Here is a 72,089-nt window from a genome sequence, read left to right as displayed (position 1 = left end):
TCAATACCATCATCATCATTAGCAGCAGTACCAACATCAGCAGCAGTACCAGCATCAGCGGCATGTCACTGCATTTCAGTACTAGTATAACCACGATTGCATCATACCCCTGTGATAAATATCATACTATTGTGTGATTTAAAAAGGGACGTGTTCGCAGATGTTCACATTATTGAAAGTGTGTCATTCAAAGCCTTATATTGTTAGATTTGAACATCGGTACTATAGAGCTCCGGTATAAAAACAAGGACACAATTTATAAACGAAATTAAAAGAAAAAATATGTGTTCACACTGGAGCTTAAACCAGTGTGCTCGGGAAAAAAGGTTATCGCCTTAACCCTTACAGTGCGGGAACCGAGTTGTGAAGGCCTTTGCAAACAGTTTGGATCCAGATGAGACGCCACAAAACGTGGCGTCTCATCTGGATCCAAACTGTTTGCTATTCTGATAGTATTCTTTGAAAAAAATTCGAAGAAAATGCTAATTTAAGAAATTCAGCAGACGACATTCTAGCAGACGACAAATTTCCCAGCATGCAAAGGGTTAACTCGGCAATATAGACTGATATTTTATAGTATGCATCTTCAACTTTATTAATTCAATCGACCTGTTGTTGAAAAATTTAACGGAAAAAGAAAATTGATTATACTGTATGCACGTCGAAGATCCGTTATTAAGCTTTTTTTAAACATGATTTTATCGGGACGATAAGAAGAACGAAGAACGTTGCCAGTTTCATGTCCGCTCTATTTCGTATGGGTCTCGGCTATGGTAGTGTGAAACCGCACTACAGTGAGACGCTGCTTGAATAATAACTATTTTCTGAGAACGTAATTTACGGATCGTTTATTTATATATTGTAGACAACGATAATGTATAATTCGATATCAACAACAAACGTGTCGTTTATACATGCTTACTCAAATTATGAGACTATATAAATTGCGGTAGGCCCCTAGTTATTTAAGGAAAGTTGTGGAGTAGCCTTGAATTCTGAAATAACGTCACGGTCGCGATCTGTTTGAGAATAATAATTGTACTTGGGTAATGTTAAACAAATAGCATCAACATGTTAAATTAAACGCCCATTTTCTTTTTTTCTTAAAATACTTCTTGTTTTAGTTTTTATTCAATGTTCGCATCTTTTTCATTTTCAATCACCACACACCAGTGTTACGATAGTTTTCATCTGTATGAGAAACATAAATGGACTACAACATAATTTAATGTAATGATTGACTTAAAGATGATGGTCATCTTGAATAATTATTTCCGGATATGCTCGTCCCACCGATTGTTTATGTTTTTGTGAGCACTGGAACTCTTGATAAAAACTATTGAAGTTCATAAGTAACTATGTAAACGTTTTTTATATTGTAATGTCAGGTTAAATAACTGTGTATGTGTAGTCAGAATTGTCGAGAGCGCAAGTAAACAAGTTCACTAAGTATCCCATTAACATTACCACGCTTTTTTTTATTATTCCCGAAGCGTAAAAACGCTTCATTTGTTATAACATGAACAAAGATTTTGAGATGGCAACAGTAATAAAATAAAATTGTTTTTTTAACAAGCTTCATTTATTATTACATGAACAAAGATTTCGAGAGAGTGAAAGTAATAAAATAAAATTGTTTTTTAACAAGCTTCATATATTATCACATTAAGATAAACCCGCTTCATTTACTATTCTTTAATCAAACGCACGTTTCATGTATTATGCCATTAGCAAACAGAATAACGCTGTATTTTAAATTACACTCTTTTAAGAATGTTTACGCGTTTCCAAAACAAAAAACCCTGTAGGGGAAACTTAAATGTTCGGGCCAGTGATTTTATAATAAATAATGCATATATTTTAGTTATGTGACTTGTTAAAACGTGAGTCACTCTATTTATATGTAAGTCAATACGTGCATTCAAAAGTTATCCTTCCCCTAACAAACGGCGTCGTATAACATGAGCCCTATACCATAGGGCAGTCACGCAAGGTTTCCTGGTCTCATTGGCGTACAGTGTAGCTCCTGGCAAGACTAAACGAATGCGCTAATCGGTTTGGAGAAACTTAGTCGAATAAGACCCATTTTCGCATGACATGGGTCAAATTATACTCACTACGTGTGTGTACTCGAATATAGCGAATGCCATAGTTAATTATAGCACTGCATCTTGTTGTTATTCCAACTTCGAGAGTCAACTATTATAAATAAAAATAAGTTGCATTTATACATAATCAGGATAGTTCTCCTTTTCCTTTTCCTAATTATCATCAGTATCAGCAATGCCATGATCATCAATAGCATCATCATCAGCAGCAGTACCAGCATCAGATGCATGTCAATGCATTTCAGTATTATGATAACCACAATTGCATCATACCCCATTGATCAATATCATATAACATGTTTTGTGTAATTTAAAAGGGGAATTTGTTCGCAAATGTTCACATTATTAGAAGTGTGTCATTAAAAGCCTTAAATTGCTAGATTTGAACATCGGTGCTATAGAGCTTCGGTATAAAAACAAAGAAACAAGTAATAAACGAAATTCAAAGAAAAGTATCTGCTTAACGAAAACCCAGTGTATGATGAAATTTCGTCCATGATTAGCCTTTGCGGACATGCCATAAGCCTGGTTTTCTCAAAACGCTGCTCATGTGTTTGTGAGTCATGTTTAACAAGTCACCACAGGTATTTACTTGAGTCCCGCGAGTATGATAAAACCTAACAGGTACTGGTTTCACTCCGCGTAAACGATATCACAAAGGCGCCATAACGATTTCAGCGGTCGTGTTAATGGAATTATAAAAGAAACTCGGTGGAAAGCAACAGTTGCAATCGTTTAAGAAATAATATTTTTCTATCATGGTTTGTTGTCGAATAACCCACAGTAAGGAGTATAGATGCGTAGGAATTAAATCACGAGTGCGAAGCACGAGTGATTTGACAACACGCATCTATACAACTTACTGTGGGTTATTCGACAAAAAACCATCATAGAAAAATATTATTTCAATTCTAACAAGATTCTGATTGATTTGGTTCAAGCTTTAGGACGTGAACTATATTTTTTAATACTCCGCCCTTCTTAGTACAAAGTTCACTATTTAGTGACGTCATTGAATTGTACAAACAATCATTCGGTACCCCTCGCAGATTATCATAATCGGACTCGGGAGAAATACGGGTTGAAAGTAGTCCGCCCACGTGATACCATTCTAAGAATGTTACAACAACAAAAACAATAACAACGACGGCGTCCATAATTCCTGTAGAGTTTGTACTTGCTCTGGCTTCAGAGCATAGAAAATCCCCATTTTCATCTTTGCAAAATGTAAACAACTCGCAAAACCGGCCATGTTTGTTTTTACTATATAATTTTGATTCGCGTAGGCCCGCGTAGGTAGACCGCAATACCGCTTCCAAAATGTGTATTCATACTATCTCCTTCGAGGTACTTATCCGATGTTTGACGGAAAGGGCCGAGAATGTGCGATTGTACAAACAATATGCCGTCGTTTTCATTCATAAATATTTTGCAAATGACGTCACTTTCATTGAAAACAACAATCGTAGAAACTAGATGACGTCACGTTTATTGATGCTTCTGAAAAGCTGACATGCTATTACTGTTTTCTGAATAACGTTTCCTAACAAACAGCATTATTTGTAGGCGTGGTTATGCCACTTATCACCATATATACAATTTGTTGTTTCATTACATTTATATACATGCTACATGTATTATATTTCTTTTAGAACGGGTTTTAGCACGTGCATTTTACTACAGTATTTTCTCTATTTATTCGGAACTATTTTCGAAACATTAAGCTCCGCCCATAAGTTATTGCAGAATAACCCACACTTGATTTCCTTCTTTGTCTATAGAAAACAAATCGCGTGCCGTGTTAGAATTAAACATAACATCCTTTTCACAGATTTTATCAAACTCAGACAATACAATGTTTCAGTGATGTATTACATTATAACATAGCATACAATAATTCGATGATTCAATAACAATATTATACTGATTAAATTGTCAAATAAAAGAATACTTAAATTTAAAAGACCTCAACGGGAAAGATACTCACATTAAAACATTGTGTATGCAGCCAGCAGACGAATTTCATATTCCCAATTTCAGATATTATCACGACGAAATAATTCATCGATTAATCCAAACCGCGGCGCGCGATATACACTATACATACAATACGTACAATATATACAAAACAATATATATATATATATATATATATTTATTTATATATTTATTTATTTATTTATTTATTTATTTATTTATTTATTTATTTATTTATTCATTTATTTATTTATTTATTTATTTATTTATTTATTTATTTATTTATTTATTTATTTATTTATTCATTTATTTATTTAGTTAGTTACTGAATTTCTTAGTTACCAGTAGTTAGTTTTTGTTTTTTTTAGTGAGTGAGTGAGTGAGTGAGTGAGTGAGTGAGTGAGTGAGTGAGTGAGTGAGTGAGTGAGTGAGTGAGTGAGTGAGTGAGTGAGTGAGTGAGTGAGTGAGTGAGTGAGTGAGTGAGTGAGTGAGTGAGTGAGTAAGTTAGTTAGTAAGTTAGTAAGTTAGTTAGTTAGTCAGTCAGTCAGTCAGTCAGTCAGTCAGTCAGTCAGTCAGTCAGTCAGTCAGTCAGTCAGTCAGTCAGACAGTCAGTCAGTTAGTTAGTTAGTTATTTTTATTTATTTATATATTTATTTTTACTTTATTTCTTTATTTTTTTATTAATATAAAGCGGCCATAATAAAACTTGGTATCCAGAGAATACATTTTGGTCATCATCTTTTGTTGTGGATATAATTTGGTTAGTGATTGTATAAAAAAAATACAAGTCCGAATAGGTGCACTTTTATATTAAATTCCGAATAAATTTTTCCAAGGACTTTGACATCGCTCGTCTTTATCGCAAAATTAAAAGAACTGCCAAATGATTGACATATCGATCGCTTAATAACGGATAAGACAATTTCGACCAAATCACAGATGTGTGGAAACAGAAAACGATGAATAAACAGACGATGATTTAGATTTACATCGGTCATAATTGCACGCCGGGTATGCGAATACTTCGTTTACGGATGGCACTTCACTTACAGAGAACAACAAACGCCACGCGCGAGAGGTGAGTTCTTCAGCTTTTTTGCATTTATGTTCTGTTTATTTGGTTTTTAGACACAGAACATTGTTTGGGTGATTAATGGTATAGCACTTCGTATTGCGAAGAAAGAAATTCGCGGAAAAACGGTGAATTATTTTTAAAAAAAAACGATAAAATTTCATCGATAATCAGCATGAATTGAATGATCAGAACATATTTAAACAAAATAAACATACTTGGAAATAAATCAAGAACGTGCTTACTATTCGAAATAAAAGATCAATATATCCAGTAATGTTACAACATGTTACATTTTAGTTTACTAATGTATTTGAGAAAATTCAAATGTTTTAAGAGTCGCATGCACATTTTTCATCTGCACTTCGTTTATCGATCATCTAAAAAACAATGGCACTTCGTTTCCTGACATCTAGACACTTTTTTCCAGATATAACACACTCGTATTTTTTGAATCAAAAATGCAGAATTCGCTGTGGAATACTGTTAAAGTAAGCAGGCAATAAATAAAAATGTATGTACTTAGTACGCAAAATAAAAAATGAATTACCGAAGCATGTTCTTATCCCTTTGAAATATGATTATGATTTGGTATAAATGTGAAAGATAAATGTTAAACAAATTGGATATGTCTAATGAGTAAAATCTATATGACCATAATATTTTAAATTACGTTCTATGCGGTTGATCTAAAGCATTTATCTTTATGTCCAAATGAAGGTACTAAGGCTATTTTCTTTTATATTAGATAGCATGTCATGAATAATCACTCTGCTTAAACTGCCTCTCAGAGATTAATATCAGCAGCGATGCAGGTTCGAAATTCTATTGGAACTTTTTGGCTCAATGCCAATAAACGAAAATAGCAATAAAAGAACGGGCGGGGTTGATTTAATCACACGATAGTGGTGTAAAAATTATGCATATCCGTCTTTTTTTTAATATAAACACAACACATGCTGCATATGAAGTTCTATCCAATATAGCACCCTAAACTTCGTTTGTGTGGGTATACTAAGTACTGACTCCATAATATGACATTTAAACATTTTATGTACGCATTCCTTTTTTTCCAGAATCAGTTGATTTTACGATTTAATTTTAACCGTGATTCTTAAAACTCAACCAATACAGTGATTTAGGGTCAGGTGAATCGCACTTCGAGCAAACGTTAGCGTTGCGTAAAGGGAAGTGCTTCCTATAAGCAGGGCTCAAAATACAGGGAGTTTTACCATTCTCTTTTTAATTTTGTTGCTACATATAAGTATCGTCTTGATGATGCGATTCAAATAAGCACAACCGACATAGGATTTTATGAAGAACAAATGTGTATTTGCGTCATAAAGACCCCTTCACTACCGTTATCTAGAGCCCTGCTATAAGTAAAATTAAACACGATTGTGTTGATTCGCATTATCCGTACACATTTATTTAATAATAAATATTATCTTATTTGAAAATTGCAATTATAATAAACATAGTATAAATTAATAGTCATGTGATTTTTGAAAAATATATTTAAAAAATGTTTCGTATGAATAGCCATAATATAAATAAATGCATTTGAGGTAGAAGATAAAACTCAGTTATTAGAGTGCCCGCTTTGTTGAAAGTCTCCGTAATCTGAAGTGCCCTTTATCGGTAAACAAAGTGGCTGCAACTTTATGTATGCCACCTATTACAAAATGTACTATCTTTGTTTATATTTCATTGAATGCTATCAAAATTTCAGTATTTGAAGCACAGTGATGACTCTACATGCTGGAATAGCAAAAAATTTCTTGCAATAATTCTAAGTAGTTTTATTTTATTAAAATGTTTACTGTTCATCCAGTTTATGCTGTTTTCCGATCAAATTTTCTATTTTTGGGCAAAACTGTTACATTCTTCCGTGAAATTGTGTATTCCCAATACAAAAGGATACACCATTTATCAACTCGACCATGTGTCTTGTCTTAAAAACTAATCTTTAGGATATAACTTTAAATAAAACAGAGGAACTTACCTCTAGCGCGTGGCGTTTGTTGTTCTCTGTTAGTGAAGTGCCATCCGTAAACGAAGTATTCGCATACCCGGCGTGAAGATACAAGCCCGTTTTATTTATAAAAAAATAAAGTATTTATGAATAATAAAATGTAAATAAAAAATATTTAACGTATTTAGCGGGCATCGGTTAATTATAAATACGTCATTCCGTATGATGATGTAATGTTATGGCAATGCACGAAATACATCATAAAAACAAGAAATTACGTTTGACATCAATGGGGGTAAATAATAATGAAACAATGTGTATATATTATATTATATATGTATATATATTATGTTGTGTGTGTGTGAGTTTGTGCGTGTGTGTTTGTGCGTGTGTGTTAAATGTTAGATAGTTGTCACTCATACTCGATCACTAGTAACGAGTTTACAAAATACATGAATACACAGTTCAATTTGCATCATGTGAGGTTGTGTTTTTCAGTTAAATGTTAATATTTCTCAAGCCATTCTCTGAACAACACCCATCCAAATTAAAATTACAAGTAAATACCGTCATGAACTTCGCGTTTAATAGGGCTTTTTAGTACGTTTATTTTCAATGAAACACTGACACATTCTAGCTATCACTATTTTTTTATTATTCTAGTTTACGCATGCAATTGATAATTATAATTTTATAATTAGATGTATCATTATTTTTATTGAAGCTTTTCTGCAAATAATTATACGGCTAATGCATAGAGCTCTTTGTTGCGTCGAATTGTCTGTCTCTGTTACTAATGAGTCTCATGATTATAAACTGAATTATAGTATGATAGCGAACTGTCTGACATACGAACAAAATGTATGCGTCTCGGAATTTAGTGGGGAGATTTTTAGTAAACAACTATTATATAGAAGTAAGAACATGAAACATATTTTTTGTATTGTGCTGGTAACAAATAGTCAACGTACAACAATATTTTCACTTCAGATATTTCTGTGTTCATTTACGACAATGGAATAAAACACTTTTTTCAACATGTATACATATATATAGACACAGTATTATTATATCCCTCTACAAACAAACAATGATTACAGTAGTGGTTGACCCTACCCTATAATGAGTATTATGTGCGCTGGCTATATATATATATATATAGATATATATATATATATATATATATATATATATATATATATATATATATATATATATATATATATATATATATATATATATATATATAGCAAAATATACTTACTTAAAATGAACCTAAGAGGAACGTTGCGATTTTGAAGATATTGACAAATGCACATTTGTATGAAGAACGAGATAAACATGCAATTTGTGAAACGATATTGCAGACAACTGTACTGTTTGAATATAAACGGGCGTGTTTACAGATTTTGATTTTTTTTTACATTCGACGTGAATTGCTTTAAAAGCTTCACAATGATAAACAAGAGGGCCATGATGGGCCTGAAAAAAGGTTAAAAAAATATTCTCGGCATGTGCAAATACTTGAATATAGGCCCTATTTAAGCACATGTACACTTTTGTGACCCCCTGGGCTAGGTCAAATTTAACCCCAGGGGCATAATTTGAGCAAAATTTGTAGAGAACTACTATACCTCACTACATACAACATGTGGTAGCCCTAGGTCCAATAATGTTCAATTTTGTGACCCGCGGGTCAGGGTCAAATTTGACCCAAAGTGAAAAATTAGAACAAACTTGGTAGAGGACTATAAGATGTTACTGCATACCAAATTTGGAAGCCATAGTCGGAATGGTTTTTCGACAATAAGATTTTTAAAGATTTCACAAAATAGGCAGTTTATAAGCGTTTATTTAATTTGTGACTCCCCGGGGCAGGGTCAAAGTTGACCCCAGAGGCATTATTTGAACAAATTTGATTGAGGTTTATTAGATGTCACTACATACCAAATTTTGGTAGCCCTAGGCCCAATGGTTATGGACAAGAAGTTTTTAAAGTTTTCACAAAATAGGCCTTATATAAGCAAATTTTCAATTTGGTGACCCGGGCAGGGTCAAATTTGACCCAAGGGGCATAATGTGAATAAACTTGGTAGAAAACTATTAGATGTCACTACATACCAAACTTGGTAGCCCTATGCCTTATGATTAATGACAAAAGTTTTAGAAGTTTCACAAAATAGGCATATAATCGATTTTGTGGCCCCCAGGGCAGGGTCAAATTTAACCCCTGGGGTATATTTGAACAAACAAAGTAGAGGACTATACAATGCCACTACATACCAAATTGTGTAGTCCTAGGCCTAATGGTTATGGACAAGAATTTTTTTTTAAGTTTTCACAAAATAGGCATTATATAAGCATATGTTCATTTTGTGACCCCCGGGGCAGGGTCAAATTTGACCGCATCGGATAAAATTTGAACAAATTTGATACAGGACTATTAGATGTCACTACATACCAAATTTTATAGCCCCTAGGCGGGATGGTTATGGACAAGAAGTTCTGAAGTTTTCACAAAATAGGCCTTATATAAGCATATGTTCAATTTTGTGACCCCCCCCCCCCCCGGGGCAGGGTCAAATTTGACCCCAGGGATAAAATTTGAACAAATTTGGTAGAGGACTATTAGATGTCACTACATACCTTACTTGATAGCCCTAGGCCCAATGAATATGGACATTTTTTTTTTTTTAATTTTCACAAAATAGGCTCCATATAAGCGTGTGTTCAATTTGGTGACCCCCAGGGCAGTGTCATATTTGACTCCAGGGGCATAATTTGAACAAACTTGGTAGAGGACTATAAGATGTCACTACATACCAAATTTGGTAGCCCTTGGCCCAATGATTATGGACAAGAATTGTAAAGTTTTCACAAAATAAGCCCTAAATATAAGCATAAATTTAATTTTGTGACAACCGGGGCAGTTTCAAATTTTACCCCAGGGGAATTATTTGAACAAACTAAGAAGAGAACTATTACATGTCACTACATACCAAATTTGGTAGCCCTATGCCATACGGTTATGAACAAGAAGATTTTTGAAGTTTTCATAAAATAGGCCTTATATAAGCATATGTTCAATTTTGTGACCCTCGGGGCAGGATCAAACTTGACCCCAGGGGCATAATTTGAACAAACTTGGTAGAGGACTATATTATGTCACTACATACCAAATTTGATAGCCCTAGGCCCAATGGTTATGAACGCTAAGATTTGAAAAGTTTTCACAACATAGACCCTATATAAGCATATGTTTAATTGTGTGACCCCCGGGGCAGGGTCAAATTTGACCCCATGGGCATAATTTGAACAAATTTGGTAGAGGACTATTAGATGTCTCTACATACCATATTTGAGAGCCCTAGGCCCAATGGTTATGGACGAAAGATTTGAAAGTTTTCACAAAATAGGCCTTATAAAAGCAAATTTTCAATTTTTTTACCCCCGGGGCAGGGTAAAATTTGACCTCAGGGGCATTATTTGAACAAATTTTATAAAGGTTCATTCCAGGAACATTCCTGAGAAATTTCATCAGAATTGGACCAGTAGTTTAGGAGAATATGTTTAAAGGAAAAGTTAACGCACGGACGCACGCATGACGGACACACGACCATGACATAAGTATCTCTGGGCATTCGCCAGTGGAGCTAAAAAACAACAAATTTAAATTTAACAAAAACACAGACACAATCGTTATCCCTACCTGGGCTTGAGCCCCTTACCTTTGGATTAAAACAGACTGTCACTGTAAGAGCTTGTTCATCCGAATTTTTACAAAAAATAAAACATTGTATTCATAACATAAACAAACAGAAGCCTTTCAAAATTTCCAAATACTTTGCCGTGTTACTCTTTCTTGTTTTATCAATTTATTATTATTTCTCATACACGCATATGTTTGTTCATTATGATCATGTGTCTATTGTGTTATTGCGCTATCTGATTTACAGTGTTCTTTTAAATATGTTTCAACCTATACCACACAGTTGTAAAAGTCCCTTTAAATACAAAATCGCTATACATGAAGTTCAATGAGCCTATATTCAACATTATTAAGCCCATTATTTCACCCGGAAGTGATCATATGGTCGTATACAAACTGCCAAAGTCAATACAGATGTTGTGTTGTAAGAAGTCAGTTCGACATATTATGCTTATCTTTCTGCAACTGATGTCAATGTTTTGCTATCTTAAGTTATATCTGACGGCTCTACGAGAGATAAGAAGATTGTGCATGTGTGTTTTGTCAATGAAAAATACAAATTGGTGCAGTCTTAAACATGGGCCATGTTCATTTTAAGTGTCTTATTAAAATGTATTAAAATTACAATATACTTAGTTTGTGTGCTTACACTTGAAAATAAATAAGGAAGTTTGCATTGATTTTATGTATTTGTGGGTATGTTTCGGGTCATATACAAATAGCATAAAACCGTGTTAGAAAATGTATAATACAGCCTAAACAGACCTATTTGTTGAACAATAATAATCCTTGTAATTAGATTTTTTTAAAGATATTCGTAAGTTGTGGTAGTTCTTTATTTTCAACGTTGTTAACTTATTTGGTTTTACCTGTATAGCAAGTGTACTATAGACAGTATAAAAACAAATATTAATAGAATTCTATGAGTATAGTTTTAAGTACGTTCCTACTGATTTAACATATTCGTTTAATAACCATTATTAAGCGAGTTATTTCACCAATAGTACAATAAAAAGCATAAATTAAGCAGCATTAAGGTATTTATATACTGAAAGCTTACATCTTGGCATGACAGTGTTTTCCCATACATTCCTCATTTGTTTACTGTTATATTTTACATGCAGTTACATTAATAAACTTAAAAACAATGGAAATCCCACATGATTGATATAGTCATTTCCGAGATCGTGCTTTAGTTTAAATTATGTTAATGGTTTATGGTATGGGTTGGTATTGCCCAGTGTTGTATAGGCAATTAGTCGCTTGTCTTAGGTAAGGGATAAGCAGGTGTAAGTACTGTTTTTTTTCGGATACCGCCTCCGGAGTTTCATTATTCCTATGAAGATTTTATATTTTGTATTGTTGTCAATGATAGATATGGTAAATTATGCATGAGATAAAAGTGTGCTGGAGGACTAACAGACGGAATGACAGTCAAAATAAAACAAAATGAGCTGCCATGGTTCAAAAGAGGAAAGTTATATATAAGTGACAAGACAATCATTCGGGATTTAATTGGCATAACATGTCGCTTATTGAGAGTTCAACATCAAACTTATATTGGGAAATACATGTCATCAACATAAACATATTGAATTATTTACATACAACTTGTATATAAAGAAATGTTTGACAAAAACAACATAATCAGTATAAAGATGCTTATCTTAAAAAACACAATTAAAGTACGCAAGATTATAAACAATATAAAACTCAGTGAGCCACAACATATAAACATGTTAAAATAAATGGAACAGATGTACGGTTACAGTTAAGATACTATTTTAACTTTTAATATTGAAATCCTATTAACAGATATCTCACGATTTTGAAGCTATTTACACAATTCAGACAGGGATAAACAATCATGAAATAATTTAGAAAGACCCTGATCAATTTGAGGCACACAAGCGATTGAATGGGGCCTACGGATACTTTCCATAGAGATATTATATTTGCTTATTCAAAATGCTTATTTGGAGAAGATGAACATATAAAGACATGATTTTAAAATTGCATTTCATACTGTATTTCGAATAAAGCCTAATAGTTATATTGTTACCAAATACTTATATTTGTGTTTGTTAATTTACACATACAAGTTAACTAAGATTGTTTTTTTTCTATGTATCTATTTGATACACATTTGTCACACAATTTACAAACGTCAAGCTATGTTTAGCTATTCAACAACAAAACACACATGTTTCATGCATTCAATAAAAGTAAAATAATAACAACCCCAAGTTTAAGGAAATCTGGTCTTAAAACATTTGCTGAACTTAAACAGTGGGATATTTACAAACAAGAGATGTGTTCGTCAGAAACACATTATGCCCCCTATTGTGCCACTTTGAAAAAATAAATTCCTTTTTTGACCTTTGACATTGAAGGATGACCTTGACCTTGAACTTCCACCACTCAAAATGTGCAGCTTCATGGGAACGCCGCTTTGAATTAATTATTTTTTTGACCTTTGACCTTGAAGGATGACCTTGACCTTGAAGAATGACCTTGACCTTGAACTTCCACCACTCACAATTTGCAGCTTCATGAGAATGCCACTTTGAATATTTTGTTTACCTATTACCTTGAAGGATGACCTTGACCGATGACTTTGATCTTCCACCACTTACAATGTGCAGCTTTATGGGAACGCCGCTTTGATTTTTTTTTGACCTTTGACATTTAAGGATGACCTTGACCTTCACTTTTTACCACTCAAAATGTTCAGCTCCATGAGATACACATGGATGCCAAATAACAAGTTGCTATCTTCAATATTAAAAAAGTAATGGCCAATGATAAAGTTTTCGGACGGATGGACAGACGCCATATATTTGACATTTGACCTTACATGATGACCTTGACCTTCACCTTTCACCACTCAAAAAGTGCAGGTATATGAGATGCACATGCATGCAAAATATCAAGTTGCTATCTTCAATATTGAAAAAGTTATGGCCAATGTTTAAGTTTTTTTTCTGGACAAATGGACAGACTGACATACTGACAGACAGTTCAACTGCTATATGCCATCCTACCGGGGGCATAAAAATGACCCTAATGAAGGCACTGCGATGACAGCAAGTGTGGGTTGGTCAACGTGAAAGGTCAAACGCACTGTTACAAAACTAATTGAAATGTAAAATTTTATTATCAGCATATATACGCACATATATTTATTTAAGTGTTTATTCCAAAAAAAATCCTTTTAGACTTTAATGTATTTACGTGTTATGCTGAGATGTAAACACAATTATAAATTTACAAAGCAGACATCTTTGTTTTTATTTTTTAAGCAAATAAATTATTACAAATAGAGACAATTGCAATTTTTTACAATTGTTACAGGTAGCATATGACAACACTTTCCCTTACTGTGTAATTGACTATTTTTTCTGGTACTGTGTATTATTTTAACAGTTTAATATATATATATATATATATATGAGCATTCACACAGGAAATGTTTTTTTACAAAGGTTTTTACAAACTAAGGTAAACAGTTAGTTTATCTTATACAAATGGCAACAATACAAGAATAATTTACATTTAAAATACAATTGTTCTACAGTTGCTTTATGTATAAATGGCAAAATATACCTACACAATATATACAGTGATCAATAAATCTTGATTAAGTTACTCACTTATTAAAGAGGTTACACTCTGGTCGTCTTCATGCGCATAAACAAACATAAAGCATAATAAATTATTGTGTCCAAAAACAAAGTTTAACAATTGTGAGCATACACGTCTATGATCTAACAACACAAATTAACAATAATAAGTTTTGCCAATTTTCATAAAACTATTATTTGTTTTTTGTTTTTTAAATTCTCAGTTTCATTAAAAGCTTTCCCAAACACGCAATAGTCATACTATATTAATTTTACAAACAATATCCATTGAAATCAACAAATTGGTATTTACAGAATTGATAATTTTAGGTAGATTGAATAATTTTTCCCAGAATGTATTATTATTCCAATGAAATAGTATGCTACTAAACAAGATTCATGATCGAATACCGACCCAAATGAGCAAATTGACCAGTATTGTTTTCGGAAGGATTAATAGACAGAAAAAGCTGAAGCGTTAAAGTTATAAACCTTTGTGAACAATTCATTAAATTAGCTTATCTATATTACGGGTAAAAACAGAAAACTCAAACATGTCTTATAACATGAAAATACTCCTTTTTTCAATTTTGTCAAAGGTACCAGCATCATTTAAACAGACTTGACAATCTTAGAATATCTTTGATAAAATTGTTTTTCCCATACATATACCATTATAAGGATAAAAATATGTAGTGAAAAATTCATTATACAGACAAAGACATTGGATATAAATGCAATTATGTGTGCTTTAAAAAAAACTTACCATGCTATATTTAACCAAAACTTACAACATAAAGAGACTGACAGCATCATAATTCACATGAAGCATTGGTCACATAAAAAATAAAACGTAAACTATTGTTTTTCTTTGAAAATAACTTGGCTGTTACACATACAAAATGTGGCTGTTGACATGACTTTCTGGCTTTCCACTTGAATTGTTGTGATGTGTCATTTTGCCATTTCGAACTGAACAAGGTCATTCATTTTCACCCGTCATACAATTCAAAGAGTCAGAGTAACAGAGCTGAACAAACCAGGAGGTACGTAGAGACTAGCACATCTAAAAAAGTATTTATCTATGGACTTCTTAGGTTTGACAGGGGTCAATGGTAACAACTGCTGCAACAGGCTGTGTTTCTGATTGGATGGTTGATTTCGTCAAATGGCATCTGAAAACAAGAAATACTTGTTACTGTAAATGTCAGTATTTATTTTATTTTTGATACCGATGAAAACAAACAAGAACAAGCACATGACTTGGTATTTCAAGGTTTTACAACTAATCTGATTTGAATCCATAGAGGAAATCATGGTCCTGAGACTATTTATAAAATAATAATTGATAATACATATTTATATTGAAGTATGACCATTTTATTACCAAACAATTTGGATTAGGATTTGATGAAGATACATTCTGCCATTGTGCTCAAATATCTTTTGAGAAGTAGTAAAAAGGGTTTGCCACCATGCACACACATTTTACTTTTGTCTCAAAATTCCACTTATGTAAAAGAAAAAGAACCAAAATACAAAAGTAGGCAAGTTTAAAGTTTGGCAAATATCTTTGTTTTAATCACACTAGAAGCAATACTTTTCCAGTTTAGACTTGACATACAAATTCAACAACTGGATGCACGTATGGACGGACACAGGTAAATCTACATGCACCTGCACATCTGTGAACTTGGGTGCATGCTAAAAACATGCACACGACTTGAACACTCACCTGAGGTTCGCACTGCAGGATCTTTACAGACCCAGGGTCCTGCACCATGGATATACCAGAATCTTGAGATGATGAGTGCCACTGGTTCATGTGCTGTTATGATGTTCATAGACGGAGGGTACCACACCATAGAGATGCCAGTAACTCGAGATGATGACTGTTGCTGGTGCAAATGCTTCAAGAACAAGCTCAACGCTTTGATATCTGGGATTCTGCAATTAAGTATGTCATGTGTCAATTAAGGCAACTATTTTTAAGAATTAACTAGCATTTCATAAAAATTATCAAGTATCAAAATGCGGGTTCAACCCTGGCAACACAATACTCTCTCAAGAAGATATTAACTTTAAAAAAACTTGAGCTTTGACACAGACGTGACGAACTCCCCCACCTGAAGAGCGGATGAAAAGAACTTGAAATAGGGAACACCATGCTGAATGTGTAAAACGCACCCATGACCCCGTGACCTAGTTTTTCGCACGGCATGGCCCATGTTCGAACATGACCTACAGATCATCTAAATAAAACTTCTGCCCAAGTTTTTTGAAGAGGGGATGATAAGTGCTTGAAATGGAGAGCAGAGACCAAACTGAAAGTGTAAAACGCATTAAGTGACCCCATGACCTAGTTTTTGGACCAGCATGGTCCATGTTCGATCATGGCCTAGAGATTATCTATATAAAAAGCCTGACCAAGTGTGGTGAAAAGCGGATGATAAGTAATCGAAATAGAGAGCGGACACCAAACTGAATGTGTAAAACGCACTAAGTGACCCCGTGACCTTGTTTTTTGCCCTCATGGCCCATGTTCAAACTTGGCCTAGAGATCATCTAGATACAACTTTTGACCAAGTTTGGTGAAGATTGGATGACAACAACTTGTATTAGAGAGCGGACACTTAATACGGACAGACCGACAAACAGACCGACAAGTACACTCCTGTATACCCCCCTAAACTAAAAGGTACAAACAGCACTGATCCCTCTTTGTAATTCAATGTTAGTTTAAGAACCATATTTACAGTTCATATGGAACATGATTTTGTAAAGAGTGAAAGAGTCAGATATGTTGGTACCTGCTGAGAAATTGTTTGCTGTTGTTGTTGTTGTGGTTTTGAGTTTAATATAACTCTAGATGTTAAATTTTAAATGCAAATTTGAGGGTTTAGCTTTGAACTTGTGCACTGTCTTTACATTTCTTTATAAGATAAAGTAGTTTGTGGCTGAACCCTTAAACTTAGATTAGATAAACTGGTCAATTAATTGAAGAGCAGAAACCCCAGTTTGTATGGGTTTTACCTATTGGGTATTTGTGAAAGCAAAAGGTTTAGGCTATTACAACTGGGTCTCCTGAATGCTTTGCACAGTGGCCCCTTTTGCAATGGCAAGGTGACTTACCTGTTGATATGCAGAGTTTGATAATGTGTACATCGCTCACTGGGCTTGAACTTGTGAGTATAAAGCCTTTGTGAACAGATAGAGAAACCTTAGGGCATCCAAGGAATGTGTCCCTGTAAACAAAATAATTTAATTGCATTCTGAAATGGCATCAGTTATATAAGAAGTAAATCAATGTCGTTTGAGTGATAACAATATTTAAGAAATAAAGTATGTTTGAAGGATCTTGAAACAAATGGGCTTTAAACTAAACACTTGATACAAACATAGCCTTCTATATATTGTACACTTGATACAAACATTTTGTGTCCCTCTGGAACTAATATTTATTATTATAATAAGTTATGTGCAACACTAGAAAGGTGGGACGGACATAAGGATGAAAGTAAGGACGAGTAGAATTGCAGACAAGTACACATGTGTACGCCTCCCCCCCACTGAGCCCTTTCAAGGCAATACAAATGGCGGCTATTATAAATATTTAACACTTACATAAATGATTTGTTTAAGTTAGCAGCCAGGATAGAGTTTTATCAATATTTAACACAAACTGTTTGAATTAAAATTTGGAGTGAAACACTGCATGTTATAAATAGTTAATTACATGTACATTACCAACCTACATGTACCTTATTGACAAGGTAAACTTGGCCCCTGGCCAAGAAAGTATGGAGCCCCAGGTTCAGAGTGGCTCCACCCTGCGGGTAGGTATAGTTGAGCATTTGCCCCAAGGTCCTGGGCCAGGAAGTGTCACTGGGCGTCTGGGACCAGCTGACCATACAGCCTGTTGTTCAGCTAGGTACCGATCTATGATTGCATAGGTTCCTGTAGGAACAGGCTCTTAAAACAAAATCCAAGAATTTAAATAAACGTTGAAAATAAATGACGAAAAGACTTTTAAAATGAGCTGAAGGCTTTTACATAATTATTTTACTAAAATTAAATATAATTTAACAATTCTATTAAAGCAGATTTTTATGCAAGGATAAACTTTTGGTTCAGGGGCTTAATTTTGGTCGAAATTATACAAAACTTAATGCCCTTACCTTCTATGATTAAAATTGATATCAGATCAAGTGCTATTTGCATTTTATTTACTAAGTGTGATCAATGTAAAAGCACATAATTCCCATTTTATGCTAGGAACTTTTCAGGCACATAAAATACTGATGTAAAGTGAAGTATACGAGTCTCATTCTGGGAAAATAGGGCTTAATGTATGTGCAGTCTGCACAGGCTAATCTGAGATGACACTTTAATAAGACTTTATGTATGTGCAGTCTGCACAGGCTAATCTGGGATGACACTTTAAGCACATACATGAAGCCCCATATCCCAGAACACCCCTAAGATACTACTTATTGTTCTTGTTGCTGCTACTGCTGCGACTGGGCCATAGACAGAGATGGAGCGAGTCCTGACGCCGAAGTCGCCACCCCAAACCCGAGAATTGCCAACAACAACTGTTGTTGAATGGCGTCAATCGCAAACTGCTCTCCAGGCCTAAGGTTCACATTATTCGAGAACAACGTAATGAGGTCAGTCACATTAACGGACGTGTCACGCAATGCCTGCTCTACCTGTTGGATCAGATCGTTTCAGTTTGAGCGACTTGTCCGGCCTAATTTGTCGACGCCCATCATCCAATTGTTGCTAAGCGACATCGATGCTGAGACGGAAGTCGAACTCACCAAGGCTCTGTTGGAAGTGTTGATGAAGCCAACATGGGAGGAGATATTGATAGGAGGCTTGGTAGTCTGACGCAAGATGTCTTCGTGCTGAATTTCTTAATAACGTAGAATCAATTTTTACGCGCACCAACTTGAAATTGGAATTTTTGGTTTTGTAGCAAGGTGTTATACATGTGTTGTGTATTTATTTTTTGTAAATCAAAAACAGGCATAACTTGAGCAATTTAGAATGTGAGATAGTACACCTTTAATTGTGTGACTATAGAACTTTAAATTTGAGACTACATAATTTTAAATGTGATACTCAGCAATTTAAAATGTGAGACAACACAACTTTAAATGTTACAATCTATGTACTAGTATTTAAGTGTGAGTCTGCACACCTTTAAATGTGACAGTTTATGACTTATACCTGAGACTTAACAACTTTAAATGTGTGACGATCCAACTGTATGGCATTTAATAAGAAACAATAGATGTGAGTTCAAAATAGTAATTAAACTTAGTGAAATAAGCAAACTAGAGCTTTGTCACAGATGTGACGAATACCCCCACAAGCCCCATTGATACATAATATTTTGCATGTCGTCTTCACAAAAACAGCGGGCACCATGCTCAATTTTTAAAATGCACCAAGTGACCCCTTGACCTAGTTTTTCACCCAGAAAGGCCCATATTCTACCTTGGCCTTAAGATCATCTCCATAAAACTTCAGACCAAGTTTGGTGAAGATCGGATGTAAACTACTTGAATTAGAGAGCGGACAACATGCTGAATGTTAAAAATGCACAAAGTGACCCGGTGACCTAGTTTTTAAGGCCCGGAATGGCCCATGTTCAAACTTGTCCTAGAGATCATTTAGAAAAAACTTGTGACCAAGTTTGGTGAGGATTGGATGAAAACTACTTGAATTAGAGAGCGGACAACATGCAGAATGTTAAAAACGCACCAAGTGACCCCGTGCCCTAGTTTTTAACCCGACAAGGCCCATGTTCGAACTTGGCCTAGACATCATGTAGATACAACTTCTGACCAAGTTTGGTGAAGATCGGATGAAAACTATTTGAATTAGAGAGCGGACACTTAATACAGACCGACAGACAGGCCGAAAGACCGACAGACAAGTTCACTCCTATATTCCCCCCTAAACTTCGCCTGTTATTCTGATAAAAAACTTTTATATGTGCTATAACTAGGGACTAGCTTTGTGCAGAGTTTGTTTTAACCATTTTTGGATTGGGACAATTCGTAAAAAATCATAGTGTTTTGAATTTAATTGGGAAAATGGTTGTAGATTTTGCTAAACATATAATTTAAAAAAATAGAATAAGTGCTATCAAGATAATTGCACAAAGGTTCAACTTATAGAGCTGCATAAGGAAACAAACTCAATTTGTAACCTATTAAAACATTGTTTGGGGTCAAATCTTGAATTGAGAACTTTAGCCAGTAATTATGGAAAAAATAAACTGTTTAAGATTAGGAATGGGACTCAATTTTGGCCCCAATTTCGACAAAATGAATAACACTGTATGATCTTACCTGAAGCTCAAGAAGCTGAGCTGATATGCTGGCCTCGGGATATTGCCAAAGGCTGAATTTGAGTTCTGATTAATTCAATGTTGCAACCTATCAAAACATTCTTTTTCTTCCAGGAAACCATGAATTGAGAACTTAAGCCAGTAATCATGGATATAGACTTTTTGAGATGAGAATTGGGCTGAATTTCGGCCCCTATTTCAACAAAATAATTAACACGTAAGGTCTCACCTGAAGCTCAAGAAGCTGATATGGCATGCTGGCCTTGCTGATATTGATAAGAGCCGAGTTTGAGTTCTGCTTTCTTCAGGTTGAGAGTCGAAGGGCGTACTGGACCACACAACAAAACTGCTGTTATTTTTCAAAGCATTCTCTTGCATCAATTCAATGCGAGGCCTTTTAGGCTTGGAGTGCTAAGTCCTCATACCAAAACCAGACATGTTCACTTTAAGCACCTTGTTCACAATAGTGGGCGTAATTCGGGCTGTGGCACACCCCATGGATGTATGGATCTCTTAGTGTTTACAACAAGGTCTTTACTGCCTTTCTGTGTCATCATGGATGTATTGTGCTCTGGGTGTTTACAACCAAATCTTTACTGTCTTTCTGTGTCAGCATGGATTTATCGTGCTCTGGGTGTTCACAGCATAGTCATGACTGCCTTTCTGTTTCCGCATGGATGTATTGTGCTCTGTGTTCACAGCCAAGTAATTACTGCCTTTCTGTGTAAGCATGGGTGTATCGTGTTCTGTGTTCACAACCAAGTCATTACTGCCTTTCTGAGTCAACATTGATGTATTGTGCTCTGGGTGTTTACAACCAAGTCATTACTGCCTTTCTGTGTCAGCATGGATGTATTGTGCTCTGGGTGTTCACAGCGTAGTCATTACTGCCTTTCTGTGTCAGCATGGATTTATCTTGCTCTGGGAGTTCACAGCATAATCATTACTGCCTTTCTGTGTCAGCATGGATATATCTTGCTCTGGGTGTTCACAGCATAGTCATTACTTCCTTTCTGTGTCAGCATGGATGTAGCGTGCTCTGGGTGTTCACAGCATAGTCATTACTGCCTTTCTGTGTCAGCATGGATGTATTGTGCTCTGGGTGTTTACATCATAGTCATTACTTCCTTTCTGTGTCAGCATGGATGTAGCTTGCTCTGGGTGTTCACAGCATAGTCATTACTGCCTTTTTGTGTCAGCATGGATATATCTTGCTCTGGGTGTTCACAGCATAGTCATTACTTCCTTTCTGTGTCAGCATTGATATATCTTGCTCTGGGTGTTCACAGCATAGTCATTACTGCCTTTCTGTGTCAGCATGGATATATCTTGCTCTGGGTGTTCACAGCATACTCATTACTTCCTTTCTGTGTCAGCATGGATATATCTTGCTCTGGGTGTTCACAGCATAGTCATTACTGCCTTTCTGTGTCAGCATGGATGTAGCATGCTCTGGGTATTCACAACCAAGTCATTACTGCATTTCTTGGTCAGCAAGGATGTAGCGTGCTCTGGGTTTTCACCACCAAGTCATAACTGCCTTTTTGTGTCAGCATGGATGTATCGTGCTCTGGGTGTTCACAACCAAGTCATTACTGCCTTTCTTTGTCGGTAACATTGTCAAAAGTCCGTTCTATTATGATATTTTGGCCGCTGAGAGGACAATCTGGGGCAGTCCGTAACCCTATTGTCGTCCAAACTATCAACAGCAGAAGCATCCCACAAGGAAAGCTTACGCTTTTATTGTTCCTTGATTTTCTCCCGTCCAATTTCTGTTTGTCCCATAAAGATTGGAACAAGTTATTGAACTTTTTATTCTTCAGGATATTTGTTGTGATGTCCAACAGCAACAACTGACTGTTAGCGTTACCATAACTACAGCTATAACTTTTCGTGTTTGTAAAACTCGTCCCTCTCAGGCCCACGCGGAACTCTAGCTTAACAGAACTACCCAGGCTTATGTGTGGACAACTTGACGTGGGCATTGTGTTTGTTCAGACCAGAATCATGCTCAGAATGTTCTGCAGAACGGAGTTGTTCAACGATGCTGACTTTTTGAGTCAGGAGGTCAAGGGGGAGGAGTTAGAAGTCAGGGGAGGGGAAGGGTCGTTCTGGACTGGGGCTCCTGCAGGCGGGACTCGTGCGGTTGCTGGGCCAACTCGATATCAATGCTGGTGCTCTGCTGAAAACAACAACAACACAGTGGGTGATAGGAACTTGTAACAAATTATATTATTATCTATATCTATAACAAACTATGCCTCTTGACAGGTTGTGAAGGTTTTCAACAACATGAATTTCTAATCTGGCATTTTATTGGTTCCTTGTTTTTAATAGCATGAAAATAAATACAATTAAGTCATTTTGTACTAAAACAAGAAAAGTGTTGGCTAATGCTATACTTATCTGTACATTTATATCTATTATCTTTACTCCATTTTCAGAGATGTATTTTCATAAGCCAATATGCGGATCACTAATGTCAGAAAGTGTCGTCCCAGATTAGCATGTGAAATTAACATAAGCTAATAAGGGAGGGTACTTTCTGACTAGACTGGATTTTCATAAAGAGGATTATTTGTTCAATGAAAAATACCTTTAAGAGGAAAGTGTTGTCCATGATTAGCCTGTGTGGACTGCACAGGCTAATCTGTGACAACAATTTAAGCACATGCATTAGGCCCCATTTTTCCACATCACAGCTTATTTATCTATTAGCCAATTTTTTTGCTGCATAACAAAAAGAAGGAAAACCATCTGGTTTAAAATTATATATTTTTTAATTGTACTTATTCTATTTATCACATTACTTTTAAAATGCCATTAGATATGTTTTATTGTTAATATATATTTCAATAAATGAGAGGCAACAATATTAATATTTGGTTTAAACCTATTTATTTTAGCTCGATTGCATCGAAAGCCTAAGGCTTATATAAACGCTCTCGAGTCCGTTTCCTGGGCCTAGAACCAGTACTTGGTGTCTTTGGGGAAGATCTAAAGAACGCTCCCACGGTGGGGATCGAACCCGTGACCTCCCGGTCGCTAGGCGGACACCATATCCATTACACCACAGCGACCTATATTAATATTTAAAAATAATATTAATGTCTCACCAACGTTGCAAAAAACACACACACACATTTTATTTTACCATGCCTTTACAGATCTTTGATGGTTAAAATATGTTTAAATTCACACTAGAAAACAGTTTTAAAGTCAATCAACATGTAAGTTGTAAGACATAAAATAATAAATATAACATTAAACAACTGAAGGGCAACAACTCACTGCTGGTGCAGATCTACAGTTCTCTCCCTTGTTAGTTTCAGCTAAAATGTCCTTCATGTTGCAATACAAGGACATGGAAAGGCTGTGTCACCCTCACATCGCTGGACTTTGATTTGGCTGAGCCTTTCACTACTCTGTTGTCTTCTGTGCTTAGCAGTTGCTGTAACATTGAGAAAACCAATATGAAGTCTTTTGAAATAGTAAATTATTAATACACCAGCAATTTTTTGGCCAAATTGAAAAAAGTATCTGTACCACACCAATGAGGAAAATTAGCGTAATAATATCAAACATTGGGAAAATTCTATCTTTTAATTTGGGAATTATAGGTCTTTTTAAATGCATGGAACTTAATAGCAAAAATCCAATCAAAATATATTCTTTGACATACGTTTTTGTTGAAATGTTCAGTTTCAGTGCTCATTTTATTAGTCCACTTGCATATAAGGAAGTGCCTATTATGTGTACTTTATAAAGATGGAAAGAAAAGGCTTTTTTTCACATACACCTTGAAGTAAAAATTATGTTACAGGCCATTTGCCCTTAATAACTATCATATTACAATACTAGTTTGCCTGTACTTTGTTGACGACTATAAATCTATATTTTCAAAGTTACCAATAACAAAACAATATTTTGTCCAAGTTATTTTAAACATTAACTGTGTTTGATATGATATTTTATGAACAAAATACAGCTCAAAATTTTCAATTTTGTGAAAAAATGAGTACCGGTAGCCAACTCTAAAAATGGCAAACTACGTTAAATTGGGAAATTGTGAGCTACTATTAGAATTGCTCAATATGTATGTTAAATTTGCATTTATATGTACACCGATGTCTCAATTACCAGTTTTTAATCATAGTGGTTTTATACCATATTTGTTCTAATCAGAATTTACAAATACCAACAGACTGGAAGCAGACTGAACTTGAGCCATATTCCGGACAACTGGGCTTAATGAATATGTATAGGACCACATTTGCCTGTGCAGTCCACACAGGCTAACTTGAGACTACACTTTCCATCAAGACATGATTTTTGTTTAGAATAATTTCTTTAAAGCGAAAATTTCCTCAAAAATGGAAAGCATTATCCCTGATAATTCTGAGTGCGCACTGCACAGGCTAATCTGTGGATGGTACATAACATGCATTAAGCACCCTTTTCCCATAACAAGGCTCACCTGGTATCATCTTGTACAACTCTGTAACAGACAGTAGGCGGATTTACTTTGAGCCTCATTCCGAGAAAACAGGGCTTTATAAATTGTGCACTCAGTGTCTGCCCAGATAAGCCTATACAGCCACACAGGCTTATCAGGGACAGCACTTTCTGCTAGACAAATTTCTTTTACTTTACCTTCAATTGGGAATTTTAGAAAGTTGTTTGGGAAAAATACATAGTTCCAGCATTTGATATGGGGCTTATTTTGGCCCCTATAATTGACAAAAAAAAACGATAACACAGTATACACATAAAGAATGTAACAGCTCCTTGCAAACAGGCTCTATAGAACCAAGGCATTCAAAGCTTAACTAAATATCTCACAACTTCATACAAACTCAACACTGTAAACATGATACATAAAAGAAAAGACACAATTTTAACTTCTATGAAATCATATCATATTCTTGTCCACTTCATATTTAGCATTTTTAATACAGAGGTAACACTGTAAAACCATTATAATGCGTTTGGGGCTATTTTTTGTTGATTTTAAGGTTTTACCGATCCACAAATTTATCACAAACACACGGGAAATGAACTGACACAAATTTCTCATTTATTTTTCCAAACTGAGTAATCCACATATTAACTAATAATATGTCCATGAAATACTTTTGTAATCACCAAAATTTGATGAGGGGGAATATCAATGATTTAAGAAATAATCCACGGGTAACCGTTAGTTATTGCAGTAATAATGAACGGTATGGAGTTCCGATGCGTAGGAATTAATCCACGAGGGCGTAGCCCGAGTGGTTTGATAACATGCATCGGAACGACATTACCCGTGGATTATTTCGTTTCTAACACGTTTTCATTAATAAGTTATCCGCGATTTAAAGGTTATAGATGAGAATTATATTAACCGAACGTCCTCCACTTTTCCGCGAAACATGACGTCACCACAACAATTACAATCAAATGACGTCGTCTTCATTCATAAAATGTGCGCTGACAATCAAAGTGACGTCACTTTAAACAACCGTTGGTATATCAGGGTAATAACCAACAGTAGTTTTTCTTCTTTGTATATAGAAAACAAGTCACGTGACGTGGGAGAATTTGCAATATACAAACAATTTAAGAGGGTATTTTACCAAATGTAATATACAAACAATTTAAGAGGATATTTTACCATATGTACAATATACAAACAATTTAAGAGGCTAATTAACCTTATGTAAAGTCATTATGTTCTTTACCACCTCATCTTTTTGCATCCTTAATAAACAGGAAATACACAAGACGGCGCATTCCTGGTGTATTTATGGATCTGTAAAACGGACCCATACCCGAAGCATTTTATTTGTTTTTAAATAAGTGCCTTACCAGGCTTTTTCCGCCCTATGCCACGGGTCCGAAATTCGGCCCCATTCCCAATGCAAATCTGGTCGTTTTTTTCCCAATTGATTTTTTTTTCCCCAATTCCAAAAAAAAAAAAAAAAGAAAATTTTTATTTTTTATTTTTTTACCTTAAAATATATAAGTTTACCTGATCCGGTGTAGAAAATAGTAAGTGTTGCATAATTAAATTATCTGTTTCATTGAATTTATTTTAAAAACTGTTAAATATGTTAATGATTACCGGTATTTAAGACTTTCCTAATTTTCCTCAAAATCCGGCGCTTCGCACGATTTTTTTCACCTCAAAAAAGGCAAGGCCTCTTCCCCAAATTCAGATTAAAAAACCTGCACTTTTCTCACATTTTCATAATACTTTGTAAAATTTTAATAATAAGTTATCAAAATAGTCGTTATTTACCAGTTAACAGTTCTTTGAAATATAAGAAACACTATTTACATGCGATAATTTTTCCCAATTGAGCCAATTTTGCAAATATTTTTTTCCCAAAATGGGGGTTTTCACGACGCCAAATTCCCAAAATTCCAGTGTGGCGTATTCCCAAAATGGAGCGGAAAAAGCCTGCTTACATGTATTAAAATTACAGTGCTTTCAACAAGAATTTATTCAGGCCCCCCCCGGGCCATGGGGGGGGGGGGGAGGGCTGCACCCTACATATGTGGATTTTTTTTTTACAGAGTGAAATGACGTTATGACAGTGCGTTATGACTCTTCAAGAAACAAGGGCTGTTTGTAAAACATGCATGCCCCCCATATGGGCTGTCCGTTGTAGTGGCAGCCATTGTGTGAATACGTTTTTTGTCACTGTGACCTTGACCTTTTACCTAGTGACCTCAAAATCAAAAGGGGTAATCTGGGAGTCATGATCAATCTACCCATGAAGTTTCATGATCCTAGGCATATGAGTTCTTGAGTTATCATCCAAAAACCATTCTACTTTTTCGGGTCACCGTGACCTTGACCTCGTGACCTCAAAATCAATAGGTATCATCTGCAAGTCATGATCTATCTAATGATGAAGTTTCATGATCCTAGGCGTATGCGTTCTTGAGTTATCATCGGGAAACCATTTTACTATACTGGTTACTGTGACCTTTGACCTAGTGACCTCAAAATCAATAGGGGTCATCTGCAAGTCATGATCAATCTACCTATGAAGTTTCATGATCCTTGGCGTATGCGTTCTTGAGTTATCATCCGGAAACCATTTTACTATTTAGGGTAACCATGACCTTGATCTTTGACCTCAAAATCAATAGGGGTCATTTGCGAGTCATGATCAATGTACCTTTGAAGTTTCATGATCCTAGGCCCAAGCGTTCTTGAGTTATCATCCGGAAATCACCTGGTAGATGGACCGACCGACAGACAGACCGACCGACCTGAGCAAAGCAATATACCCCCTCTTCTTCGAAGGGGGGCATAAAAACAGAAATATAGTCATTAACAACGAGATTTAACAAAAATTGTTTTAACCCTTTTCTGCATAGATACGCATAATCCCGTCTCGATTGATTCCTTAATACATCCATATGAAACCATACTTTTCATCTATTACTGCCAACTTACTACTTTTATCGTTGCTACTCATTGCCCGAAACTCTCGTATATTCCATTATTAAAAGGACATTCTGATAAATATTTACGATAAAAGTGCTCAAAATTTCCAATAAACACAAACATTCACCATTTGTTGTCAAATTTTGGCATATATGTAACTGTGTAAAGATGTGATAAAAAACGTCCAATCGGGGCGTTTTTTTCCACTAAACACGCGTAAATTGTCTGACGTAATGTTCCTGTTTTTATGCATTATAATTATTATATCTCAATCAAATTTCACTTAGATTTATAAAAGTATATAACTATCGTAAAATGATTTTATTCGTATAATTTGATATATTAAAAAGAATGATATTAAATTAGTTTTTTCCCAAATCAATTGACTTTTCACAGGAAAATATTCCAAAACCACAATGGCATTTTTCCCCAAAATGACAAAGAAAAGGTCTGACAACGGTTCTATGTTACCTTCTGCGTAGTCATGTCATCCTTGTCCACCACATCCTCAGCATCCTTGTTCTGACTCAGCAGCGACTGGAGCAGCAAAATAGCTTGATGTATTTCTTGTATGTATATTTAGGAATCAAACAAATTTATAAAAAATGTAATTAACACACACACGTTTATATAAATGTAATGAAAATCAATAACAAATTTTCAACAGCATAAAACATGGCAAATTAATAAATCTCACATCAAGTGTTACATTTCTGTAAACATTGCGTACAATATCAATATATACTCCTCCAAAGATTACTTAAACAATTTCATATTTTATAAAAAAAGTATTCATCCATATACATTTCTTACATGGCATGGTGTTTATAGAAATGAAAGTCTAAAAATAGCCTCTGTTGCTATGTACATGTGCATCTATGTACAAATATTACATGTTCAGTTGTAATGCTTTGTTTTTTCATGCACAGTTTACAAGAACTAAATTTAAGGACCATAATGACACAAACGTTATGACAACATAACATAATATGCATTAGATCTAATGTTCTAACAAAAACCCTCACATTGTGTAATCAGATAACAATATGTGCAAATAATTTATTTGTATCTTTAACTACACACACAATGTTGTATTGTAGCATCACACACTACTATGTCCGTATGCTAAACAACACATTGTCATTGAAATATTAATCACTAATTATAAAAACTAATACATACATGTACACACTATTCCACTTTGAACACCAGGATGTTGTCCCTCGCCTGTCCCACAATGATGGATGATGTTGTGCTGCTGTAGCAGACTGACTCTGGCCACCTCACTCCATGCCTCCCCTTAGTAGCCAGCGTAGCCAGCTTACTCTGCCCCTCCCAGCCCACCTGTAGTACAGTGTGGGACATGTCTCCACAGACCAGCACCTGGCCTGCAGGGGTCACATGTACACCAGTTGGGAGCACTAGTGCTGGGTCTGTGTATGTAGCCAGGAGTGTGCCATCCCTGGCCAGGGTGAGAAGCTTGTTGTGCCACCTGCTGGTGATGTACAGCCTGCCTCCTGTGGGACTCACAGCACACTTGTTTACTGCAAAACAGAGTAACATCAAGATATTGAATTACTGTCAATGTTAAATAATCTTATTAAACAGACTGCAGTGATATTGTATTACATATGTGTTGGTTGTTATAAATAGACAATAAACATATGTTAACATATGCATACATTTGAATTATTTAATAGTTATGTGTGGCAATAAATGTCAGTGTTATTGTGTAAAAGTGATATGTTGAAATGCGACTGGTGAGGTATAAATGAAGTGTTATATACACTTACACAGATGAAATCATTACAAAGATGAAAATAATTACACAGTTCAATCAACATGTGTATATGATTGTTACTTTTTGCTGCAAACATATATTTCCTACACATGTACGAATATGATAACAATGTACTGACATATAAGTAAAATTGACACATTATTATTGTGCAGTAGTACGACTGTAATTGTGTCTGAAAAGTGCTTATAACTAGAAAAATAATTTGGCAAACAACCAATACTGACACTTTTCTATCTAGTAGTGTTGCTTAACAATATAAAAAAAGACAGTTTCTAAAAATTGTTAATTACATTTACATTCATTTTTTGTAACACTTCTAAAGATCCAAATTCAAAAATTTAAAGAGCATCTTTTTTATACCATGTTATGAGATTTGTTCATGTATTAAAGACATTGTACATGTAAAGTATTTGTACAACATAATGAAGACCAGGTCAGAAAGTGTCTCTTTCCCAGGAACTCAGTTTCTATTTATAGACATGCCATGTAGTGACAATTAAAATGCTTCATAACTCATGTTTATAAATCAATAATACTGAAAATCTGTCTGGCTATAGCAACAATCAATAAACATATACATTATACACATTTACACCTTCTCAGTTATACATATGATATCAGGATGAGTCCTCCATGATTCTTACCTGTATCAGGACCTGACACATCCTCATACAGTATGCAGACCAGATTCCCACTCAGTGAGTACTTGTACAGTGCTTTACGTGAAGTAATGAACAGGTCCCTTTGGTGTCGGGCAATACCTCTACAATCATGTTGTAACTGAACCTTCCTGGCTGGCACCAGCTGGGTTTTGTTTACTGTGATAAACTGGATCCCATGACCCACAGACACTGCAACCTCACTGGGTGTGATAACACACATGTCCCATGGCCCAGCAGTCACACCACAGTGACTCACCACCTGAAACTGCTGGTTCAGAAGCTTGACTTTCTGATTACCGCTGTCTGCAACCAGGACCTGTCCATCTGGGAGGACACAGATGGCTTGGATTCTGCATGTTTCTGAATCACTCGGTATGAACACATTGTGCTCAGACTTTCCTTTGACAGTGAACACCTTGGCAGGATTCCCCTGCACTGATATCGTTGACGGTGATTTTAACCACTCAGGGATGGGTCTGAAAGGATAAAATGAACATACAAGTCACACAAGTTAAAACATTTGAAAATTGAATATGAAGTTTTGATCATTGTTATTAATAGAGAAACAGAATAGTGTTTTAGGAATAAACTGCTTAACATATCTGTTAGTGTTTTAACAAATAATTGTACTCAATTTACCTTAATATACATAGCATTGTAAAAATTAAACACAAAATGTTATGTAGTGTTATACTTTAAATACTAAACCATTTATACTCAATGAAACAGTGTTATACAGCTTATATTTCACAAACCAGGTCATCAGGTACAAACAAAAAGGGTCAATACCTTTGCTACAATGATGTAACAAGCGACTCTTAACATAGAACATGTTTGTGTAGACATTATATGAAGTAAGCAGATGTCTACACAGTTACAAACCTTACTTTTCCATACTCTACCCTGTAAATATATTCTTTATCAGAACAACAAATATTCGGTCCTTCCATCACCATCATCGTTATATAAAATATGGTTTCAGGGACATTTTTTTTTAGTTATTTAAATTATATAAGTACAGCAGTTTTTTCCCCATTGGCATGATTTAATAAAAAAACAAACTTTGCTGTAACAAACCAAAAATTGAAATTTTGGGCCTTTTTGTTTCAGCAAAAAAGAAATTATTTTGAGAACAAGGGCTGTTTGTAAAACATGCATGCCCCCCATATGGGCTGTCAGTTGTAGTGGCAGCCATTGTGTGAATACGTTTTTTGTTACTGTGACCTTGATCTTTGACCTAGTAACCTGAAAATCAATAAGGTCATCTGCCAGTCATGATCAATGTACCTATGAAGTTTCATGATCCTAGGCCTAATTATTCTTAGTTTTCATCAGGGAACCATTTTACTGTTTCGAGTCACTGTGACCTTGACCTTTGACCTAGTGACCTGAAAATCTAAAGGGGTCATCTGCCAGTCATGATCAATGTATCTATGAAGTTTCATGATCCTAGGCCTAAGCATTCTTGAGTTATCATCCGGAAACCATTTTACTATTTAAGAGTCACCGTGACCTTGACCTTTGACCTAGTGACCTGAAAATCAATAGGGGTCATCTGCCAGTCATGATCAATGTACCTATGAAGTTCCATGATCGTTTTAAGTTTTAAGATCGTTTCATGATCGCCTAAGCGTTCTTGAGTTATCATCCGGAAACCATCTGGTGGACGGACCGATGGACGGACGGACAGACCGACATGTGCAAAACAATATACCCCCTCTTCTTCGAAGGGGGGGGGGGGGGGGGGGCATAAAAAGTGCAACTATCAGGCATTACATTCTGCAGCTGCATAATCATGTCAATAAATTTAAGTTTAACCTCATATGCCTTACAGTTTAATGACATACATCTTCAATTCTCGTTGTAATATTGTTTTATATACTAATGGAGTTTTCCTTCATTATGCAAATATGATCGAGTGTGATATAAAATAATACTGGCAGCCATTGTGTGAATATGAATTTTGTCACTGTGACCTTGACCTTTGACCTAGTGACCTGAAAATCAATAGGGGTCATCTGCAAGTCACGATCAATGTACCTATGAAGTGTCATGATCCTAGGCAAAAGCGTTCTTGAGTTATCATCCGAAAATCATTTTACTATTTCGGGTCACCTTGACCTTGACCTTTGACCTTGTGACCTCAAAATCAATAAGGGTCATCTGCGAGTCATAATCAATCTACCTATGAAGTTTCATGATCCTAGGCATATGCGTTCTTGAGTTATCATCCGAAAATCATTTTACTATTTCGGGTCACCGTGACCTTGACCTTTGACCTAGTGACCTAAAAATCAATAGGGGTCATCTGCGAGTCATGATCAATCTACCTATAAAGTTTCATGATCCTAGGCATATGCGTTCTTGAATTATCATCCGAAAATCATTTTACTATTTCGGGTCACTGTGACCTTGACCTTTGACCTAGTGACCTCAAAATCAATAGGGGTCATCTGCGAGTCATGATCAATCTACCCATGAAGTATCATGATCCTAGGCGTATGCGTTCTTGAGTTATCATCCGGAAACCATTTTACTATTTCGGTTCACCGTGACCTTGACCTTTGACCTAGTGACCTCAAAATCAATAGGGGTCATCTGCGAGTCATGATCAATCTACCTATGAAATTTCATGATCCTAGGTGTATGCGTTCTTGAGTTATCATCCGGAAACCATTTTACTATTTCGGGTCACCGTGACCTTGACCTTTGACCTAAAGACCTCAAAATCAATAGGGGTCATCTGCGAGTCATGATCAATCTACCCATGAAGTTTCATGATCCTAGGCCTATGCGTTCTTGAGTTATCATCCGGAAACCATTTTACTATTTCAGGTCACCATGACCTTGACCTTTGACCTAGTGACCTCAAAATCAATAGGGGTCATCTGCAAGTCATGATCAATGTACCTATGAAGTTTCATGATCCTAGGCCCAAGCGTTCTTGAGTTATCGTCTGACAACCACCTGGTGGACGGACCGACCTACCGACCGACCGACATGAGCAAAGCAATATACCCCCACTTCTTCGAAGAGGGGTTTAATAAAGCCTAGGCATGTATAACCATTGTGACCAGAGGAACAGGAATTTAACAAAAATTGTAAAAGCCTATATTTATACAATACATTTATGTTACTCATCTGGTCTTTATGCCTTCACACATGATTTTTAAAAGTTATTTGTTGTACAAGTACTTATAAAGCAAGTGACATACCTTGCCCCAATGCTGGACGGAGTATATGGTTTCAGGCTATTGTCTGATGTAGGTCTGGATGAATGCGGGTCATCTGCTGGTTTTAAGCTTGCCCCAATGCTGGATGGAGTATATGGTTTCAGGCTATTGTCTGATGTAGAACTGGTGAAGCCATGATATACATCTCTGGTATTGTTATCCTGTATATTACATTAAACAAGAATTATGAAAATGCCACCTTGTGGGATTTATCTGTGATTCCATCATTTTGTTCTTTGTTCAATAATAAGAGTTCAACTGACAGTATGTTCTGTATTATAATTATATCTATATATCATTTAGCAATTAAGGTCTACCATGAACATGTCTAGGTAAAGGAGGCACTTGTTTAACATCTATCATCATGGTTACCGGGAAACTTTCGTTCCAGTAAAAGCCAAAGGGACTTAACTTGTCATGTGTGTAATTTTGGATAGACGAATAGCGTGCGCCATGATCAGTGGCAGATGAAGTACCATGGAGACCCAAAGGCAATTAAAATTTTTGGGCCGCATCCAAGGCCCCTTCTCAAACTAGTGCCTACTAGAATTCCCATGCCACTTGTCAGCCTGGTGCCTACTAGAATGTACATGCCCCTTGACAGCCTGGTGCCTACTAGAATGACAGGCCCCTTGACGGCCTGGTGCCTATTAGAATGACAGGCCCCTTGACAGCCTAGTGCCTACTAGAATGCCCAGGCCCCTTGACAGCCTGGTGCCTACTAGAATGCCCGTGCCCCTTGACAACCTGGTGCCTATTAGAATGACAGGCCCCTTGACAGCCTGGTGCCTATTAGAATGCCCGTGCCCCTTGACAACCTGGTGCCTACTAGAATGTACATGCCCCTTGACAGCCTGGTGCCTACTAAAATGCCCATGCCCCTTGTCAACCTGGTGCCTACTAGAATGCCCGTGCCCCTTGACAACCTCGTGCCTACTAGAATGTACATGCCCCTTGACAGCCTGGTGCCTACTAAAATGACAATGCCCCTTGTCAGCCTGGTGCCTACTAGAATGCCCGTGCCCCTTGACAGCCTGGTGCCTACTAGAATGACAGGCCCCTTGACAGCCTGGTGCCTATTAGAATGACAGGCCCCTTGACAGCCTGGTGCCTACTAGAATGCCCGTGCCCCGTGACAACCTGGTGCCTATTAGAATGACAGGCCCCTTGACAGCCTGGTGCCTATTAGAATGCCCGTGCCCCTTGACAACCTGGTGCCTACTAGAATGTACATGCCCCTTGACAGCCTGGTGCCTACTAGAATGTACATGCCACTTGACAGCCTGGTGCCTACTAAAATGCCCATGCCCCTTGACAGCCTGGTGCCTACTAGAATGCCCGTGCCCCTTGACAGCCTGGTGCCTACTAGAATGACAGGCCCCTTGACAGCCTGGTGCCTATTAGAATGACAGGCCCAGGGTCTTCCCCAGGCCATTTAAGCGCCCCTTGCCGAATTTCGAAATCAGAGTTCCCGGGGCGCTTGAAATTTTCCGATCAGTGTATTCTTCAGTAAAAGGAAGTGGAGATTGTCCAAAAAAATCAAGGTTTCCCTATCAGTTGTATCAATATTCCCTGTTTTAAAAGAGCACTCGGTACCTACTTTCACATGTAATCGCAATAAACACCACATGGGGTAATGGATAATTCACTGATAAAAGAATAACATGACGCGCGTATCGATTATTCTAGCCATATTACACGGTCATTTAAATGCTGACAATGATGTATCTGGTAACTTTCCAGTCGTCAAACTGTGAAGTTCATCGTCCAATCGGTTACGCGAATGCTTATGAGGGCAGGGTTAACTATCGACCATTATTTTTGATTGACGTCGGGCATGAAGTAAGAGTTTATCGCAGCTTGATTAGCAAGAAGTTGTACCACTTGAGTAATATAAAATCGGTAATTAGTACAGTACAGAACATTAAAGACGGTTTCAGGCATCATCATCACACCTTTTTACTGTAAACAAGTGTTACCTATGACTCATAATTAATACGAGAAATTAATTGCAAGTGGTAAACAATTAATTATTATAGCGAGTAAGTTGTGCAAATGACTCCCGGTTACAATTATGTGATAACAATTTTTTAAATTCCAGTACATGTATATTTCAACATGTCCATTTATAGAACTGATTCACCTCGTTTTTCTGACATTTATTCGACACGTAATGCGCTTTAACAAATTTTCGTTGAATTAATTACGCACACTTGTCAATATTTCGTCCGATAATCGATAGTTAGAAGACTGATGATGGCAACCGGCCGTGATCCTCGTGGACAACGTGAATTTCATGCATAATTCCGTCAAAACATTTATTTGACTCGTAAAGTGTTTAAACAAATTATCGTTGAATTTATAACGCAACGGTTAATATTTGTTGAAATCTTAAATGGGAATAATTACATTTGTAATCCGAAACCCATTCCCGTAAGTCGATGTTAACGCGTTTTTAATCCGAAACACACTTCCGAATGTAAATGTTACCGCAACGTTAAATATTTTTGCTTCAAATTAGCAGTGCAAATTTATTTTGTGTCGAATCTTTTTCTCAATTAAAAAGAGCGCGAAAATTATGCAGCATGTACAAGTCAACGTCGCGTCTATTGCATACAAATATCGTGCATTGAGCGTTTTAACAAGCACACAACAGGTCAGGGGATTGACGCATATTCAGAGGCAATATTTCATCAAATCTATAAATAGTCACTTAAAAAATGGCAAGGTTTGTGTTAAAGAAATAACTGAAAGCTTTTATCGTAAATATTTACCAGAAAGAGATTGATAAAAACGGAATAAACGGGATTATCGGGTAATAAATAGAAACTTGAAAAATAGTAAGTATACAGTAATAGAGTCGGGTTGAAACGGATGTATTGGGGAATTGTTCGAGTTGGGATTTTACTATCTGTGCGGAAAAGTTTTAAAACAATTAAACAATAAAAAAAATTATTTTTTTTAAATGACTGGGGGATTTTTTTGAAGAGTCATAGCGCACCAAATGACGTCTTTTGACGCTGTTTTTCTTTGAGTTATAACGCACCACAGAACGTGAATTGACACGTTTAATTTAAAAAAAATCAACGTCGGCAGGGGACACCCCTCCCCAACATACCCCCGATCGGCCCAGGGGCGCCTGAACAAATTCCTGGGGAAGGCACTGCAGGCCCCTTGACAGCCTATTGCCTACTAGAATGCCCAGGCCCCTTGACAGCCTGGTGCCTACTAGAATGCCCATGCCCCTTGACAACCTGGTGCCTATTAGAATGATAGGCCCCTTGACAGCCTGGTGCCTATTAGAATGCCCGTGCCCCTTGACAACCTGGTGCCTTCTAGAATGTACATGCCCCTTGACAGCCTGGTGCCTATTAGAATGCCCATGCCCCTTGTCAGCCTGTTGCCTACTAGAAAGCCCGTGCCCCTTGACAGCCTGGTGCCTACTAGAATGCACGTGCACCTTGTCAGCCTGTTGCCTATTAGAATGACAGGCCCCTTGACAGCCTATTGCCTATTAGAATGCCCAGGCCCCATGACAGCCTGCAGTGCCTTCCCCAGGAATTTGTTCAGGCGCCCCAGGGCCGATCGGGGTTGGGTTGGGGAGGGGTGTCCCCTCCCGACGTGGATTTTTTTTTAATTTAACGTGTCAATTCACGTTCTGTGGTGCATTATAACTCAAAGAAAAACAGCGTCAAAAGACGTCATTTGGTGCGCTATGACTCTTCAAAACAAGGGCTGTTTGTAAAACATGCATGCCCCCCATATGGGCTGTCCGTTGTAGTGGCAGCCATTGTGTGAAAACGATTTTTGTCACTGTGACCTTGACCTTTGACCTAGTGACCTGAAAATCAATAGGGGTCATCTGCGGGTCACGATCAATGTACCTATGAAGTGTCATGATCCTAGGCAAAAGCGTTCTTGAGTTATCATCCAAAAATCATTTTACTATTTCAGGTCACCGTGACCTTGACCTTTGACCTTGTGACCTCAAAATCAATAGGGGTAATCTGCAAGTCAAAATCAATCTACCTATGAAGTTTCATGATCCTAGGCGTATGCGTTCTTGAGTTATCATCCGAAAACCATTTTACTATTTCGGGTCACTGTGACCTTGACCTTTGACCTAGTGACCTCAAAATCAATAGGGGTCATCTGCGAGTCATGATCAATCTACCCATGAAGTTTCATGATCCTAGGCGTATGCGTTCTTGAGTTATCATCCGGAAACCATTTTACTATTTCGGGTCACCGTGACCTTGACCTTTGACCTAGTGACCTCAAAATCAATAGGGGTCATCTGCAAGTCATGATCAATCTACCCATGAAGTTTCATGATCCTAGGCGTATGCGTTCTTGAGTTATCATTCAAAAACCATTTTACTATTTCTGGTCACCGTGACCTTGACCTTTGACCTAGTGACCTCAAAATCAAAAGGGGTCATCTGCGAGTCATGATCAATGTAACTATGAAGTTTCATGATCCTAGGCCCAAGCGTTCTTGAGTTATCGTCTGACAACCACCTGGTGGACGGACAGACCGACCGACAGACCGACATGAGCAAAGCAATATACCCCCTCTTCTTTGAAGGGGGGCATAAAAATCCCCCAGTCATTTAAAAATATATATTTTTTTATATTGTTTAATTGTTTAAAAACTTTTCCGCACAGATAGTTAAGTCCCGACTCGAACGATTCCCCAATACATCCGTTTCAACCCGACTCTATTACTGTATACTTACTATTTTTCAAGTTTCTATTTATTACCCGATAATCGCGTTTATTCCGTTTTTATCAATCTCTTTCTGGTAAATATTTACGATAAAAGCTTTCAGTTATTTATTTAACACAAACCTTGCCATTTTTTAAGTGACTATTTATAGATTTGATGAAATATTGCCTCTGAATATGCGTCAATCCCCTGACCTGTTGTGTGCTTGTTAAAACGCTCAATACACGCCATTTGTATGCAATAAACGCGACGTTATACATGCTGCATACTTTTCGCGCTCTTTTTAATTGAGAAAAAGATTCGACACAAAATAAATTTGCACTGCTAATTTGAAGCAAAAATATTAAACGTTGCGGTAACATTTACATTCGGAAGTGTGTTTTGGATTAAAAACGCGTTAACATCGACTTACGGGAATGGGTTTCGGATTACAAATTTAATTATTCCCATTTGAGATTTCAACAAATATTAACCGTTGCGTTATAAATTCAACGATAATTTGTTTAAACACTTTACGAGTCGAATAAATGTTTTGACGGAATTATGCATGAAATTCACGTTGTCCACGAGGATCACGGCCGGTTGCCATCATCAGTGTTCTTACTATTGATTATCGGACGAAACATTTACAAGTGTGCGTAATTAATTCAACGAAAATTTGTTAAAGCGCATAACGTGTCGAATAAATGTCAGAAAAATGAGGTGAATCAGTTCTATAAATGGACATGTTGAAATATACATGTACTGGAATTAAATAAATTGTTATCACATAATTGTAACCGGGAGTCATTTGTACAACTTACTCGCTATATTAATTAATTGTTTACCACTTGCAATTAATTTCTCGTATTAATTATGAGTCATAGGTAACACTTGTTTACAGTAAAAAGGTGTGATGATGATGCCCGAAACCGTCTTTAATGTTCTGTACTGTACTAATTACCGATTTTATATTACTCAAATGGTACAACTTCTTGCTAATCTAGCTGCGATAAACTCTTACTTCATGCCCGATGTCAATCAAGAATAATGGTCGATAGTTAACCCCGCCCTCATAAGCATTCGCATAACCGATTGGACGATGAACTTCACAGTTTGATGACTGGAAAGTTACCAGATACATCCTTGTCAGCATTTAAAATTACCGTGTAATATGGCTAGAATAATCGATACGCGCGTCATGCTATTCTCTTATCAGTGGATTATCCATTACCCCATGTGGTGTTTATGGCGATGACATGTGAAAGTAGGTACCGAGTGCTCTTTTAAAACAGGGAATATTGATACAACTGATAGGGAAACCTTGATTTTTTGGACAATCTCCACTTTCTTTTACTGAAGAATACACTGATCAGAAAATTTCTAAAATGGCCTGGGGAAGACCCTGAGCCTGGTGCCTATTAGAATGCCCGTGCCCCTTGACAACCTGGTGCCTACTAGAATGTCTATGCCCCTTGTCAGCCTGGTGCCTTCTAGAATGTCCATGGCACTTGACAGCCTGTTGCCTACTAGAACGCATATGCCACTAGACAGCCTGGTGCCCACTAGAACGCCAGTGCCCAGTCAATATTTTCGCAAATGGCTCAAATGGCGAACGACAGCGCAAGCCCTGTTGCACCCCTTTGATGTAATAGTGTAGTTCAAAATGGCTGCTGCGAAGCGAATACCAAAGATTTAGTTGACAATTTGCACAGGAAAAATTTTGTTCTGCTCTAAACTCGTATATTAAAGGCACCCCCTACTTAAAGAAAACATCGGCAGATAAAAAAGTGTGTATAATATTCGTAAATTTATGGTACACTCTTTTAATTAAGCCGACCAGTGGCAAGGCTTGCAAGAAATAAAGAAAGAAATGTCCTTTAATAGGTATAAAATATCATTATAATACTGTAATACAACATAATAATTATCATGCTAGAAATTTACGGAGACAATCAATGGAGAATGTATATTCACGATGTCATGCAGGGGCCAAATTAGTCGTAGGACCCATAGGCAGTTTCCTATCTGTCAAATGGCTAATCCTGGACTGGGTCCATCCTTAAACTTTTTTATTGAATTGTATTTATATTTCTAAGAACACACAGTAAAATGTCTATATATGTATATATGTTTTTTATTTACAATTAAGTAATCTTTGTTTGCATTTTAAAGCACACCACTTTTGATAAATAATGTCCTCTTGTTTTGTGCAAGTGTTTATTTTAATATTTTCTATTTTTGGCACAATTATCCAAAAGTGAAACATCTTATATAACAATATTGATGTCAATCACCAGTGTTGTTTATTTCTCATTATTAAGGAAAGGGGCCGGGTCCCTTTGGATTGGGAAATATTGCGTCCTTTTGACTAAAAACGGGAAATTAATGTTGCTGTTTTTATGCTTTAAATACATTCCAACAATGTTATTTGAAATGTATTATAATAATCTATAGTAAACACACACCATCATTTTAATTAAAACAACTGCATTCAAAATTCAGATGCCTTGACCTGAATGATGCATTGAATTATTTGTGTTGGCAGCGTAGTGAAATAAGATCTTTTCAAACAGCTCTACAGTCAAGTAAGCTCTTTAGCATTGCATTTAGAGTGGCTGGTTTCAATGCGGGAGACACTGGTTCAATGCCCCATTGGTGCTGAGATTTTTTTCTTTTAAGCAGGCAAGCGTGTTGTGATGACTTTGTATTCATTGAAACAAATTAAAAAGAAGCGCTGCAGTTGATTGATAACTGCTTTTATTTATAAAGGATTTGAAATGTAAACTTTTCATCAATGTATAAATCTAAACTTAAAAAGAGCTGTGTTTGTGAAACACAATGCCCCATACTTCGCTTTGAAGCCATATATTTGACCTTTGACCTTGAAAGATGACCTTGACCTTTCACCAATCAAAATGTGCAGCTCCATGAGATACATATGCATGCCAAATATCAAGTTGCTATCATCAATATTGCCAAAAATTATGACCAAGGTTCAAGTTTTGGAATTTGGGACAGAATGACAGACAGACAGGCCAAAAACAATATACCCCCCATCATTCGATCCGGAGGCATAAAAACAAATGAAAGGAGAGAAATGCATAAAAAGTAATCTCTATGTACAGTACACTCCACGCGTTTTCCCCAATTTCCCTTCATACGCCCCGTGCATTAACGCCGAGGGCGATTAAGAAAATTTCGCGATACGCGGCGTTTGCATGATTTTGGACGCCGCATTGAACGATCGGCAAAATTGATAAGCCGACGCGGTGGCCCTCCGCATTGGCAACACGGGGAAACTCCGTGTTTTACGATATAACGATCAATTTATTTTTGTTTGACTTTCAAATAAAATTACATTTATTACAAGTACATACATTTATTTATTTAAATATATATATATATATATAATATACCATTAAATATACAACAACTAAGATAGATCGATCCCCACGTGGTTGTAGAAGTAGTTGTATAGAAAACTCGTAGATTTTTGACAAACAAAACATTGTCTTTAAACTTATACTTACCAATTAATATAATCAGTTTGCAACATTGTTTTTTTTTTGATAATTTAATCCAAAGTGTTCATGTAAGCAGGTGTTTTTTCTATACTGAACATGTAAACAAATGACCAAGGACCCTAAAAGTCTCGCAAATCCGTATGAATTGACAGTTTGACGTTATCAAAGGAAAGCCGCTTCCTGTCTAAAGGCATAACTTACTTAAGTAACCACGTTCAACGAATGCATTTTAATTGTCGGAACAAAGTCGATTCTCTGCTCACTAATGCATTTATTTTCTCTTTGTAGGTAGGTTATTCCATTGATTGCTAAAAGAAGGTGATAACTATTGAGTTGATAGTTGCATTAAATATTCACAGTTGTATTCTAATTGCTTCGACATTCAAAACAATGTTTACCAGTAATTATGGACCAAATCGGCAGAGTGACATTGACACAAGTTAATCCCTTTTGTCAAAACACCGCAGACAGCAGTCTACACAATAGGTCAGTAGACAAGCTTTGCGTGTTTTCATAACGTCAAACACTTAATCCAGTTCCGCCCAGATGTCTTCTTTAATCAGTTTACAGTACAATTACTGTTAAAATAATTACTCTACTAAAATACCGTAACGATAAAGATTCGGCGTGTTCAATTTGAAATTATTTTGTAGGAAATATCAACTTATTCGCGATATAATTTTGTTAAAAAATACCTAAGAAACTTTTAACCAAAATCAACAGAATTAAGTATTCTCTGCGCTACAAAGTTTGTATCAAAAAATCAATACACGCACGCTTTGCAGGAGTATACCTTGACCTTGTACATTGCAGCATAATTTTCGTGCGCTTTTGTCGGGAAATATACATGATGACTGTATATTGGAAGCATTTATTAACGTCGTGTTAACATTAAAAATGGTTGTGTGTTTCGGATTACTTATTATTACGGAACATTTATCCTTGGGTTATATGTGTTATGATTTAAATATTAATTTGTCAAAACGCTTGACATGTCTTATATTCATTCATATTGTAGACGTACCTGTGAATTAAAAAACATAATTTTCATACGTATTAATTTTCTACACAATTATCTTTATTTTTATACAGTATTTAAACAATATTTAATAACAATGTTTTATTTTTTGGCATTTCCAGTAGCACACTGCTAACGCGGTGTTGCGCGGCGGTCGCTGATAAGAACGGAAATTGTCTGCATTTACCGACTAGGCTAAAGTAATACACGCCGCATGTATAAGCGAACTCGGCAGAACGCCGAGTTTTACCTTGCGTTTAAACTTCGCGTAAACACTCGCTAGCACGAAAATAACCGCGGAGTGAGCGAGTTTTTTGGGGAAAACGCGTGGAGTGCACTGTACATGTACTAGTGGTGTTAAGGCAAGGTTTTAAATAAACCTGAATGCCTTGTATTGCCTCTATAAAAATCATTGCGCTGTAGAATAAAGTACAAGGAACCTTTACAAACATATACAACAGAACCTGCCTGAACTATAGTAATTTACAACGCTTTATAGCAACATATACAATAGAACTTGCCTGAACTATAGTAATATACAACTCTTTATAGTAACATATATAACAAAACCTGCCCGAACTATAGTAATTCAAGGGCAAATAACTCTTGCACATCTTCACGTTATGGTGATTAATAAAGTTTTAATTTAATCGCTTGAAATTTTTCTAGGAGAAGTTAGGTCTTAAAAATATATGTTGAAAAGCCGACCGACTGACCAACATAATGACTCAAATACACCTCCTCTTTGAAGCTGTATACTTGAAACCTTCACATACCTATATAACCGTGTAACATAATTCAAATAAGGAAGCCCATGTTTTCATAATTGCAATGCCTTATTACAACTTATTCATAATTGCAAAGCAGTATTACAGGTGATTGCATCCGCATATCTGTGTTTTTATCTTATTACAAGTACTTCTCCATGTGATAGATGTTCTGTTTTATTTTGTTATTACTAACTCTTGATTTGAGTTTAGAAAAAAAACATAAAAATTTAATTCTGGGTATAAAAACACATACAATAAATTAATCCAAAAATATATATCAATGTAAGGACTGATTTGAATTTCAGTTTCCAAGCAGTGATATCATATACATGTATCATATTACCAGTTTGATCAGTGCTTTCACACTCTCTTGAACGCAATCAAGCATGATCTAAATCCTAAAGTGAAACTTTTGTTTCAAGGACAAATCCTCTTAAAACAAGCCCAATTTTCCGGTCTTGTTTTACCGGTATGTCAATGTAGAAATTCATTCATATGAAAACATCTTCATATTACGTGAGTCGCATGTTATAGCAAGCACACTGCACGCCGCATACTGCCGGACATAAGGTGATCACAATAGTTGGCTTGAGCTAAAATGTTTTGAAATTCCCACATACATAAAATACAAAACAATTAATGCATGTTAAACATATTTATGAAGAAAAGTTTAGGAGAATATCTCCACACAAGTCTGTGTCTCAGTGCTCCAGCTAGGATTTGAAAATGGCAGGGCGGGGGTGGGGGGGGGGGGGCTTTTTTGTCGAAAGGTCACTTTGAACGCCCAGCATTTTGTCAAAAGGGCACTTTCGAGCGCGTAGTCGTTTCAGGAATGCATGTTAATTTATATGTAATTAGTAATTGTTTAAATATATTATTCCCATTATTATTAAAACATTATTAAACCATTCAAATACAATGTCTACAATGAGGAATAAATTAAATACAATGTAATAAGAGATCTATTAATTATCATATATAAAAAAAATTGAAAAAAAAAAAAAAAAATTTTTGTTAAGGGCAGGGGGGGCCTTAGGAAGCGTAGGGCCGAGGTTCGGAGGGGCAGGGCGGAACGCCCTTCAATTAAGGCCTAGCTGGAGCACTGGTGTCTACAGACGTACAGACAGACAGAAACACATGATGATAAAAATATACCCCCTTTAGATTGTAGAGGTGGAATAACACAATCATCACAGCAAACATTTTGTTTATCTATATCAGTACCTTTAATTTGTCCACTCTGTGAGGAATGGGCCTTGTACCATGCACAGCATCGTCTAAGCCAGCCCTCCTACCAGGCCTCACTATGAGAGGAATTGGCCTTCTACCAGGCACAGCATCGTCCAGGCCAGCCCTCCTACCAGGCACTGCATCGTCCAGGCCAGCCCTCCTACCAGGCCTATCATCAAATTAGTTCAGAGTTAGATTGATGCAATATGCACATACCATTTCTGAAAATATGTTAATGTATGTGACAAACAACTTGTATTTTTCTGCATTCAATTTGTTGATACGAAAAATCGCTGTTTTTACAGATAATACATGCATGTTTTTACCTAAGTTGGTATATTACACAGGAGAGTTACTTGAACTTGAAATATTGGGCCATAAAATTCCAACACATTCTGTTTTTAATAAAGTCACTTGTATGAATAGCAATAAGCAATGCTGATTGTAAAAACGCCCATTGCATGAATGCCGTCGCTAAGGTGATAACAACATCACTGGTACAGGCTTTATTCTTGATAAAAGGGGCCATTAGGGACAAATAAGGAATAAGCGATGGTAAGCTTATTCAAACAGATTTTGAAAAGCTAGTTTAAGAGTAAAATTATAGAACATAGTGTTTAAACAAATGTCACAACAAATCGTCTCAAATGGAGACAGTGTTACAAACAGCCCAAAAGCAGGACTGTCCCGCTAAAAGGGACATACAGCATGTAAGGTTATAAGTGTCTTTGAGTGGTCCCCTTAGTGATTGCATTTGGTTCCCTTCGTGATTGCATTTGGTCCCCTTAGTGATTGCATTTTGTCCTCTTATTGATTTCATTTGGTCTCATCAGTGATTGCATTTTGTCCCCTCAGTGATTGCATTTGGATATTTGTTATCAAATTACTATCATTAACTATGGAAGGAGTTTCAATGGTAGGACTTGTACTTGTTGATGTTTGTTTATTTAATCATTGTTGATGTTTGTTTATTTAATCACGCTTGCTTAAAAATATCTAAAGTTTTCGTTTGGACAGGTATTTGCTTAGGAATCTTTTCACTTTATATTTCAAATTGTGTGAAATATTTGTTTTCCATTCAGTAGATCACAAAACGCTTGAATCGCAAATATATAAGCAGCTGACTAACAACGGGAATATCGGGCGCACAAATAATGTTGACGTTATCCAAATCGAGGTACAGTGCAAATTGGTAGTATGTCGCACGCAAACCGTATAAAATCATACAAATTATTCCATGAAAAAGCAATACAAAAAAATTCAGGTTAACCTTTTCCTGAAAATGTAACCCGTAGTAGTTTGGTAGTTTAATCGTCAAAAGATGCGTATAATGGCTATATTAGACTATGGTTAATGTTCAGTATTACTGTTTCCTCACAAATATCATAACTTACACTAAAATTTGCAAATCTGAAACAACTTTTTTCAATTTTGTCAATTTACCAAAATGTGAAAAGATCCTTTTAAAAATGACATTGATGTCCAAGACTTTACAAACACAAGCATTTTTATAAATACCTGGAGTCCACTTTGAATTTTTGTGAAAGGCTGTCTTCTTCTCTGGACACTGGCCATTTCACTCCATGTTCCTTTCCAAGTACATTATGTTTTGTAAACAAATTGTCATGTAAGTCAAGACACTTTCTACAGAAGAAATATTTACACCTTTCACAGTAAAATTCTGCATGAATCACACTATTTTTGTCTTTGCAGGTACTACATAAGGAGTCAGGCACAAAGTCACATCCCTTCTCAATAGAAGACCCAGAAAATGATGCCATTTTGTAAGTTATTTGTTAAACATTAACTGCACTTTCTAATTGCAAGTAAAACTACTTAACCTATCTCCAAATATAGAAATAAATTCTACACACACAGATGTTGCTTAAAAGTTCACTTTTTATAAAGATTTTAAACTTATCAGAAACAATCAGGAACAAATCAGATATACAGCTAAGATTGCTATGATCTCTCTACTAATATGCGGCCCAACTTTGTGTTACCAGTAAACAATGTAACCATGTCAACTGACTATCACGTGATTATTAAACAAGTTAATAGCCTATCAATTTTCACTGAATCTATCATGCATACATTGGGGAGGTGTTGGGTTGCATACAACTGACAATCACAGATATGAAGTGTTTTGGTTGATTTGATAGTTATACATTTTTATTCACAATTGATCACTTAATTTAAAGGGGCATATTGACATATAATAATTTTAAATGATGCATTTAAAATTGCCCTACACATATGTCTTGATTTTGTAATTGAACATAATATCAACAAAAGGACTTTAGGGTTGTAACAAAAGTCTCATTAAAGAAGGCTATTTTTGTAGGAGAGTTCAAACCACTTGAAGAGTGTTACAGTTAAATATTAATTGTTTGGCTTGGAATACATTTTGTCTCAACCAGTTCATAAAATAATTGTTCCTAGATACACATCTGCTTCAAAAGAGGTAACATGAATATAAAATTTAATACATATCTGTATTACAGAGGTGATACAATCAAAATGCCCTTTTAATATTTTAAAAGAGGCCCAGCGATGTCATCTCACAAATTTTGTTTCTAGGCCATCAGCATCATCGGATACCCACGTTTGACCCATTCCGTTACTCTCCATTTATCGACCGTGAGACATTACGCGCTCTTTTCACCGTTTTAGGGCGTGTCAAATCCAGTAAATTCTTTGGATCCCTCAGCGCTTCATGAGGATATTTTTTATCAATGATACAACTCGTACTATAGAGGCTTCGGTTTTGTTGTCAAAATTGCGTCATCTGTAGAAATGGAATTTCGTCGTGCATGCGTATACTTTAAAATTGAGAATTTAAAGGACTATCAGAGTAAAAGCATCTCTAGTCTCTTACATGGGCGCGATGTCTTTTTAAGCACTCGGACAGGTGGATGGAAAAGCTTGGTGTATCAAATCGCAATTATCCAGGCGAAGCATTGACACGGCCAAAGCGAAATTCTTTTTGTTAACTGCGATTTCGTCGGTCTACTGAAAGGTTACAGTTAAGGTCAAAACGGTGTGTTTTGTTTATGTCCCACAGCTAATGCTGGAGAGTAACGGAATGAATCAGTCGTGGGTATCCGACGATGGGCCTTCAGCATCATTGCTGAAATAGTGAACATTGACAATAAATAAATACTTCAAAATTGTGCAATTTTTAAAAACCTATGCAATAAATAACCAATTTTTAATAATTCATATCTCCATTTCAAATTTTGGTATTGACATAAGAAATATTATAAACTGCCACCTCACGCCGGGTATGCGAATACTTCATTGATGGATGGCACTTCACTAACAGAGAACAACAAACGCCACGCGCGAGAGGTTAGTTCCTCTGTTTTATTTAAAGTTATATCCTAAAGATTAGTTTTTAAGACAAGACGCATGGTCGAGTTGATAAATGGTGTACCCTTCTGTATTGGGAATACACAATTGCACGGAAGAATGGTACAGTTTTGCCCAAAAAAATAGAAAATTCGATCTGAAAACAGCATAAACTGGATGAACAGTAAACATTTTAACAAAATAAAACTACTAAGAATTATTGCAAGAAATTGTTTGCTATTCCAGCATGTAGAGTAATCACTGTGCTTCAAATACTGAAATTTTGATAGTATTCAATGAAATATAAACAAAGATAGTGCATGTTGTAATAGGTGGCATACATAAAGTTGCAGGCACTTTGTTTACTGATAAAGGGCACTTCAGATTACGGAGACTTTACACAAAGCGGGCACTCTAATAACTGAGTTTTATCTTCTACCTTAAATGCATTTATTAATATTATGGCTATTCATACGAAACATTTTGAAAATATTTTTTTTCAAAAATCACATTACTATTAATTTATACTATGTTAATTATAATGGCAATTTTCAAATAAGACAATATTTATTATTAAATAAATGTGTACATAATGAACTTGTTTTTTATTGGTAACTTGAGATTCAGAGAAATGAAAATACAACGGATAATGCGGATCAACACAATCGTGTTTAATTTTACTTATAGCAGACCTCTAGATAACGGTAGTGAAGGGGTCTTTATGAGGCAAAAACACATTTGTTCTTCATAAAATCCTATGTCGGTTGTGCTTATTTGAATCGCATCATCAAGACGATACTTATGCGTAGCAACAAAATTAAAAAGAGAATGGTAAAACTCCCTTAATTTTGAGCCCTGCTTATAGGGAGCACTTCCCTTTACGCAACGCTAACGTTTGCTCGAAGTGCGATTCACCTGACCCTAAATCACTGTATTGGTTGAGTTTAAAGAAACACGGGTAAAATTAAATCGTAAAATCAACTGATTCTGGAAAAAAGGAATGCGTACATAAAATGTTTAAATGTCATATTATGGAGTCAGTACTTAGTATACCCCCACAAACAAAGTTTAGGGTGCTATATAGGATAAAACTTGTCCGTCTGTCGGTCGGTCCGTATTAAGTGTCCGCTCTCTCGGTTTTCATCCGATCTTCACCAAACTTGGTCAGAAGTGGTATCTAGATAATGTCTAATTCAAGTTTGAATATTGGTCATGACGAGTCAAAAACTAGGTAACGGGGTCACCTTGTGCGTTTTAAACATTAAGCATGGTGTCCGCTCTCTAATTTAAGTAGTGTTCATCCAATATTTGCCAAACTTGGTCAGCAGTTGTATTAAGATGATGTCTAGGCCCAGTTTGAACATGGGCCATGCCGGGCCAAAAACTATGTCACGGGGTCACTTGGTGCGTTTTTTAACATTCAGCATGGTGTCCGCTCTCTTACTCAAGCAGTATTCATCAGATATTCACCAAACTTGGTCAGAAGTTGTATCTTGATGATGTATAGGCTAAGTTCAAACATCTCTGAGAGGCAGTTTAAGCAGAGTGATTATTCTTGACATGGTATCTAATATATAAGTAAATAGCCTTAGTAACTTCATTTGGACATAAAGATAAATGCTTTAGATCAACCGTTTAGAACGTAATTTAAAATATATGGTCATGTAGATTTTACTCATTAGACATATCCAATTTGTTTAACATTTATCTTTCACATTTATACCAAATCATAATCATATTTCAAAGGGATAAGAACATGCTTCGGTAATTCATTTTTTATTTTGCGTACTAAGTACATACATTTTTATTTATTGCCTGCTTACTTTAACAGTATTCCACAGCGAATTCTGCATTTTTGATTCACAAAAAACGAGTGTGTTATATCTGGAAAAAAGTGTCTAGATGTCAGGAAACGAAGTGCCATTGTTTTTTAGATGATCGGTAAACGAAGTGCAGATGAAAAATGTGCATGCGACTCTTAAAACATTTGAATTTTCTAAAATACATTAGTAAACTAAAATGTAACATGTTGTAACATTACTAGATATATTGATCTTTTAATTCGAATAGTAAGCACGTTCTTGATTTATTTCCAAGTATGTTTATTTTGTTAAAATATGTACTGATCATTCAATTCATGATATCGATGGAATTTTATCGTTTTTTTTAATAATTCATCGTTTTTCTCGAATTTTTTTCTTCGCAATAAGAAGTGCTATACCATTAATCACCCAAACAATGTTCTGTGTCTAAAAACCAAATAAACAGAACATAAATACAAAAAAGCTGAAGAACTCACCTCTCGCGCATGGCTTTTGTTGTTCTCTGTTAGTGAAGTGCCATCCGTCAACGAAGTATTCCCATACCCGGCGTGCACCTTCATATATAAAACATATAAAATCATCATTTTCAAATATCAAAGTATATACATACGAGTATTCTTGAGATTCAGTTCCAATTGATGTTTTAAACTGAATAAACACTGAAATCATACAAGAATAATAAAGTCCTGTATCTTTTTTATATGCACATATGGTGGTCTCATACCTACAAAAAGACCGCCATTCTGCAGCAGTACACATCTATAAGTGAGATAGTCATCTGAAGCTGGGAGAGTTGTCTGTATGTACCATTAGGAGAACAAGTTGGCCACACAGTCAAATTGTTACAATTATTATGATGTTACATATAAAACACCAAACCTCTGATCTTTGTGATTTCAGAGACTTTTAAAGCAATATTTATTAAATTCTATGAAAACAATATGACACCTGGGCTTGGCAACATTTGATCACTGGGAAATTTTTTGAAAACAAACCGTCATAACCACAACATTAAACTAAAGAGCAAAGATTTTTGTAACTTCCACTTAATACATAATACAAGGCAAACAAGTACTCCAGGACATTGCCAATCTTGACCTCTGTGAACTGTTTTAGAACACTTGTTCTAGAAATTTTTCTCATTTAACGTTCAACAACTGTTCTTTTATAATTCTACGCAGTATGATTACAGAACAGTTCTAGTCGGTGTGTCCTAGAACTGTTCAAGGACATTTTCAGAACTGTTCTAGAATGTTTTTTCCAGACTTATTTGAAGCAAACCTTCGAAACTGTTCTTAAACATAGTTCCATATGAACTAGTCATCAGGATTAACCTACTTACCTTACATTATTAAATAAAGTTTATATAAGAAAATATATAAGCTTTATTTAACTACAACAATATACTTCAAATAGTTACAGAATTAGAAAATAAGTATAATATTGTTAACATCAATATTATGTATAAACGATAAGCATAATTAATATATGAAAAAACATTTTAAAGGGAAATTCTCCTATCATTCAGGGAGGTAATAAGTAGAACAATTGTAGAACAATTGTAGACCTTGGTTCTAGACCTGTTCTATATGGGTTCTTATTCCCCATTAGAACTTTTGTAGAACTAACTGGTTCTTAAAGAGTTCTAAATGTGTTCTAGAACTACATTTTAGAACATTTTTAGAAATGTCTTGAACATATTTTGTCCTTAAAATGTTCTAAACATGTTCTTAAATATTATTGGAACAGTTTCAGAGCCAAGCCATGTTCCACAATGTTCTGGATTTATTCTAGAAAACTGTTTTGGAACAATTCCAGAACATACGTTCTAGAACTTCAATATGGAATATTCTAGAACTGTTCTTGATGTTCTAGAACAGTTCCAGAACTGTTCCAATTTCTAGAACAAATTTTGGCAGGGTGTGTAAATAAATCATTATATATCTTATTAGGTAACAGGGTTTTTTTTGCCCGATTTTATAGCCGAAATTCGGCTATATTCCCACTCGCAAAAAGTATATTTTTTTCCCAAAATTTGCTAAATCCCAGTTGGGGAAAAAAAGCTAATGACATCGGCTTTTTCGATTTTTAACAATTTAAGCATAGTCCAATCCAGTCTCATACAGTTTTTTTACTATACAGCGAGTTGGATAACATCAGCATTATTCGTGTGCCCGATATTCTCTGTAGTGTTCAGGCGCTTTGTGATGAAATTTAAGTGTTTTGTGATTCAGCTGAATGGAAAACACATATGTCACACAATTCAAAATATTACTTGAACAAGAGATGTGTTTGTCAGAAACACAATGCCCCCTATTGCGCAGCTTTGTAGCCATATATTTGACCTTTGACCTTGAAGGATGACCTTGACCTTTCACCACTCAAAATGTGCAGCTCCATGAGAAGTAAGTAAGAGATTAAATGGAGATTTTTATTATCCCCACGCTTTTTGAAAAAAAGGTGGGGATATTGTGGTTATCTCCGCCGTCCGTCCGTCCGTCTGTCCGTCCGTCTGTCTGTCCGTCCGTCCTGGCCACTATCTCCTCCTACACTAAAAGCACTAGAACCTTGAAACTTACACACATGGTAGCTATGAGCATATGTGCGACCCTGCACTATTTGGAATTTTGATCTGACCCCTGGGTCAAAAGTTATAGCGGTTGGGGTGGGGCAGCGTCAGAAATTATCACTCATTTTTTTAGGTTATTTTACATTTACTTCTTTATTTCTACACCGATTCACTTCAAATTGATACTGGACCTCTCTTATGACAATACGGTCAATCTCAACCATGCATGGCCCCATTCCCAACCCTGGGGCGCCCCACCCACATAGGCCACACCCACCAAAAATTTCCATTTACTATAATTTTTTCATTTCTACACGGATTCACTTCAAATTGATACTGAACTTTTGTTATGACATTAGGGTCAATCTCAACTATGCATAGCCCCAATCCCAACCCTGGGGCGCCCGCCCACATAGGCCACACCCACCAAAAAATTCCATTTACTATAATTTTTTCATTTCTACACGGATTCACTTCAAATTGATACTGAACTTCTCTTATGACATTAGGGTCAATCTCAACTATGCATGGCCCCATAACCAACCCTGGGGCCCCGCCCACATAGACCACACCCACCCAAAATTGCCTTTACTATAATTTCTTCATTTCTACACCGATTCACTTCAAATTGATACTGAACTTTTGTTATGACATTAGGGTCAATCTCAACTATGCATGGCCCCAATCCCAACCCTGGGGCGCCCGCCCACATAGGCCACACCCACCAAAAAATTCCATTTACTATAATTTTTTCATTTCTACACCGATTCACTTCAAATTGATACTGAACCTCTCTTATGACAATACGGTCAATCTCAACTATGCATGGCCTCATTACCAACCCTGGGGCCCCGCCCACATAGACCACACCCGCCCAAAATTGCCTTTTACTATAATTTCTTCATTTCTACACCGATTCACTTCAAATTGATACTGAACTTCTCTTATGACAATACGGTCAATCTCAACTATGCATGGCACAATTACCAACCCTGGGGCGCCCTGCCCACATATGTCACACCCACCCAAAATTGCCTTTTACTATAACTTCTTCATTTCTACACCAATTCACTTCTAGTTGATGATGAACTTCTCTTATGACAATACGGTCAATCTCAGCTATGCATGGCCCCATTACCAACCCTGGGGCACACCTAGGTCAAACATTCGGCGCGGGGATACGCGTCGGCCTCTGCCGCGCCATTTCTAGTTTTTTTTTATTTTTGACCTTTGACCTTGAAGGATGACCTTGACCTTTTACCACTCAAAATGTTCAGCTCCAGGAGATAAACATGCATGCCAAATATCAAGTTGCTATCTTCATTATTAAAAAAGTTGTGGCCAATGTTAAAGTTTTCGGACGGACGGAATATTTGACATTTGACCTTAAAAGATGACCTTGACCTTCACCTTCCACCACTCAAAATGTTCAGCTCCAGGAGATACACATGCATGCCAAATATCAAGTTGCTATCTTCAATAGTAAAAAAGTTATGGCCAATGTTAAAGTTTTCGGACAGACAGACGCCATATATTAGACATTTGACCTTGAAGGATGACTTTGACCATCACCTTTTACCACTCAAAATGTGCAGCTCCATGAGATGCACATGCATGCTAAATATCAAGTTGCTATGTTAAATATTGAAAAAGTTATGACCATTAAAGTTTTCAGACGGACGGACAGACTGACATACTGACTGACTGACTGACGGACAGTTCAACTGCTATATGCCACCTTAGCCGGGGCATAAAAAGATTCCTAAGCAAAAATGTGGCCAAACAAAAACTGTTGATTTTTTTAAGTAAGCATCATTAAATAAACAAACATCGTCAACAAGTCCTCCCATTGAAACTCCTTCTATTGTCAATGATAGTAACTTAATAACAAGTGACTCATTTTGCATCGTCATCGTTGATTTCTGAAAACAAAGTGCTGACTGATAAAATATTCAACATGTTGAAACTAGGGAAATAAGTTTGTGAGTGAAGACTTTGTGTGAGCTTATTATGTGGAAAACTTTTGATCATGATGGTGTTTGTGGAGTTTGTGATTAAAGATGTTGAACTCTTTCATGTAATTTTAAATACCAATTTATTTTCCCAATTTCTTGAAAATGACGATAAAATTCCCAATTTCAATTTTATTTGGGATATCTTCCCAAAATGCTGAGAAAAAAACCTGGGTAATTTAAGTTTGCAATTATTACATGACCTATACAATTTCAATTGCTGCTTAAATATACAGTCAAATGAAAGCCAAGATGGCTCATCAGTCCTCTTTGAACACACATGCCGATCTAAAAAGTGATCTCAAACAACATATATGGGAATCTGGTTGAAAGGGACCGTCAACCACGAATGACGAAAAAAGAAAAGTTCTAAAATACCGTATTTTTTTTTTACAATTATCAGTTTATATTGATTAAAATATTATGACTGGTATAAATTACATAACTTGAAAAAGTTGTTAAGTTTTCATATTTTCAGTATATTTGGTAATAAATTTTACTGGGTACAGGTAACAGGTAACTACCATTTAACTATAAATAACGCAGATAGATTGATCATCATCGTCACATGGTAAACCCAGGAATGCAAATTGTTCATTTTTAAAAGTTTTATATATAAATGATAAATATACCTGCGTTTTTTATAGTGTTTTTTGTTATGTCACCTCAGAGTATTTTTGCCATGTACTTTAGATTGCACATCGCGAAATTTTATTACCGAATATACTGAAAATATGAACTTTTTTCAGGTAATGTTATATACCAGTCGTGACATTTTAATCAATATAAACTAATAACTGTACCAAAATGCAGTATTAAAGAATTTTTCTTTTTTCGGCATTCTTGGTTGACGGTCCCTTTAAATCTATGGGATAAACAATTAAGGCAGAAGGTAACTATTTGAAGCATGAGATATATGAGATAATTGTCAACATAGCTCTCTCAAAGGAAGATTAATATATGGGGTCACATAAAATACTGTGCATGACATACATTGTACAGTGCTATATCAACAACATATATTTTAATGCTATTATTCGGTTGGTAACGTGTTAAGCGCATAATAACTTACAAATGTCATGTAGGGAAGGCTGTGATTTAAAAACTCATTACATCACAAATGTTGTTCAATATTTTCTAACATGAAAGCGTTCTTTGAGTACATCACAAATATTGTTCATTATTTTCTAATATGAATGCGTTCTTTGATTACAACACAAATATTGTTTAATATTTCCTAACATGAACAGGTTCTCTAGATTTTGTGTGCAAACCAATATTATGATACCAGATCATGTGACCTTGACCTTAAACTTTATATGTTTATTACTTTCCACCAAAAAATCACTTAACCTTGTGACATTTACCTTTGACCTGTGGCCCAAAACATCAATAGGTGCATTAAGTTTTTCTCAAATAACCATCATACCAATATATGTATCCCGGAATGAGCAACTTTTTGGAAAAACCCACTAATCTGCTGGTACAAATAAACATGACCCATTTATAATCCTTTCAAAATCACACACCGTATCAATCCTTATTATTTAAAGGAAGCTATCATTGGTTGATATAATGGACCAGCGTTGTTTGTACAGGGGTGATTAGTGGGTTTTTCTAAACTCGTGCTTTTCCGGGATCAGTCTATTTGCAAGATTGTACACAAATGCATACACTAGATATCAAGCAGAACAAAATAGTCTACATACCAACCAACCCACCAACCCACAATGGGCATGTGCACAGCAATATACAAGCCAATTCTTTGAAGGTAAACTTAAGCTCCATTGGTCTTTTTCTGCTTGGGTACTACTTAAATTTATCTCGGATACGGGATACTCCTAAGTATACTTAAATGTACCCCGGGTATGAACACTATACTGAAACATACCCAGGATTTCTAAGGCTAAATTGGTCGTCGTCAGCTTTTTGTTTCAAATTAATTATGTTCATATTTATGTCAATATTCTGTAAAATGACCTTTATGTTATCAAAAATCCTACTCAAAAAGCATTTTTTGGAACTTTTTTTTTGAAAGAGAATTTTGTTTCATATTCCGTAGTGCGTTTTACGACATTAGATATTAGGTGGGAATACAACTTGGGTAAAATTTACCGGGTATGACTGTTAGTATATTTTCTGTATGCGAGGTACATTTTAGTATACTTAAGAGTACCCAGGGTACATGTAAGTAGTACCGAGCCAACAATAACCAATTGAGCAAAACTTAACTACATATATAGGAACTTAACAACATTGATTTTACAAGTTTTGTAAGTATGATTCATATTAAAGTAAATCAAGAATTGCAATATCAAAACTACTATTTCACACAAATCTGACATGCAAATTGCACAAAAAGTAATACAAAAAAATATGTTGATAAGTTTAAAATGCTTATTTAAATGGGTTAAATAAACCATTGGCTAATTTGCTTAAATATCATATTTAAAATTCTTCAGCTTAAAGGATACATAATACAAATTAATGGTTGTGGATATTTGAACATGTCTATTTCACACAAAGGAATCTTCTTTAGGCAAGTATCTCATTTACTGAGCTATTCAAAATCTTTTAAGGAGTGTTGATTAGTTTTCAAACATCATAGAAACTTGTTGGACCAAAGAACATAATTTTTTTCCCAATAAAGCTAATTGAATTTGTTATGAACTAAAGGATTACAGTAGCTTAAAGGGGTATAAACAACGATATTTTCAATTTACCAAAAACATAATTCAAGAAATACATATTCTCTCTTTTATAGCAGAAACTTATAAAGGAACATTGTTATATTTATGAATTTTGTTAGACAAGAGGGCAAAAAATGCCCTTGATCGCTCACCTGTGTTATGGGGCATGGCCAAAATGTATCCCGGGGGCATGTTTCGAACAGTTTTTTTCTCAAGGACCAAAATCTGGGGTCACATACCACATCAAATCTGTGTGCTTTGTGTTTGGTAAGTTGTTATGCTATGTAATATGTGTACAATATAAAATATTTATTAGTCTCAACAACTTCAGTCAGGGCCAATTTTGACCAAAACGAAGGATTTTAACAATCTTAATACAGAACCACTATATGATGTTTCATGCCAAATATTACACTGTGACTTTGCCTGTAGAGAAGAAACACAATGCCCCCTCAGGGATCATCCTAGCCCAAAATTTTAGGGAGAAGTGACTTCTCCTTCCAATGGTATTGGGGAGAAGTGAGCGGACCTTTGATCACACGCGTAAAGGTACTTTAACATTAATGTTTCACAATTAATAACCATACATATATCTGAAATAAAATATGCTGAAACACTTACTTAAAACTAAACATTTTATTTTAAACTGCCATGATGTAAAAGAGATATTGCTCTCAAAAAAACTGTAAAAACGTGTGTTTAATTTGGCCAAAATACACATTTCATTCATATGTAATTACTACTTAAGCAAAGAGCCTGAGGATATAGGATAAAGGGAATATAGGGCAGAGCCCTAGCATATTGTTCTTTTTTTAGTCTTTCTCTAAGGTGCAATTTCTGGTTAGTACATTGCGAAATATTGTCAACCAGATCATCCGTAACATTGCATGTTTATTCGTCATTCTATAAAAAGCTTATAAAGGACGTAAAAATATAATTAAAATCGACGAACCATTCGTATCCGAAAACGACTGTCCGAAAACATGTTGATATACGTCTTCTGCACATGCATATCGTTTGACGGCAGAAAATTAAAACCAGTAACCTCTAACCTAGCATATACACAATCAATATATTATTTGGTTGACATATTGCTTTAAAATACAATATTGCAGTGCTTTACTTTGCTAATAGATAGTTTAAAATAGCAAGATTACGGACATTAGCAACATCCATAGATTGGACGGGTTTCGGACAGTACCGAAGAGGTTTTATCAGTTACTGCTCATGTCAGTACCAATCAGAAATCAATAATTAAAAGACCAGACAATGTCTCATGGCGATATAATAAACGCATAACAATAACAATACAAATAGTATATATTCGTAATGCTATATTTTATCCCCTTTGCGCACAATAAGTCACTGTTGAGCATTTGGTTATTTCTATTAGATTTTTATCGCATATGCACATTTTTTAACTGAATTTAAATTGGCAATTTATCCCCATTAATTCCGCATTATGCAGCAGTCTCAATTTGCAATTTGACTAACGACAGAGAGTAACATGTACTCTTAAAAACCTTCCGAACATTTCGTGGGAGATTCTTCAACAATACATGTTTATGTTCTATGCCGGCCATAGCTTAATTATTTCAAGATTTATTGTGTTTTATTCGATTATAAATACATAAATTGATGTAACACACCCGTACATTCTGAAATACCCCAAATTGTAATTCTCCCAACTGAGTGTCGCGTGCCGGTAATTCTTATGTTAAAATGGCGTCATTGACTTTTAATGGAATGTTCCCATGTGCTTGACTGCGTTTTTGGATTAAACTTTTAATGTGTAAGCCTGTTTCTCTGTTTGTGATATTTGTTAAGCTCAGTACTCAAATATATTATGACTGAAATTTAGCAGTGAGATTCGGACTGTTTTATGTTGTACAAATCGTCAAGCATAACAATAAATGACCATCATGTGAACAAGGCTGTATTGGTTCCTGGCAGCCTTGACAAATAACAAGAGCCGATTGAAAAACTGTAAACGAGGTCGGGAGCCTGGCATTCTATACATAGATGGTTACGTCAATTACACTATTGTCGGTAAGACCGGCGTGTACACAATGCCTCAAATGGAATAAACCAAGGCGACTTGCATCAGCGATCAGTGATGCGTAGCAAATCCTCTCGCTATCAGTAGATCAGATAACCGATAATTGCACACACAAACAATGGCAGTATGAGTGACGGCATTGCGCACACGTGCGGCAGATTATCAAAGGAGAAAATATAAGAAAATGTTGGCGATTTTGTTTTCGCTTTGATGTAATCAGAAAGCGATATCAAGCATCGTAAGGCGACAAAGTCGCCTACGTCGCCTTCTAGGATGATCCCTGCCCCTATTGCGCCGCTTTGAAATAAAATTTCAATATATCATTTGGCAGGTTTAGAAATTATCTCCCTTTTAAAGCTTATTACTTTCCTTGGATTGTATTTTTTTTACTTTTGACCTTGAAGGATGACCTTGGCCTTGAACTTTCACCACTCAAAATGTGCAGCTTCATGAGATACACATGCATGCCAAATATCAAGTTGCTATCTTCAATATTGCAAAAGTTATGGCCAATGTTAAAGTTTTTGGACGGACAGACAGACAGACTTGACGGACAGTTCAACTGCTATATGCAGTGCTCCAGCTAGGCCTAAATCGAAGGGCGCCGCGCCCTGCCCTGCCGTCCCCCCCCCCTGAACCTCCGCCCTACCCCCCCCCCCCCCCCCCCCCCCCCACACTCAAAAAAAAAAAAAAAAATTTTTTTTTTTTTTGTCTTCATATGATAATTCATAAATTTCTTATTACATTGTAATTAGTTTAATCCTCATTAACATGCAATAGAAAGCATTCAAGAAACACCCGCGCGCTGGAACGTGCCCTTTTCACAAAATACTGCGCATCGAAAGTGCCCTTTTCACAAAATACTGCGCGTCGAAAGTGCCCTTTTGACAAAAAAGCCACCCTGCCCTTTTCAAATTCTAGCTGGAGCACTGTATATGCCACCATACCTGAGGCATACAAATAATTCGACTATGTAGGTCATTATCAATTATGTGACATTGGAGCATTTCCGCTTAAGAAACCCGGGGAAAATAGCTAGAACAGTCTTTCTAGTGGAACACGTTAGGATTTCACATACGAAATAACAAAGCTGTAGACATTGTGGTTTAACAGAAGAAGTTATTATGCTAAATAAAACCATAAAAAAAATGTGATTCTTGTGGACTGGCCAATTTGTATCCCAAGGTCTCCATCTTAACATGTTTGTACAGGATCTACCAGATATGACATATCAAATATTTGGTCTGAGACTTATGACAGAATCATATTTTTTAAGTCATAAGTCTTTATTAATCATGAATCCACTGGGGCGTGGCCAGTCTTGACAAGAAGGGCATGATTCGGACGAACTTTGCAGAGGACAACAAATGCATCAAAATACGTATCTATGTGGTAAAAGGTTAATTTAATTCTACATTTACATTTAATTGTGCTGATTTCATTTGCAGTTGCACAAATGCTATGCTTTTCTTTTACTTGTTCCATGTTTTGTTTGCGTGACTTATGTATTAATGACTGACACATGGTCTGGTCAAGACACTTTAACCTTAGAGGTTACATTACACTAAATCATTGTGTATCCCTCCGTGGTCCATTCGAAAGTAGTGCCTATTTCTACAGAGTTCCTTTTCTCTTCTTGAATATAAGCCATTTAACAATGTGAGACATGTCTTTTGTGGTTATTTGTAATATCCTGTATGTGTCTGGAGTACTTTGATGCCTTGGATTGGAAGCTTACTTAAAAGATGAACTTTTGAGGGCGTGTTTTCTATTGTGTGGGGCTTTTGTCGAAATTAGGATTCCGAAACACGTTTTTCTACGGTGGGTTCATTCGACAGCGATTTACTTTCTTAGAAGTTGCGAGACGGTATGTTTTTGATTGCAATTATTGGAAGAGGACAGATCCATCTTTAAAATGATACCAGGTTCGGAAAAAATTATACGTCGAAAAGGCAAGACACATGCTGTGAAAGTTGTCAGTTTTATAATGGGACCCTATGGGAATCAGAATTAGTGTAATATAACCTAGAGCATGGAAGTTTTTTGTGACACATTGTCAGATAGTCAGGAAAATATAGAATATGAAGTGATATTAAAATCCTTCTAGGAATGCAAACATTACAGAGCTGATATTAATTTCAGACAGAATACTCACACCCACACCCACACACCAGAACTCAGGCCAGCATAGAGGGAAGGTGTAACTAATATTTGACCTCCTTCAGGGCCTTAAACATGCCAAAAGTGTGAACAAATCCCTTTAATGGCTTATCAACAGTGGATTTTAAATTGAACATTTAAGATATGGTTCTCATATTGCAATCATTACTAGTCTATTCTTCAAGTGATTTGGCAGGTATTATATGAAAGCAATTCAATTGATTGTAGATCTTTTCAAATTGCCTGACACTATACACTCACACAAAGAGATTTGCGGAGCGATTATATCTAATGAATATATTACAATTTACAGGTATTCAATGGGTAGGGTAATCTGATTATAGAAGCTATTGAAGCATGGGTACTGAATAATTTTCAAATGTCATAATTGGACCAGAGAACATTTTAAGGTATAACATTTCCATTATAATTATACAAGTGTGCTATCAATTCAAATGATCAAATAAGCAATGTCAGTGTTCTGCCATTAGTATATTCAAGATAAATATGTTAATAGATCTGTTATTCAGCTTTTAAAAATTACTTTAACATTCCAACAGACCTACAGTGAGTTAAATGAATATACTCTATGGACATTTCTGTTTTGAAAAATTCTTTTAAAGCTATTGAGTTGGTCACAAGTGATACATTATCTTATGCAACTTAATTTCTTATGTTTATAATAATACTTCACATATTTATATATAAACCATTAACTGCTACTGACAATCAATTATTAAGTAATTTGAGTTTACAATAAGGCCACGACTTTTATATTTCTTGGTTTACAAAACCGCCGACCCTAATTTTTGGAAAATGGGAAAAAAAATAAAATCGGAAAATCGTCTTTTTTTTAAATATTTTATTCCCGACCGCACTTCAAAATGAGAGAAATGAGAAAAAAACGATCCGGTTTGAGTACGGTTGCGAATAAAATCAAGTAAGCACAATCAACGATTGGTTCACATATATTGCAGAGATCGGGATATTTTTCAATGTGACACATTATGTACCAGTCCTTTTATGGGCACTTCTCAAAATTTATTTCGGGTAAAAATTACAGACAATAAGAAAATCAGCGTCAGTCAAATGTCGACCCCATCAAAATTTATTTCCGTGTCTGTGACGCAACTATATTGTTTAACATGTTAATTATATTAAACAAACCCGATAGTATTTGATAATAAGTATAAATAATCCAATAAAACACTGCCATTATTTACGATATATGTGTTTAGGAATTTTGTAAACACGTCCGCCATAGTTTATAGGAACTGTACAGAAAGTTTGGAAATCGGAACAAATCGGTATATCTCGGAAAATCATTGATAAATGTATTTGTCGTTTCAATGCTTAGGGCCGAGTAATTTTGGCAAATCGGAACTCAACTTGTGTAAAACACTAGCTCAATTAACCTTTAAACTCCGCCTCCGTTCTCTGCAAAAGATTCGAAGGCGGAGCTATGCACGTGCTTTTATTAAATTGGAGGATTGCAATTGAGAAACAAACACACGATTGGTTCGGCATGTTGATTGCTAGACAAAGGAAGCCAATTTTTTCGGCGCGAAATTTGTCGCTTTATTGCTTCCGACAGAAAGCGGCTTTCCTTTGATGACGTCAAACTGTCAATTCACACAGACTGCACATTTTCGGAAGACTTTAACTGACTCCTTGTTTACAATTCCAGTAAAAAAAACACTTGCTAACATTAAACTTTGGATTAAATTATCAAAATAAAGCAAAAGCGAAGTTGACAAATATGATTAAATTAATTCGCGTCAGTTCAAATAAGACGTTTTGCGTTGTAAATCAAAGACCTATAATACATACATTATATATAGGTCTTTGTGTAAATCAACGAGTTTTCATGACAACAACAACTTTGACAAACATTACCGCGACGACGCATGGATCGATCTACCTCAATTTTTTTTTTCATGTTCGATCTCATAAGTCGAGTAAAAGCAAACACATACCGGGTAATTTGTGTATGAGTAGTTTATCTTATATAAGATTTATGCAACGGGCATCGCATTGCGTAATGGTGCGCATCCAATTATGGAAATGAAGCGCAGTTTTTCGTTTTAATGGGAGAAGAACGCATGTCATGTAATGGAGTGTTTAAAATTGCCTGATGTTACATAAGGTGCTGTTAGGACTCATTTCATTTGAAGATATAGATGTGTTTCATTGCATAATTTGATTTTTTGTCTCTGTGTTAAGGTTATAAAAGATATGTTGTCTTTGTTCTGATGTTATTAGCATTAACTTTTTTTTCCAATGTTTTTTTTTTTTTTTTTTTTCGACCGCCCGATGGACCATTTTCAAAATAATTTTTGTAAACCAATAAAAAAAAAAGTCGTGGCCTAATGTATCCATGTCAATTTTATATGTATTTAAATCAATCTTGTGTGCCCTCCTAACAATGTACACCAATCAAGGACATAAATAACAAGCAAATTGGTTGAATTCATATCCCCACATGACCCAATAAAGTTTGTTTATGGATGGGTGCTCATCTCTTGAAATACAGTATTATTCTTCAACAAAATAATAAGTATAGGGTAATTGTTTTACAGCATTGAAATTTTCCTCCTTTATATTTATAAACCCATGAAGTTGCAATTGTTGAAATCTTATAGCTTATCCGAGACAAAGCCCTGAAAGGTTATATCATAGAAAAATAACAAAGGCCAATAACTAGTATTTGAATAAGTGTAAGGTTATGGCTCTTGTGCAAGGCAATGCTCCGTATTGATATCTATACACCCATGAATAGTGTTTAATCTAGAAGGGCAGCGGGGCATGGCGCATGACTTAAAACTAGAAATGGTGCGGCAGAGGTCGACACATATCCCCATGCCGCATGTTTGACCCAGGGGCGCCCCAGGGTTGGTAATGGGGCCATGCATAGTTGAGATTGACCGTATTGTCATAAGCTATGTTCAGTATGACTTTGAAGTAAATCGGTGTAGAAATAAAAAAGTTAATGTAAATTAATATAAGAGGGCCTGAAAGGCCAAAAGTCCCTCACCTGAGATAACAAGATATTATTGGGACAAATCTTCTGACCAAGTTTCATGAAGATCTGAAAATAAATGTGGCCTCTAGAGTGTTAACAAGGTTTTACTATAGCCACATTAGCAAAAATGCCCCGCCCCCTGGCGACCATGTTTTCAACCAACCAACATCATTGTTTAACTCGTCCAAGATATTATTGCGATCAATCTTCTGACCAAGTTTCATGAAGATCGGACAATAAATGTGTCCTCAAGAGAGTTAACAAGATTTTACTAAAGCCATATAAGGAAAAATGCCCCGCCCCCTGGTTGCCATGTTTTTAAAGCAACCAAAACCATTTTCAACCTCATCCAAGATATCATTGGGACAAATCTTAGACTGACCAAATTTCATGAAGATTGGACAATAAATGTGGCCTCTAGAGTGTTAACAAGGTTTTACTATAGCCATATTATAGCCATATACGGAAAAATGCCCCGCCCCCTTGTGGTCATGTTTGTAAAGCAACCAAACCCATTTTCAAACTCACCCAAAATATGATTGGGAAAAATCTTATGACCAAGTTTCATGAAGATCGGATAATAAATGTGGCCTCTAGAGTGTTAACAAGGTTTAACTATAGCCATATAAGGAAAAAAGGCCCCGCCCCCTGCAGGCGGCCATGTTTTTCAAAAGGGACATCATTTTTAAATCATTCAAGATATTATTAGGATGAATCTTCTTATCAAGTTTCATGAAGATTAGACAATAAATGTGGCCTCTAGAGTGTTAACAAGATTTTACTATAGCCAAATATAGCAGGAAAAATGCCCCACCCCTTGGCAGCCATGTTTTTCAAGCAAAGGTTACCATTGTCAAACTCATCAAAGATTTTATTGGAACAAATCTTCTGATCATGTTTCATGAAGATTGGAAAATGAATGTGGCCTTTAGAGTGTTAACAAGGTTTTACTAAAGCAATATAAGGAACAAGAAATGTGTTTGTCGGAAACACTATGTCCCCTTCTGCGCCGTTTTGAATTATTTTATTTTTACCTTGAAGGATGACCTTGACCTTTCACCACTCAAAATGTGCAGCTCCATGACATACACATGCATGCCAAATATGAAGTTGCTATCTTCAATATTGCAAAAGTTATGGTAAATGCTAAAGTTTGCCCAAACAAACCAACCAACCAACAGACAGGGCAAAAACAATTTCCCCCACTATAGTGGTGGGGGACATAAAAATGCCCTGCCTCCTGGCGGCCATATTTTTCAACCAACCGGCATCATTTTCAAACTCATCCAAGATATTATTGGGATGTCTCTTCTGACCAAGATGATTGGACAATAAATGTGGCCTCTAGAGTGTTAACAAGATTTTACTAAAGACATATATAGCCATATAAGGAAAAATGCCCCGCCCCTTGGCAGCAATGTTTTTCAAGCAAAGGTTACCATTTTTGATCTCATCCAAGATATTATTAGGATGAATCTTATCGTACAACTCTTGCAAATGTTCTGGCACAACACTACTCTCACTAAAACTTGACTCACTAATCATTATAATATGATGAATTAATAAATAATATGCAAAGAACTTATCAGTATATCATTATATTGATTATATTAGTATAACATTTAATAATTATAGAATAAACAATGACTGACTCATGACATTGACAATCTTACTATGTGTACATCGTAACTGACTATTTAAAGGTAATAATAGGCATTGATATAGGTCATAGCAATATCTCTTTATGCTATGTACTTTGTGAAACAATTGTTTTAATGTATGAAACCAATTTGTGTATATTATTATCTGTCTACTCCAAATTAACATTGACCAACTCTAAAAAAAATATTTTGGTAATAAATAATATTTATTTTATACAATATTTGTATACATATTCTTAAATATCATTGCTAACGAATCAGAAAGTTTCAATAGGTCATCATTCCGAAAAAAATGAGTTAATGGTTTTCTGTAGAAGCGTAGTGTTGAGCACCTGCTTACAGTTTACAGTTTTTAAATTATACTATGTTAATATGACAGAAGTGGTTTCATTTTTTTTAGACGCTTGATCTACATTACAGCCAACGCGGAACAAACATAATCCGCAGCTATGCCACGGCCCGAAATTTAGTATGCGGCGGCCGTGGCGAGTGTTCACGCGGCATATTGCTGAGGCACTCGGCATCGATCTGCGCAACGACGCCGAGTCTGTTTTAACCTCGCATACTTTCACAGAGTAAATCTGCCGCATACGTACGCGGCAGATTGAGTGAAAAGATATACACCTACATGTACATTTGTGTAGCATAGAAACCTAGATTTATGCTACTTTCATATTTATTATTTTCACGTTTTAATAAGCGATATGGCACGTAGTGCGCTTTAACAAATTATCGTTGAATAAATAACGCACAATATTAATGTTTCGTTCGATTCTGAAATGAGCTTTCTTAAATTTGTAATCCGCAACACACTTCCGAATTTTAATGCTAATGCTACATTAACAAATTCTAGCGTCAAATAAACAGTGCTAAAATATCCTTTGTCTCCATAAAAAGCTCGCGAAAATTATGCAGACATGTACAACGTCGCATGGAAAGTTTGGGTGTATTTTGTTTGTATAAAAACATTCATCATGTCAGGCGATTTATGCGTGTTCAATGGGAAAAAAAACCGGTCCAATTGGGCGTTATTTCATCATATCTTTAAATGGTAACAAACGCCAAAATGTACTTGAGAATAATTGCGAATGTGTGCGTGTCTTGAGCACTTTTATCGTAAATATTTACCGGAATTTCCTTTAAAACTGGAATATACGGGATTATCGGGTCATGATAAGCGATATCTGTATAATATAAACAAAATGAAACTAATTTATATACACATAGTCAAACAATAGTTATAATAAGCTGATAATTAACAAAACAACAATTAAGTGTTGGTTATTGATGTGGCTTCAAACTGCCAATTGTCTCAGCTAAAATATAAAAGCAAAAACAACAAGCAATTATAAATCAACCAACTGCTGTATTCTTGACCACTTGTATGTGCCAACACATAATTACGTGACGTTTATTTGTGAAATACATACACTACGGGCAGGAAACAAACTAACTAGGCCAGCCACATTAAATGTGCTTATATGCTAATACATGTTGTCGTAAAAATTAAACCCAAAACAAATATGTCTGTTGATCATTTTAATATAAAGACAATAATCATACAGTGCAATAAACGCACACAAAGTAACTTAAAGTATTTAAGCCGATTCTATAAATGACAATGGCAAATGATTATTGGAATTTTATTAATACATGCCTGTGATAATCGTATTTTGTTTTAATTAATTCGATTTTTTTTTATTTGCATTCTTTTAAAATAATAATTATTTATATCCGGATGACAGCAATTTCTTTAGAAACGGGAATGCAATCACTAAAAATAAAACAACAGCATGTTTTTTTTATTAACTAATTTATCTATTTTGAATCTGTGCGCATTAAATTATGATTTTAAATATAATTATAATTGTTCTTTTAAATTTCTTTGACTAACTTATCATTTAAAAAAGATTTTGATTTGAAGATGCGCATGGACTCGGCGTCATGTAGCGGATCGCGGCTTGCCTCGGCATGTCTCAGCGGAAAAATGCGAAGCTTCGCTGCGAAATGTTTCAACGGCCGACTCGGCATCAACTCGTTGCGCATTGCCGCCGCGGATCGCAAAATATGTTTGTTCCACGTTGGCTGTACTGTAATTAATCTATTCTATTTTTTTTTTAAACTTTGATCATTTTTTCCTCTTTGTTCTTTTTTTTGGTACAAATGTCTTAAAATTTCACCCATGTTGTATTAGTCAAAGATTGTTGATGAATGTGCCAGAAGTGGTTTAAATGCAATGCCAAAAGCTTGAATAATGACAATAAGGATAAATCCAGAAATAAGCATTAGTGAAAAATATAAGTGCCAACTAAGGCAAATGTTAAGTAAAGTACAAATGGACGGATTGGTCAATCAATATATACCTCACACATAAATCAAGGCCGGGGCATACACACTATTGACTGATAAAATCCTAACAAGGGCTGTTTGTAAAACACACATGCCCCCAAATGGGCTGTCAGTTGCAGTGGCAGCCATTGTGTGATTACGTTAGAAACCATTTTACTGATTCAGGTCTATAACTTGACCTTTGACCTAGTGACCTGAAAATCAAAAAGGGTCATCTGCCATCTGTCATAATCAATGTACAAATGTACCTATGATCCTCGGCATAAGCGTTCTTGAGTTCTCATCCAGAAACCATTTTACTATTTCGGGTCACCCTGACCTTGACCTTTGACCTACTGACCTGAAATTTGCTAATCCACCGATAATTACGAGTTATGCCCATATTATATAAACTGGAATCACAGATCATTTTTTATACTAACAAGTCATAATACTACACATAAACATTAAGAAAACACATTTCCTCGATGAGATACATAAATTATCCGAGTAAAATTAAATTGCTACGTCATGACCTTCCACATTGTAAATGGCAGACGTATTGTAAATTAACATTCAACCCGTGTTCAAATTAACAAATGGCGATTCAAATTACAAGTAATGGTGATTCAATAATGGAGAAAGCATTAACTGGATGTAACAAACATTTGATAAGGTTTGTTAAACCAGATAACAACAAGGAAAACTTGAATAATTTAAGTTAAACTACTACTGGTATGGCCAGGGACTTCAATAGATTTTAGAAACCAGGAGTCAATGACCCCTGGATTGAAATTTTGAAGAGTCAAATTGAAAAATGCTGGGGTCAATTTTGAAGCGCGTTTATTGTGTTTTTGTCTGTTTTGTTCATTTTTTTTATAAAAAGATGCTCTAAGAGTAACACAATATCTTGAAAAGTTAACTTATACTGCTTTAATTATTAAATAACAATACCATGATACATAACACAACATATTTAAATGAATTGGTACACAAAGATAATGACAAACTAGTGACCTGAAAATCAATAGGGGTCATCTGCGGGTCACGATCAATGTACCTATGAAGTGTCATGATCCTTGGCAAAAGCATTCTTGAGTTATCATCCGAAAATCATTTTACTATTTCGGGTCACCGTGACCTTGACCTTTGACCTTGTGACCTCAAAATCAATAGGGGTCATCTGCGAGTCATGATCAATCTACCTGTGAAGTTTCATGATCCTAAGCATATGCGTTCTTGAGTTATCATCCGAAAACCATTTTACTATTTCAGGTCACCGTGACCTTGACCTTTGACCTAGTGACCTCAAAATCAATAGGGGTCATCTGCGAGTCATGATCAATCTACCCATGAAGTTTCATGATCCTAGGCGTATGCATTCTTGAGTTATCATCCGGAAACCATTTTACTATTTCGGGTCACCGTGACCTTGACCTTTGACCTAGTGACCTCAAAATCAATAGGGGTCATCTGTGAGTCATGATCAATCTACCCATGAAGTTTCATGATTCTAGGCGTATGCGTTCTTGAGTTATCATTAAAAAACCATTTTACTATTTTGGGTCAACGTGACCTTGACCTTTGACCTAGTGACCTCAAAATCAATAGGGGTCATCTGCGAGTCACGATCAATGTACCTATGAAGTTTTATGATCCTAGGCCCAAGCGTTCTTGAGTTATCGTCTGACAACCACCTGGTGGACGGACGGACCGACCGACAAACCGACATGAGCAAAGCAATATACGCCCTCTTCTTCGAAGGGGGGCATAATAATTTATGCGAACAATATTGACTAACTTTTTCAAAAACAAAACATGTTCCTTTCACCACTTTTATTCTTTGTATCACTATGCTATGTTTATTTGTAAAAACAATAAATGCTCATTAAAATCTTCTTCATCATAACACATTTAAGTCTTTTAACACATTTAAGTAATTTAAGATATGAACCGGTATCACCTTTTCATCACATATTTATCATCATTACATGTATATTATCATCATCCCTATGATAGCTTTTGTAACAAAACACAATCTAACTGCATGGAACATCTAGTATATCTATTACTGTTTATTCGAATACTATACATGTCCTAAATATATACATTAAGAATGCCTTACCAGGGATTTCAATAGACGCAGAATCCTGCGTTTTGATGCGAGCAAATGGGACTTCAAAATTTATGTTTGGGACGTCCAAAATTTATGGTTTGGAAGTCAGGACTTTCAACTTTTAAAAGCTAGCGAAAGCGCTGTCCAGTTTAAAAAAAAATAAAATTATTTTTTAGAAAGAACTCTCTAATGATAAATATATCTCAAATTTATTTCACAAACAACTAACAAAGTATATAACAAATTAATATGATTTTGAATTTTTATAGAGTTATATTAAATTAGTTTTTCCCAAATCAGTGAAATTTTCATATGAATTGTATTTTTTTCCCAAAATGGCCAGAAAAAGGCCTGATGTCAGGGTGTTTTTTTTTAAAAAAGGGGAAGACGCTGGACGCTGGGTAAAAGGGGAAAATCGAGCGCGAAAGAGACATATTTGGGGAAAAAATAAAAACTGTTCATTTCAATGTCTATAACTCGCCTACAGACTTTAGGGGTTTTTTTTTAGAAAAAGAGACATGTCTCTGACCTTTTTGTTCTTATACACATGAACAAGTATGATATTAAAGTCAAAGTCCTAAATAAAGTTGCAGGGGTAGATCTAATAATGGGAAATGTTTTCAACTGGAGCCGGGGAACGATGTCAATATTGTGAATTCAATTTCATGATGAATGGGTTGACGATCTAGACCTGCTACAGTATTGGAAGGGAAAGGTGCGGCAGCTGCCGATTGTCTACTTTCAATTTCACAATAATCCGGACAGTATTAATCGATGTTGATTACATGTACCTCCGAATCCTGCTGGGTTTCAACGGTTTTTGATGATTCATTCTTAAAAAATGTGTCAACGCAATTAATATTTTCCGAGTCCGAACGTTTTATTTTGTTCGTGTATGAACGCAAATTGTGAGACTTTTTTCTGTTTTAACGTTTATATCTTGGCTTTCACATAACCTGGATGAAAATTCGACTGGTTTCCGGTAATTAATTGACGAAACACCCTTCTCGCGCAAGACCGGAATCCAGTAAAATAGTCACATGATTAATACGATTAGTTGCCTGGTTTCCATGACGT

The 72,089-nt window shown here is 35.8% G+C and overlaps 1 protein-coding gene and 1 long non-coding RNA gene across 2 annotated transcripts; both read right to left on the bottom strand.

Annotated features, from left to right (window-relative positions):
* Positions 1 to 12,354: 12,354 nt before the first annotated feature.
* LOC127846940 (uncharacterized) lies at positions 12,355 to 29,621 on the bottom strand. The gene is made up of 9 exons (XR_008033741.1): positions 29,455 to 29,621; positions 28,744 to 28,809; positions 24,120 to 24,279; positions 21,058 to 23,010; positions 19,177 to 19,382; positions 18,216 to 18,436; positions 17,597 to 17,709; positions 16,200 to 16,411; positions 12,355 to 15,639 (listed from the first exon to the last, which is right to left on the bottom strand). It is a non-coding gene; the product is annotated as an uncharacterized LOC127846940 (long non-coding RNA).
* Positions 29,622 to 30,676: 1,055 nt separating this feature from the next.
* On the bottom strand, positions 30,677 to 47,269 carry LOC127849207 (uncharacterized). The gene is made up of 4 exons (XM_052381926.1): positions 46,740 to 47,269; positions 45,216 to 45,390; positions 33,951 to 34,129; positions 30,677 to 31,211 (listed from the first exon to the last, which is right to left on the bottom strand). Exons 1-4 carry the CDS (start codon positions 47,000 to 47,002, stop codon positions 30,677 to 30,679), a joined length of 1,152 nt encoding a protein of 383 aa, XP_052237886.1. The 5' UTR covers positions 47,003 to 47,269.
* Between the last annotated feature and the right edge of the window lie 24,820 nt (positions 47,270 to 72,089).

Source organism: Dreissena polymorpha, chromosome 10 (genome assembly GCF_020536995.1).
Source record: "Dreissena polymorpha isolate Duluth1 chromosome 10, UMN_Dpol_1.0, whole genome shotgun sequence".
Lineage (NCBI taxonomy): Eukaryota > Metazoa > Mollusca > Bivalvia > Myida > Dreissenidae > Dreissena > Dreissena polymorpha.
The sequence above is the reverse complement of the archived record's forward strand: the minus strand, read 5'-3'. Positions and strand labels throughout refer to the sequence as shown.

What these genes read in the sequence shown, in the direction of transcription:
- LOC127849207 (XM_052381926.1), bottom strand. Translation starts at nt 47,002, where the DNA reads ATGGCATCATTTTCTGGGTCTTCTATTGAGAAGGGATGTGACTTTGTG. An exon ending in AAATTCAAAGTGGACTCCAG is followed by an intron (nt 45,391 to 46,739) that starts GTATTTATAAAA and finishes ATTTGATGATAG; the next exon opens with GCCTGGTAGGAGGGCTGGCC. An exon ending in CCGTCCAGCATTGGGGCAAG is followed by an intron (nt 31,212 to 33,950) that starts GTATGTCACTTG and finishes TTATCCTTTCAG; the next exon opens with ACCCATCCCTGAGTGGTTAA.